This window comes from Canis aureus, chromosome 4 (genome assembly GCF_053574225.1).
Source record: "Canis aureus isolate CA01 chromosome 4, VMU_Caureus_v.1.0, whole genome shotgun sequence".
Taxonomy (NCBI): Eukaryota; Metazoa; Chordata; class Mammalia; order Carnivora; family Canidae; genus Canis; species Canis aureus.
The window spans coordinates 34,241,283-34,302,230 of NC_135614.1; the positions used below are offsets into that span (position 1 = coordinate 34,241,283).

At 58.2% G+C, this 60,948-nt stretch overlaps 4 protein-coding genes and 1 pseudogene across 4 annotated transcripts in view; 2 read left to right on the forward strand and 3 right to left on the reverse strand.

Annotated features, from left to right (window-relative positions):
* The window catches only part of CDHR1 (cadherin related family member 1), a 22,005-nt gene extending 2,364 nt beyond the window's left edge, over nucleotides 1-19,641 (forward strand). Inside the window, exons 4-17 of the mRNA XM_077895230.1 lie at nucleotides 380-430; nucleotides 1,497-1,586; nucleotides 2,914-3,000; nucleotides 4,053-4,169; nucleotides 5,055-5,198; nucleotides 6,239-6,317; nucleotides 8,075-8,175; nucleotides 10,922-11,125; nucleotides 11,492-11,644; nucleotides 13,159-13,323; nucleotides 14,107-14,174; nucleotides 14,584-14,812; nucleotides 15,421-15,678; nucleotides 16,297-19,641. Of these exons, the coding sequence (XP_077751356.1) occupies nucleotides 380-430; nucleotides 1,497-1,586; nucleotides 2,914-3,000; nucleotides 4,053-4,169; nucleotides 5,055-5,198; nucleotides 6,239-6,317; nucleotides 8,075-8,175; nucleotides 10,922-11,125; nucleotides 11,492-11,644; nucleotides 13,159-13,323; nucleotides 14,107-14,174; nucleotides 14,584-14,812; nucleotides 15,421-15,678; nucleotides 16,297-16,848 (2,298 nt within the window). The 3' untranslated portion in view covers nucleotides 16,849-19,641. The remainder of the gene's footprint in view (nucleotides 1-379; nucleotides 431-1,496; nucleotides 1,587-2,913; nucleotides 3,001-4,052; nucleotides 4,170-5,054; nucleotides 5,199-6,238; nucleotides 6,318-8,074; nucleotides 8,176-10,921; nucleotides 11,126-11,491; nucleotides 11,645-13,158; nucleotides 13,324-14,106; nucleotides 14,175-14,583; nucleotides 14,813-15,420; nucleotides 15,679-16,296) is intronic.
* Nucleotides 19,642-24,224: 4,583 nt separating this feature from the next.
* LRIT2 (leucine rich repeat, Ig-like and transmembrane domains 2) lies at nucleotides 24,225-28,471 on the reverse strand. The gene is made up of 3 exons (XM_077894340.1): nucleotides 28,275-28,471; nucleotides 27,000-27,781; nucleotides 24,225-24,994 (listed from the first exon to the last, which is right to left on the reverse strand). The coding sequence occupies exons 1-3, from the start codon at nucleotides 28,382-28,384 to the stop codon at nucleotides 24,225-24,227; spliced, it is 1,662 nt and encodes a 553-aa protein (XP_077750466.1). The 5' UTR covers nucleotides 28,385-28,471.
* A 3,516-nt stretch (nucleotides 28,472-31,987) lies between these two features.
* Nucleotides 31,988-45,594, reverse strand: LRIT1 (leucine rich repeat, Ig-like and transmembrane domains 1). The gene is made up of 4 exons (XM_077895231.1): nucleotides 45,473-45,594; nucleotides 40,514-40,965; nucleotides 36,722-37,027; nucleotides 31,988-35,734 (listed from the first exon to the last, which is right to left on the reverse strand). The coding sequence occupies exons 1-4, from the start codon at nucleotides 45,592-45,594 to the stop codon at nucleotides 34,818-34,820; spliced, it is 1,797 nt and encodes a 598-aa protein (XP_077751357.1). The 3' UTR covers nucleotides 31,988-34,817.
* Nucleotides 45,595-46,695: 1,101 nt separating this feature from the next.
* LOC144312487 (U2 small nuclear ribonucleoprotein B'' pseudogene) lies at nucleotides 46,696-50,463 on the reverse strand (annotated as a pseudogene).
* RGR (retinal G protein coupled receptor) lies at nucleotides 49,970-59,278 on the forward strand. The gene is made up of 7 exons (XM_077895232.1): nucleotides 49,970-50,295; nucleotides 52,120-52,276; nucleotides 53,558-53,679; nucleotides 55,496-55,649; nucleotides 56,963-57,080; nucleotides 58,124-58,237; nucleotides 58,647-59,278. The coding sequence occupies exons 1-7, from the start codon at nucleotides 50,217-50,219 to the stop codon at nucleotides 58,776-58,778; spliced, it is 876 nt and encodes a 291-aa protein (XP_077751358.1). The 5' UTR covers nucleotides 49,970-50,216; the 3' UTR covers nucleotides 58,779-59,278.
* The last annotated feature ends 1,670 nt before the right edge of the window (nucleotides 59,279-60,948 follow it).

Sequence of the window (60,948 nt, forward strand, 5' to 3'; positions counted from 1 at the left end):
AGCACCCTGGGGACCTCCCTTGCCGTGGCCCCACCATGGACGGAGGAGAGCCTGATATACCGCAGACCTGCTGTGGAATCACAGAGGGGTGGGAGGGGAACCCCCTCCCCTGGGAGCCCAGCACACGGGCTTAGCATCTGTCCCCCTTCTCCAGGGAGCGCTCTCTCAGGGCACCTCGGTGGCTCTCTTGGGAGAGCTCCTGATGTGCCGAGACCTGAAGCAAGGCCCCAGGCACGGCCAGAGGCAGCCTTCCGCCCCCCGCCTCGCACCCAGCTCCCTCGCAAGGCCTGGGTCTGCTCCGGGGGGCTCAGTGGGGGCGGGGAAGGGAGAGCCCGGATCCATCAGGCCCCCACACCCACCCAGTCCTTCTGCCTTACAGAGGGAGGACGAGATCGAGGCTGTCATCAGCATTTCAGACGGCCTGAATCTGGTAAGTGCACCCCGAGCCGGCCCGGCCACCCTCCCTCCTCCAACCTCTAGGGGCTCGAGGGCAGCTCAGAGCCGAGGCCCAGCAGGATGTGCTCCCCCGTGCACCCCGTGCACCTCGCTTTCCCATCTGCCTGCACCGACCTGCCCTGGCCGGGTCGCCCGAGGTGACCCCGCAGGCACCCAGAACTGGCTTCTCCGTCCCCTCCTCCCCCACGGCCAGCACTTCCGCCCAGCCCTCATCGGTGCTTGCCGGGGCGATTGTAGGGGCCCCCAGCTTCCAGGCTACCCGACCCCACTCCGTCTCAGCCAGAACCATCACCCGGAAACGTTAGACCAGCCACAGCCCGGCCCTGAAGGCGCCCACAGCCGCCCCCGCCGCCCCAGGATGCGCGCGGCCCAAGCCACCTCCCGCACCCCGGGCCGCCCCATCCCGCACCATCTGTCTCACCCACTTCGTCTCCCACGTTCACGCTCCCAACCATCTCGCCCTGAATCTGCTTATGTTCCCTGAACCCACCACGCATGTCACTCCTCTTTGCCTTCCCGTGTGCTGCTCCTCCTTCCGGACGGGCTTTTCCGCCTCTGCCCCTCTCCCCGACGCACTGCTGCAGAAGCTCCTGCCGTCCCACCACGGCTGGGCTCCTTGCCTCTTCTCGGGGCCTCTGGGGACAGCTTCCTAGACCCATGGCGTGCGTTTACCTGTCGCCCAGCGCCCACCCGTGCCTGCCGCCGCCCTTCCCGCCCCGCAGGAGGTCACCACCTCCCTTCTCTGTGTCGGTTCTGCCTGCCAGCACGGTCTGCAAAACGCACGCCATCAGCTTGTGCCTTCTGTCTCTGGGATGGAGCACAGTGCTTGGCACCGCGTGGTGGCTTCCTAATATCTGCTGCATGAATGAAGGCAGGCAGGAAGGCAGGAAGGCAGGGAGGGAAGAGGGGAGGGAGGAAGGGGATGAAGAAGGGGAGACATCGGGCAGAGACATCCCCCCAGGGCATCCCCCCCCCCCCCGTCCTTTTATTGCCCAGAAAGTCGCACTGCCCCAACTCCTGTCCCTTTTGCCCCTTCGCAGGTGGCAGAGAAAGTCACGATCCTGGTGACCGATGCCAACGATGAGGCCCCCAGTTTCATCCGGGAGCCCTACATGGTCCAGGTGCCTGAGGTAAGCAGGAGGCCCCAGGCACTCCCACCCGGACCCGGGGTGACGAGCACCCCCTCGTCGCTCGCTGCCCTCCGGAGAGCCCCCACTTCGTGTCCTCCCCCCACCTCTGTTGCCGACCCCTCCCACGTTCGTTTTGATCCACGGGAACGTCCGTGTACTGTTTTCTGTTACGCTCATGACGTGTGTTTCCTGGGGAAACGTGAAATATGTAGAAAGGCAGGAGAAAAAGTTAAAAAATCAGCCCCGATCCCTCTGCCTGGAGACACCCTTGTCAGGTTCAGGTGATTCACGGGATCGCTTTGCTTGTGGTTGTTTCCGTTGCGGGGACGATGCCGGACCCCCGCTTCCTCTGTGCTGGTTTTCGCCTACGTACAATGTCAGCGTTCCCTCCGTGATCGTGAAGTCCAGGCTTAACTATGTTTTGAATCGCTTCCACTTGGTGCACGGTCCACCACTCGCTGAACTCATCGTTTGCATTTGGGTATTTAAGATGCTTTAAGTTTTTGCTGTCGTAAGAAGCATCAAATCCTGAACCTAACACATAAACGTAAAACGGCCCTATAGCTAATTAGGGTGATTTCCCTAAGAGACAGGCCACGATTTGATATGGGCAGGTTGAAAGCATGGGTGCCCGGGGGAGGTGCCCACGTGGAGTTTGCTTGCCCTCTCCCCTAGGCTCTGCGGGGGGGGGGGCTTTGTCTCCCATCCCTCAGCAACACTGGGGATTCTCGTTTTTTTTTTTTTGGTAAAGATTGTATTTATTTATTCATGAGAGACACAGGGAGAGAGGCAGAGACACAGGCAGAGGGAGAAGCAGGCTCCCCGCGGGGACTCGATCCCAGGACCCCGGGGTCACGCCCTGAGCCGAAGGCGGACTCTGCTCCACAGCTGAGCCACCCAGGTGTCCCGACTCTCGAGTTTTGTAATGTTTGCTAATCCAGTAGGAAGAAGATAACTTCATTTTGGCCTAAATGGTAGGCACGTGACCCCTGGCAGTGCTGAATGTGTCTATTAACCATTTCCCCCATTTCATATTTTCCATATTTAAACCCTTTGTCTTTTGGGAGTCTTGGTTTTGGAGGCCGTCTGTTCGTCCCTCTGGGTCCCCTGCCTTCTTCCCCGCCCCCACCCCGACTTTGGCACGTCTCCTCCACGGCTGCCGGGCCCCCAGTGGGCGGCTCTCAGGTTCATCATCACCTGTTACCTCTTCACCTCTTCTTAGCCCTTCATGCCCCGACTGCACCTGTCTCTGGCTCCCTCACCCCCTGCCCCCTGAGCGTTCTCTCTCTGCCCCGGGACTGAGCCCTCAATGGCTGTGACCCCTCAGGACATACCTCCTGGGAGCAGTCTCATAAAGGTCCACGCGGTGGACAAGGACACAGGTTCTGGAGGGAGTGTCACCTACTTCTTGCAGGTAAGGAGGGGCACACTGGGCACACGGGGCACTGCAGGGGCCTGGGCTAGAGGGGACACCTGGATGGCCCCTACCTCCATCGCCAAGGCCCTGAGTCGGGGGTCTCTACTATTGCCAAAGATTGTCAGAGGGGTCCCATCAGATCCACAGGGCTGGGCTGGCAGGGACATGACAGGGCCCTGGGTGGGAGCTGTCTGCCCTGGCCGGCCCACCCTGGCTTCCTCGGAGATCCCCTGCCACCCTGTCCCCAGATCCCCGGGACCCTCAGCTCTCTACGCCCAACCACTCCCCCGGGAGAGGGCTGGGCTCATTTGTACCCACTCAGGGTTGGAGGAAAGTCTGGCTGGGCCTAGGATTGTGGAGAGGAGGAAGGGCAAAGGGCGACCCATCAGGAGGAGCAGCGCCGTGACACCCCTGCCCACCCCTGTCCATCCCCCTGCAACCCCATCAAAGGCAGAGCCCCCTTCCTCCTCCTCCTCCTCCTCCCTGGGCTCTGCAGGAACCAGCCGCTGCTCCTTTGTTCTCAGTCTGTCCCTTGCTCTCACGACTGTCAAGGCAGCCAGGACCTGGTGGGGGGGGGGGGGTTCTGGAGAATTCCCCGGGCGCCCCATGTTCCGGGGAGACCCTGCCCCCTCCTCGTGGGCCTGGCTCTCCCAGCTCGTTCCTCACGTGCACAGTGGGAAAGACACCGGCACCTGCCCACGGGCGGCGGGGATTAGCTGCCTGTAAAGCTCGGCTAACGGCCGTGACGCACAGTAACCCCATCCCAGCTGGGGGATCATCCCCTGCCCCCCCCACCCCCACTGCAGTGGCTTCCCTGCAGATGCAGAAGGCCTCCCCGTCTCTGGCTTCTGAGTCCCTGCTGCTGTGGGTCAGGGCACCTGCCCGGTACCTGCGGGGACTCCAAGCCCGGCCGGTGGGAAGCACGCTGAGGGACGGGAGGGGCCCAGGGCCAGCGCGGCCAGGGCTCCCCGACGGAGGGTGGCACAGGGACCCCCCCTGGGCCGGCCTGGGCCCGAGTCCGAGGACCAGTGCACCCCCTGCTCTTGCAGAGTGCACAGGCCACTGTGTTTGCCGTGGACCGTCACAGCGGCGTGCTGCGCCTCCGGGCCGGGGCCACCCTGGACTACGAGAAGGCCCGGGCCCACATCGTCACCGTGGTCGCCAAGGTAATGGGGAGGCGTGGGGAAGCAGCCCTCGGACTGGAGCAGGCTCAGGTCCTAGGAGAGGCTGGGGGCACTTCGTGCGATGGGCACGGGGGTGCAGCTGCCACAACCTCTGGAGAGGCATGGACGCGGTCCCCAGGCTGCAGTCTGTGGGCCGAAGATGGCCCCTTGGCTCCTGGAGGGGGTGTCCACCCCGTGAGCACGACCCCCCCCCCACGGCCTGGCCTCCGGGCACCTCCCTCCGTCTGCGGGGCCTTGCTCACCTCACCTCTCCCTGTCTGGGCCTCCGTTTCCTCATCTGCCCACCCGTGAGGCTCAGCTGAGCAACTCGGGTCTCTAAGGTGCGTGACGTGGGACCTGCAGTTCAGCAGGCGCTCAGCCCAAGTGGCCGCTCAGCCCCCTGCGGGCGGGAAGCCCAGCTCTCCGTCTCGGCCCAGCACTTCCCTTTCCAGGAAAGGAGAGGCCCTTGCTGCTCACATGTTGGCTACAGGCCGTGGCGCTGCGGTCCAGACCACCCACCTGCGGGCCTGGGCTCAGGTGCGGCCCGCTCAGGCCTCAGCGGGTCCCCGGGGCGTCTGAAGCTGGGTTCCCGGCACAGGGGCATCTGGGCTCTGACCCTCTCCTCCCCTGCCGTTTGTCGGCCGCGATTTCCCTGGAGACAGAATTCACGTCTCTTTTCCCCAAAGCAACACCCGTGGGTGCCTCGTGCATACCAGGTGCTGCCTAAGACTTCCGGGCATCAGCTTCTTTAAACAAGCCCCGTGAGGGGGAGATGGTCCCCAGGTGATGCAGGAGCCAAGAGAAATCAGAGAGGGCAGCTGGTCTCGGGCCAGGCAGCGGCGGGGGCGCCCCGGGGCGCCCCGTCTTCATCACCTGCTTCTTCTGCAGGATGGCGGAGGGAGGCTGCGAGGGGCTGACGTGGTGCTGTCAGCCACCACCACAGTCACAGTCAACGTGGAGGACGTGCAGGACATGGCCCCCATCTTTGTGGGCACACCCTACTATGGCTACGTGTATGAGGACACCCTTCCGGTGGGTGGCTGGCCCCTCGGCCCCGGTCCCCCGTCTCCGCTGCCTCGGGAGCCCTGGGCCCCAGCTCTGGGCCCCTCCGCGCAGGGCTGGCCGTGGATGGGCCAGTGGGGGTGCAGGGGGGAGGCTGCACCTGCTGGCGCCGCCGCCGCGGTGGCCACGTCTTGGCTCAGGCGGCCTGACGCCTCCAGCCCCTGAGAAGGGCCGGGAGGAGAGGCTGTGGGGGCCCATCGCAGGGGTTTGGGTGCGGGAGGGGCCGAGGCTCCGCCCGGCGGAGGGGGGCTCGCTGGAGGCCACAGCAGGCCCAGCCTTCCCGCGAGGCTCCAGGGCTCTGGGCAACGGCGCTGCATCCTCAGGCCTTCCTTCCCCGGTCGGACGGTTCTAGACCCGATGAGACTGGGCTGCGATGCCCCGGGCCTCTCACGCGCTGGGCCCCGGCTGGGGTGCCGCTGGTCCAGGAGCCACGGCCGAGTGGTGGAGACGAGCGCAGAGTGAGGGACGCGGGCCGGTGCCCCTGGGGCTCCCGGAACTCAGGGTGGACGGGGCGGCTGAGGCACGGCCGTCAGGATGCAGCCACGAGGGCGCCTGGGCCAGGGAGAGGGGCCCGGAGGGCGGCAGGCTGAGGCCCAGGCCAGCATCGTTGTTCCTGGGCTTTGCCTTGGAGCCCCCGTGCCCGGCCCCTCTCACCCGGGCCCCAACCCTCCCTCCACGTGGCCCTGAAGGCAGAAGGTGGGTGAGGCAGGAGGGCGAGGCTGCAGGGCCAGACGGTGGAGGCCGGAGCTGAGTGCGGCGTGTGGGAAGGCGAGCTGTGGGGACGAGGCCCGCTGGGAGGCCCGACTGTCCCCGGGTGGCCAAGCGCCGACCCACGCGGGGGAGAGACGGGGAGCAGTGGTGCCCCAGTCCCCGTAGACAGGTGGGGGCCACGCCGAGGCCTGGCCCTTTGCTTGGGTGGCGGTGGCACCCCCTGCATGGGGGCAGGTGTCTGGGGAGGGGCGAGCCCCGGCATCACTACCAGCCTCAGGCGCCACTTCTGCTCACCCAAGGGCTCGGAGGTACTGACGGTGGTTGCCATGGACGGAGATCGAGGCAAACCCAACCAAATTCTCTACAGCCTCTTGAACGGTGAGTCTGGAGCCATCTGGGGATGGGCCCGTTGCTGGGCTCCAGCTCCCAGCTCCTGGGCGATCGGAGTGACCTGCCCAGACCTCCCCGGGTCCCAGATTCCTCATTCGTACAAGTACAAGGTGTATGGGGGCGGGGGGCCTGCTGGGTCCCTCCAGGAGGTGACGAGCCTTCCTGGGCCTGTGCTCCACCCCTGCTGGCCCCCACGTCCAGCGACATGGAGAGAAGCAAGTGTGGGGGGCGGGGACTGAGAGCAACGTGGGTGGCACCGACTCCTGTCCCTCCTCCCTGGCCACACTTTAATTAGCAAAAGGGGGAGCAACATTTCTTACACTTTCTAAAGCTGTTTTTTTTTTCTCATTCTTTTGGGGAGGGAGGGGGCAGAGGGAGGAGGAGGGAGAGAACCCCAAGCGGGCTCCACGCCCAGCACGGAGCCTGACCTGGGGCTCGATCCCGACCCTGAGGTGGTGACCTGGGCCGAACCCAGGAGTAGGAAACCGAGTTGAGTGAGCGCCTCAGGCACCGCTCCCATTCTTTAAAATCCCTGACCTAGAGCATATAGTGGAATTAAATGAATTAGATGCCACGATGAAACTGCACTCCCTACATTAGCGCTGCCTGTGGATGAGAGCGGCTCCGAGACGCCAGCGGGCCATCCCGCGTTCCCGTGGGGTTGGAACCCAAGTGTCCTGGTGCCAAGACTGTTCTTTGTACCACCGAGCAGCGACTGAGCAGGTCCAGGTGGCCCCGGGCGGGTTCCATGGCCCCCAGGGCCTGTCGGTCTGTGCAGTGCCGGGCCCCTGGGTGGGATCATCACTCCGGGCACCTGCTCGGGGACCTGCTCTCGTGGCCGTGCTCTCGCTCAGACCCCCGGGCCCACCCTCGCCCCCTGCCAGCGGCCCACGCGGGTGGAGCAGGCAGCTTTCCCCACCCCAGCACCCGCGTCCCCCCTGTTCTCCTCTCCCGCCTCTGCTCCTCCCCCTGCAGCCCCGGCCCCTTTCTCTCCTCTCTGCCCTTCCCTGTCTCCTTACCTCTGGGTCTGTGCCTCCCTTCCTTTCTCCATCACTCACACACACACACACACACACACACACACCCATGCATGCCCACATGCACACAGGTGGCCCATAAGGGCCGAAAAGTTCTATGAAAGCTGAGAGCTAGACTCAGAAGGGCGTTTACGCCCCAGGTCTACACTCGCTGTGTCAGCTTCGGAAAATTACTGAGCCCCTCTGAAATTCAGTTTCCTCACAGGCCAGATCCGCATGATAGAATTACATTCTAGAATAGGGGGGATGCCTGGGGGGCTCAGCAGTGGAGCGTCTGCCTTCGGCTCAGGCGGTGACCCTGGGGTCCTGGGATCGAGTCCCACATTGGGCTCCCCGCAGGGAGCCTGCTTCTCCCTCTGCCTGTCTTTGACTCTCTGTGTCTCTCATGAATAAACAAATAAAAATCTTTAAAATAAATAAATAAATAAATAAATAAATTAATTAATTAATTAATTAAAAAATAAATCGTTCTAGAAGGGGGAGGGCACTTGATGGGATGAGCTATACTATATGTTGGTAAGTTGAATTTGAATTTTAAAAATGTAAAAATAAAGAAATAATAAATAAATAAATAAATAAATAAATAAAAATAAAATTAGCAAATTCCTTCAAAAAATAAATAGGCTACAGGAGCACCTGGTGTGGCCCCCCCTGGGCCTCCCTTGGCCACGTGTGGAGCTGCAGGGCACATCTTTTCCCCATTAACAGGGAGTGATGGAGCCTTCGAGATAAACGAGACCTCTGGAGTCATCTCCGTCATGCAGAGCCCTGCACAGCTCAGGAGAGACGTGTACGAGCTGCACGTACAGGTACCCTCCCCCTAGCCTGGCTGTTCCTCCCACCCTCCAGCCCTGGGAGATTCCAATGGTGATGAGACCCAGCCCACCCCCAGCACCCACTCGGCACCAGGGAGGGAGCTAGGTGTTGCCCCACGGAGCACCCACATCACACAGCCTGTGTGAATGCTGCAGACACCGCACAGCCCCTGGCAAGGGGAGATGTGAATTCACAAGGAGGCAGGACTGACTTGCAAGGCCTCGAGCATGGGTAGGACCAGCCGGTGGAGATGGGAAGGGCATCCCTGCAGCGGGGGGTGAGGGTGACTGGGGCGCTGTGGGCCAGGAAAGCCCCCTGAGCCAAGGCTGGCGGTGAGGGCACATGAGGTACTAGGGACGCAGCAAGGACGCAGTCGTGGGGCCAGAGCACAGTCCATGGGCAGCACGAGGACAGAGAGGTGGTTGGACGCAGGCTGGGCCCAGGGGGGTAAAGGCCCTGAATGTGACACACGGTTGTTTTCCTGGAACAGGCCCGGTTTTGTGGGCATGCGGTTTGTGTAATCACGCAGGGATCACCATTAGAAGGGTCCCCTGCTGGGCATCATGCTCTGCTCTTGCTGTCTTGAAATTCTGGATAATTTTTTAACCGTATTTTCAAACACTTTTTTAACGAAGGTGTTTGCTAAAAAATATTTTCATTTTTCACTGGGTCTGCAAATTATCAGGAGCTGGTCCTGCCTGAGATCAGTAAAGAGCCACTGAAGGCTTTTGAGCATGATTAGAGTCTTGTTTAAAAGCTCATCCTGTCTGCGTTAGACGGGGTGGGGGCGGGGGGGGGGCCGGGGGCGGGCGGTTCCCAGGTCTCCAGACCTCGGCCAGCAGGATTTCCAGGTCCCGGTCCTTGCAACAGGAGCTTAGTGTGTCTGGGATAAACCCAGGACGCTGCATGTCCTGAGACCCCAAGTGATTCTGGCACAAGCCCCAGCCTAAGGTTTGAGAACCCTGGTCCCCACCTGAGTTTAGGGGGACCTGGGTGAGAAGCAGGGGGGCAGAGCCATTAGTCAAGGTGATACATGAAGGCCCTTGGGGATGAGGGAGGGGGAATCGCAGAAATAGTCAAATTGTAAAATATGAAAGAGGCAGACTCCACAGAATGTGGCTGTGAGGGGTGAGGGGAAGGGGAGGGAGGGGGCCTGGGGTGAGGGAAAGGGGAGGGAGGGGGCCTGGGGTGAAGGAAAGGGGAGGGAGGGGGCCTGGGGTGAGGGAAAGGTAGGGGGGCAGCCTGGGGTGAGGGAAAGGTAGGGAGGGGGCCTGGGGTGAGGGAAAGGGGTGGGAGGGAGGGGGATCAGGGATGAGGGAAGGGGAGGGAGGGGAGTGAGGCGGGGGGAGAGAGGGGGCCCGGGGGTGATGCTATGGGGAGCGCAGGACGGGAGGCAGGTCCCGGAGGACCGGCATGCAGAGTGTCGCTGTCACCCTGACTTTGAAACAGGCACCCGGGGGTACGGGCTGGCACCTGGGAGACAGTATCGCCTGCAGGGCCTGCGGAAGGTGGGCTTGGGGGGCGGGGCTGCCCGGGGAGTGGCTGTGGGGACCGAGGGGCACTGGCTGAGAGCACAGCCGTGGGAGCTTGTGAGGCCAAGTGAGGAGGGCTGTGGCCCCAAAGGAAGCAAGCCCAGGAGAGGTCAGAGGTCGAGCGGAGCTGGAAGGTAGAGGAGGTGTCAGTGTGACATACCTCACAGTGTGACAGTCGGAGAGACGGGCCGAGAACCAAGGAGGAATTAGGCCGCGGAGGTGGAGGCTTCTGGAAGGGGGTCCAGGGCAGCGGCTCAGGCGGTGGAGGTGCCAGGGCATGGAGTTTCAGGGCAGGAGGGCCGAGCTTGCTCCCAGGGCAGGCGGGGGGTGGTGCAGTCCTGGGGAGTGCCCGCCACAGCAGGTGGTCCACACGGGGCCTGTGCTGGCCCGGCTGTGGCACCCGTGTTGGTGTCTGCTGCTGCGTCTCCACGCACCCCCCCCTGCAGCCCCCCGGCCAGACAGACACCAGGACAGAACATGGCAGTGTGGGGATTTGAACCCGTACCTGCCTGGCTGCAAAGAGGGGCCGGTGTGGGGAGGTGGGGGGAGTGCTCAGTGAGGAACCAGACACCTCTGAGCTCCTCCTGCCCCAGCCCGGCCTCTCAGCAGCTGCGTGACCCCAGGACTTCTCTACCCCCTGTGCCTCGTCTGTGAAGTAGGCTCAGTACTAATCCCTATAAGGTCACCTAGGGCTGCAGCAACGCTCCCGAAAACCTAGTGTCCTGAAGCAACACACGCTTATACCTCGCAGTCGCCGTGGGCCAGGACTCCAGGCTCAGCTTCGCCGGGTCCTCAGATTCAGGGTCTCTCGTGTAGCTGCCACCACGCTGTCAGCCAGGACTAGGTTCTCATCTGAAGGCCGGACTGGGGACAGACTGGCTTCCAAGCTCACATGATTACTGGCAGGATTTAGTTCCCAGTGTGCTGTTGGCCAGGGGTCACCATTAGTTCCTTGGGACCCAAGCCTCTCGTCTCATCAGAGCCGGCAAGGGAGAGAGTCTGCTAGAAAACATGAGTTACGGTCTGCGTGGTCTCAGGACTAAGTGTGTCTCGTCCCCTTTGCCATGTGCGGTCAGAAGGAAATCTGTAGGGCAGCCACACCTACAGAGGGGGAATTATGCGTGGGGACGAGTAACCGAGGCCGAGGTCCGTGGGGCCACCTTGGGGTCTCCGGGCTCACAGCAGTAGCCACCTGTCCCCACCCCAGGTGACCGAGGTCAGCTCTGCAGGTGTCCCAGCTGCCCAGGCCATGGTCCCGGTCACCGTCAGGATCGTGGACCTCAACAACCATCCACCTACGTTCTACGGGGAGAGTGGGCCCCAGAACAGATTTGAGCTGTCCATGTACGAGCACCCGCCGCAGGGAGAGATCCTGCGGGGCCTGAAGATCACCGTCAACGACTCAGACCAGGTGCGGGGGCCTGCGCTCCACCCCATCTTCCCAGGGCCCCGAGCTGAGCTCATCAGCCTTGGCCACTTGCATCCCAGGAGCTGGGGGAGGGGGGCTGAGTGGAGGCCAGCTGCTTAGCTGGGGACCCTCGCAATCAAGTACAAAGTGTAGCCGAGCCAAAGCGCCTGTGTGTCCGGCCGTGTCTGTCCCTCCTCGGCCCGGTGCGGGGCCCGGCTATATGAGTGTTGCCCCGCTCAGTCTCCACCGCCAGCCAAGTGGCTTCCTCCCACCCACCTCCCTGGCTTAAGGGCACAGGAATCTCCTCGCTTAGCCTGACTGTCTAAGGAGATTCTATGCCCATTCACCTCCCCATTTCCTCTCCCCCAGGGAGCCAATGCCAAGTTCAACCTGCGGCTGGTGGGGCCTGGAGGCATCTTCCGCGTGGTCCCACTGACAGTCCTGAACGAAGCCCAGGTCACCATCATTGTGGAGAACTCAGCCGCCATTGACTTTGAAAAGTCCAAAGTCTTGACCTTTAAGGCAGGTGACGCTTTGCACTGCCCTGAACGGGGGTGTTGGGGGGTCCTCGGAGCTCCTGCTTCAGTCCTGCGGGGTCCCTGCTGATTCTGCCTCTCCTCTGCCCTCCTGGCCCTCCTTCCCCCTCTCAGGTCCTCAGCCCCTCCTGCTGACGGGGCAGCCGGGTGGAGGGGGGCAGGGGGAGGGCACAGGGGCCTGCTCCCGTTGCCCACACAGCCTTGCGGAGCCCCCATCCCAAACCGTGACTGTCCCTAGGAGTGCAAAGGGGCTCCATGCACCTGGTTAGCAGATTGAGGCAGAAAAGCGATTTGATTATCAAGATAAACGTATTTGTCCTATGCCTTTGACATCTGTGACATCTGTGACTGATCCTGATAAAAATTTTAGCAGAAGATAAAAAAAATTCCTTTGAATCTGTGATTAAAATTATACACATGTATATGATGCATGTTATATATAAACATACATAATTATTAATATAAAGGAAAAACAAATTCTTCACTGACACCCCTTAAACTATTATAATTATTTATAATTATACATACATTACCACCACTACAGCGTACATCATGCTTAAAAGTGGAATTCTGAAAGCTTCCTATGAGGTCAGGAACGAATCCTGGACACCTGCTATCACCGCTATTATTTAGCACTATTCGTGGAGTAATGTTATTCCTGGATAAAGAAAGGAAATAAGAGGCATGAACGTCAGAAAGGAAGAGACAAAAAAAATATATCCTTATTTGTAAGTGGTTGTTATTGTTTGCTTACACAAATCTAAGAAATGTTGGAAAAACAAACACAGCAAAGTTGCTAACATGACCGATGGCAGACTTAATACGCCAAATTCGAGAGTGTTCCTGCGTATGAAAAATTCCAAAGAGAATAATGAATAAGAGATTCTTTTTTTATAATAACAACCAAAGATAAAATTCCTAGGAATTAGAGTAGTAACTATGCAGCATCTAAATAACAACAACAACAACAACAACAACAAAACCCATGAGAATTTAACAAAGAGACGTAAAGGAAGCAAGAAACATAAAGGCGCACCTTGCTTAAGAAAATGCAAATTCTCATCAAGTGAATAAAGGATCCAATATCATTTCAACCGAGTCTTGGGCAGCCAAGACTTTGGGGAGGTTGCGGGGGGCGGTTTGACGTAATCACACTGATTTTTCTCTGAAGAAAGAAACCTCTAAGTACAGCCAGGAAAACAGAAGGAAAGAATAGGAGTCGGGAAGCTCCCTAACAAATATTAAATTATATCATGTAACAAAATAATTCTTGAAATCGAGACCAGAAAGGAAGATGCAAGTCAACGAGACCAAGGAAGTTGGCCCCCTGGGAACTGCAAGAAAGCCGGCCTTTCAAGACCGTGGGCCTTCGGGTGCCCGGGCAGGGGGTGGTGGGCCTGGCAGGCTGGCGGCCGAGCAGGAGGGGCAGGGCAGGTGGGTGTGGGGCGGGGAGCCCCGGGCCACTGCCCGGACAAGCCCTTAGGTTCCTTCCTCCCCCAGCTCCTGGCCATTGAGGTGAGCACTCCAGAGAAGTTCAGCTCCACTGCAGATGTTGTGATCCAGCTCCTGGACACCAACGACAACGTCCCCAAGTTCACCTCCCACTACTACATTGCCAGGATCCCCGAGAATGCGCCAGGGGGCTCCAACGTGGTGGCTGTCACGGTGGGTTGGGGGCTACCCCGGAGGGTAGGGGCCGAGCGTGGGGGCTCCCAACGAAGGGGCCTCCTGAAATCACCTGGCTCCCGGTTTGAATCGCAAAGCCCAGACTCATTAACTGTGTTCTGGGACAAGCTCCCGGGCCTCCCTGAGGCTCAGGTTCTTCTTTGGTACGACGGGTATGACTGTAAGGGGGACACGGGCATAAACCCCAAGCTCGGGGCATGGGCCCCATCTCCCTTTCCTTCCTCGTTTGTTTTATTTTATTTTATTTTATTTTATTTTATTTTATTTATTTATTTTTTTATTTATTTTATTTTATTTATTTATTTTATTTTATTTTATTTATTTTATTTTACTTATTTTATTTTATTTCATTTTATTTTATTTTTTTAAGACTTAATTTATTTATTCATGAAAGACACAAAGAAAGAGAGAAAGAGGCAGAGACGAAGGCAGAGGGAGAAGCAGGCTCCATACACCAACATGCAGGGAGTCTGATGTGGGACTCGATCCTGGGACCCCGGGGTCACACCCTGGGCCTAAGGCAGATGCTAAACCGCGGGGCTATCCGCGTTGCCCTGCCTCATTTATAAAGGAGGGGTGCGTGCCTTCCAGATCCACACCTGTTGCCTCCTCCAACAGTTGAGCCCTGGGCAGAGAACTAGGGCTCCCGGGCAGGCCTCCAGCTTGGCTGTCCCTAGTTGGTTTAACCCCGGGTCCCCTTGCGTCGCTGCCGAGAAGCAGCCCTCCAAGGGCAGGGGCCACCCGGAGCATTGTGTCTTCCAGGCTGTGGATCCAGACACGGGTCCGTGGGGCGAAGTCAAATACTCCATCTACGGGCCCGGGGCAGACCCGTAAGTAGATCCAGGATCCTGGGCAGGACCTTGGGCAAGGGATTTGAGAGGCAGGGGGCAGAGAGGACGGGTGCCCCACACAGGAGGACCCTGGAGAGGGTTGGACCTCAGGACGAGCCTGAGCCCAGGGTCAGGGTGGGGGGAGCAGGAGAGACCTGAGGCTGAGCTCCTGGGCTCTGAGAGTGATGGAGGGGCGGGCCCCGGGAGGACGGGGCAGGGCCTGAGGCTACAAGGGGTTAAGTTCAGGGTTAATAGGTGGGTGCGTAGGTCGGGGATAGGACCGGGGTGGGGGGGCCCTTTGGAGAAGCTGCACAATGCATGGGAGGTGGCTCAGTCCGACAGGGCTGCCCGCGTGCGCACGTGCGTGTGTGCTCGTACAAGCAGAGCCCGAGTGCCCTGTGCCTTGCAGCTTCCTGATCCACCCGTCCACCGGGCTCATCTACACCCAGCCCTGGGCCAGCCTGGATGCCGAGGCCACCGCCAGGTACAACTTCTACGTGAAGGCGGAGGACACGGAGGGCAAATACAGCCTGGCCGAGGTCTTCGTCACCCTGCTGGACGTCAACGACCACTCCCCTCAGTTTGGAAAGAGCGTCCAGGAGAGGACGATGGTGCTGGGGACCCCGGTGAAAATCGAGGTGAGCTCCGAGGGCAGCCAGGCTTCCCTGAGAGCCTTGTTGGAGCTGCTGCAAGAGGCGCCGCAGGATAATAACTTATTTTAAAACACCACGTACTGGCTTCCCGGGACGAGCAGGGGTTTTAAGGCATGTCCCCATCCCCACCTCAACCCAGAAATTACCTCTACAAAGGAGGTATTGCTGCCCCTTCACACAAGAAACAGTCGAAGCCGGGGTAGTTGCCGTGTTTGGCTGCCCGCTGTCGCAGCAGTGCCCCGCCGCCCGGTCTGCCCAGTGTGGAAAGCCAGCAGACGAGGCTTTCAGTCCCAGCTGCCCTCCTTCCAGGCTCCTATCCCTAGACAGGTCGCTCATCACCCAAGCTTCTGGGTTTTCTCTTAACAACGCCTACTGCCTAGCCTCGTTCTGAGGGTAGAAGGGGACGACAGGCATAGGCGCCCGGCACCGGCCCGGCTTGCTCAGTGCTTCTCCCAAGTCCAGTGCATTCCAAGTAGGGGTAGGACCGCTTCCCATCAACCCAGCAAGCCACCCACATGTGACCCACCGGTGTGGCCAAGGTGCACAAGCGTCATCCTCGAAGCCCCACTCTGTCCGACCCTCCCCACGCACAGGCCACGGACCAGGACGCAGAGGAGCCCAACAACCTGGTGGACTATTCCATCACCCACGCAGAGCCATCCAACGTGTTCGACATTGATGCACACACCGGAGAGATCCGGCTCAAGAACTCCATCCGCTCCCTCGATGCTCTGCACAACATGACGCCCGGCGGGGACTTCACGTGGTCCCTAGAGGTGCAGGCCAAGGACCGTGGCTCCCCCTCCTTCAGCACCACGGCCTTGCTCAAGATTGACGTCACCGACACGGAGGTGGGCACCAAGGCAGGGCTGGGCGGGAGCTGGGAGGGCCAGCTGGGCCTTGCTGCGGTGTGGTCAGAGGAAGGAAGACCGTCCCCAGCCTTCCTCCGGGGGACACTCGGTGCCAGCACCGGCCGCCGGCGCCGTCGGACGTGTGGGCTTTGGGATCAAGTGGCAGGTGATCCAAATTTCAACACTTTTTATTTGGGCTTTGCCCAGCCCCCACTTCCTTTCCCGTAACCATAACCGGGGACAGTGATGGTGCCTCCGAACGGGCATTAAAAGGCAGACGTAAAGCCACTGTGGGCCGTTCTCAGCTCCGGGCTGCTGGGAATCTCACTAAGGGACTTGCTGGTACGCTCGCCAGGTGGGGCCCGGTCGCTGGTCGCTGGAGGGAAGCGGCCCCTCCTCCCAAGGGGCCCGTCCAGCTGAATCTGAGGCTGCTCGCATGCTCGACACGCTCTCTTGGTGCATTTCTCTGGAGCGCTGCATGGTCCGTGCGTTCCTTCCGGGTTGGAGCCCAGGTGCTCCTCCGATCCTCAAGGGGTGCCCGACCCCAGCAAGTCCAAGAGCCGCCGGGCTCCGGGGGGCCAGAGCAGCAGAAGGCGAGGGTGTGGCTCTGTCTTCCAGACGCTGTCGCGGAGCCCAGTGGCCGCCTTCCTGATGCAGACCAAGGACAACCCCCTGAAGGCTGTGGCCGTCCTGGCCGGCCTCATGGCCATCATCGTGGCCCTGACCGTCCTCATCTCCACCGCCACCTTCTGGCGCAATAAGAAGTCCAGCAGGGTCCTGCCTGTGCGGCGCGTGCTCCGCCAGCGGCCCAGCCCCGCGCCCCGGGCCGTCCGCGTCGAGTGGCTCCGGTTCCGGAGGACCAAGGCCGCCGCCAAGTTCGCGCTCAAGGAGGATCCGTCCAACGAGAACGAGAACGGCAACAACAACGGCCCGGGGAGCCCCCCGCCGCCCGCAGCCCCCGCGCCGCCCCCCGCGCCCGCAGCGGCTCCCAGGGCTCCCAGGGCGGGCCCGGCGCGCTGGGCTGTGCCTACGGTCTCGGGCTCCCTCAGCCCTCGGCAGCCCCCGCGCTCGCCGCAGCCCGAGGCGGGAGGCCCCACGCAGTCGGCTCTGGTCTCGGAGCTAAGGCAAAAGTTCGAGAAGAAGGGCGTGGGGAATAAGGCTCACTTCTAGCAGGTGTCCCGGTGGCCCCCGCGTCCCCGCCCTGGCCGTCCTCCTGCCTGCACCCCGCTCCCCGCCATCTGCCCCCTAGGGTCCTCTCCATCCGTGCAGTGACATAAGCCCCTCGTCCGCGGCTCTGGACACGGACACACCGTAGACGAGGGAGTCCTCTGTTCATGGGGGGCGCCGGCAGATCCTTCCTCCTCACCCAGATCGTCGGCGCGCTCCCCATCCGCAGAGGCTGGGGGTCCTCCAGCCCCGCGGGTCCTCCTGGGGCCCCAGCGCCCTCAGGTGAGGACCAGGGCCCCAACCTCGTGTGGCGGGGCCAGCCGGGACCTGCTCCCGAAGCCCCCCGCCAGGGGCAGGAGCAGAAGGAAGCTGGGTTCTGGCCAAGCCTATGGGCAGGGCCCCCCGCGGGCTGTGGGGCAGCAGGTGCATCGCGCAGGGCAGGGACGCACTGACAACTCACGTGGCCTGCGGGGCTGTTCCCCGAAGAGGCAACTGCAAGGAGGACGGTGGTGTCTGGGCAGAGACGGGGCCCCTGCCTCACCCGCGTGGGACCAGGGGCACCGGGATGACACGGCCCCAGCCAGGGCGGTCCCAGGCGGGCCCAGAGGTGTCCGGGCTGCAGCGTGGCCGTAGCCGCCGAGCCACCCGGGAGAGCATCAAGCCCCGCCCGAGGTGCCACCCGGGGTCCCTGAGGGGACAGTGCGGGTTCTGGAGACACCGGTTTGTAGCCTGCTCACGTGGTATGACCCGGGGAAAGCCGCCTAAACCCCCGGTCGCTCACTCCTCGTTTGGAAAGTGAAGCGAGTCCGTCCCCACCGCCACTCACAGGCTCAAGGTGAAGCCTGAGACAAACACGTGGGAACAAGGGCTTCGGGCAAGTGCAAAAGCAGCACCAACACGCAGTATTTTCCTGCGGCCCGACTCTCCAGGCAGGGTGGCGGGGGGGGGGGGGTGGGGGGGCAACTCTTCCAGAGAGTATTGGAAGCCTTCCGAGCCATTCTGACCAGCATCCCCCGGAGGGCCTGGACCACGTCCGAGTGCAGCCCCTGGCCCCTGGCAGCCAGATCTGAATGATGTCATTGCCCTTGACCGAGGCTGTCCCGTCGTCCTCCCCACCCCCCCAGCGAGCGCCCCAGGGGGCCAAGGCCGCAGTGCCTCCAGCCCAAGCCTCTGTCCAGAGGACAAACAGTTTCTGAGGGAGGAGCGATGGCCGGAGGCCACAGCAGGTTGGTGGCGGAGACCTGGTCTCGGGGCTCTGGGCTTCTCAGCGCTTCCCTCTGGCCGAGCACCCCTGGCCAGCCGGTGACCACCTGCCTGGAGAGTGGACCCACAGGCCTCTATGTTCAGTGCAAAGAAGTCCTGCCCAACTTCAAGGAAACCTGCTTTATAAGGAACCCAGACGTGTCAGGGAGAGGGAGGTGGGAGGCTTGTTTGCACCTGCCGCCCCTACTAACGAGCGCTCGAGTCTCCTCCGTGATCTTATTTAAGCAGATTCTATGCACACGTGGTTCCCTCCGTTTCTGAGTGTGCGTTTGAAGAGGTTGCTTGGCGGGGTCGCCGTGTAAGCCCCGTGCTGGGGCTTCTGCATCCCGGCCCCGGAGTGTATTCAGAGGTGGAATCCAACAGGCCGGGGCCCAGCGTGACCCCAGGGGCGTTTTGCAGCCTGTGTTTCAGGAGAGGGCTGCCCTGGGCCGTGTGTGCCGTCCGCGAGGAGCGCAGCATCCTTACGCTGTGCGTGCCGTCGACCCCTTTTGTAAGTGGTCAATAAAGCCTGTTAAACAAGGGCGATGGGGCCCCTGCTCCCTGCTGACGTGGGCATTCGCGGGCTCGCGGGGGCCAGTCTCCCTGACAGCAGGCCCAGCCTGCCTCCTTCGGGGAGTTGGGGTTCCCCCAACCCCCAGATCTGACTCCGTGGGCGGCTGCGAAATTTAGTCCAGATGGCCACGTGTGTGCCTCTAACGGTAGCACGTTGGCAGGGCTTGGCTATGCGATCGTGCCCCACCACGGGCCCGGACTAGGCTTTTCTCCTGAGCAGGACAGGCCCCAGCGGGGTCGCTTGGGAGGGAATGAACGAGCCCTGGAGCTAGAACTAGTTCCCCCCCAACCCAGCCCAGGACGGCGGGGATGGGGAGACCTGGCACAGACACGGAAGCCTGGGGATGGTGTGGTCCCTGGGACACTGGTCACGAGAGCCTCTGGGCTAGAAGCCCAGGCCAGCATCCGGGCCCTGGGGGGGTCGCGGGCTCCTGGACAGATCCAGACAGAGGCAATCATGGAACCTGGGCATGTGGGGTGACCGCCTGTGCTGGGAAGTGTGGGGAAGTACCTGGTTGCCAGCAAGAGACATACCGAGAAAGAACAGGAAGGTCTGGCCTAACCTAAGGTTCCAGCAAATGTGGAAGTGACCGTCCCCCGGGGGAGTGAGGCGGGGCCACGTTCTACGGCATCAGACAGTGGTGGGGGCCCGGGACTGGCTGCCCGGCCACACGGGACAGGCCCGGCCCTTAGCTGGCACCATTTTAAGCCTCTCACTAAGGAGTTGGGAGGCAGGGGTTTCAGCTTAGGCGGGATCCCTCTCACTTCTGGGCCCTAAACAGTGGATCAAGAGATGCAGAGATGCGTCTCTAGGGCGATCAAGAGATGTGTCTCTAGGGCAGCCCCGGTGGCTCAGCAGTGTAGCGCCGCCTTCAGTCCAGGGAGTGATCCTGGAGACCCAGGAACGAGTCCCACGTTGGGCTCCCTGCATGGAGCCTGCTTCTCCCTCTGCCTGTGTCTCTGCCTCTCTCTCTCTCTCTGTCTCTCATGAATGAATAAATAAAATTTAAAAAAAAAAGAAAAAAAAAGAGATGCATCTGTAGGAAATCTGCAGGATGGTGTGTGTTTCCTCCCACGGTTGAGGTCAGACTTTCTAACTATATGAAATGAGGTGGTACTTGACAGTCTGACAGCCCTGGGTCTGAATCCTGGCTCTGCTGCCTACGTGTGACCTTGGGCAAGAGACTAAGCCTCCCTGGGCCTCACTTCCCACATCAACACATGGTGCAAAAACTCATTGCTTTGAAGGTGACGAGAGCTAATCTATGCAAAGCACCTCGCACCAGCTCTGTACCTGCGGATTCAAGTTCAGGAGGCAGTTGCTATTCTTAGACGTACGAGAGGACGTTTGAGGGGGTCCGCGTGCTGCAGCGCCCACCCTGTCTGGAGGCGAGGACTCCTGCTCAGGCTTAACCTCCAGGATGTCTCTGCCTACTGATGGGCCCGGGAGCCTCTCTCTACCAGGAGAGGAGGGGAGACTGGGAGGGAAACAGAACAGGCCACAGCTCTGGGGCCTGTGCAGCCTGGAGCCTGTGTTTGAGCATCTGCATTCCAAAAGAGTTGGGAACTGAGGAGAGTATCCCCAAGAGAACCAGTGGGACTCTGTACCCAACAGCTGTCCCTCAGAGTCCAGTTGGCAAAATGTGGCAAGAGCTGGGGCACAGCCGGGGCCCCCTGCCCTGCTGGGGTACATTCTGCAGTGCTGCTGCTTGAGGACTGGGGGCTTTGAGAGAAGCCGGGGTCAGCCCGCCTGGCATGGATGCTGGCAGGTGCTGGTGCTCCTCTGACGGTCCTCAAGGGCCCCGGCCATGGCAGGATGGACGGGGAGGATGGGGAGTGTGCCATTGAGGACCACGGCTGCCAGAGTCCATGCAGACACGGGGCGGGGGGGGGGGTCCCTTAGGAGAGTCACAGAAGCAGCGCAGGTGGGGTGGGGGCCGGGGTTTGGTGGAGTTTGGCCCAGGCTCCAGAGTGAAGTGGCGACGGCTAAACCACCGTATAGTGGTCAATAAAGTAAGCGACTTTATTTTGTAGACGCAGGCTGGTGATGTTGGGACATCCGTGTGACATGATGAAATCGTGCAAATGCACGTTTTTAGCTGAATGAGGTTCAGTCATTTGTTTATTCATCAATAGCACACCCAGCCGTTCTTTTAACGACACACATTCCGAGTGTACTGTCTGTGCCGGGCCCTCTTCCGGGTGTTAGGTCCCCAGGCTCCAACAAGCCAGAAGGAAGGAAGGAAAAAGAAAAAGCACAAAATCCCTCCCTCGGGTTGACAAGAGCAGACCTGTGGGGCGGCGAGGCCTTCGTTCCAGAAGCTAGTACAGATGCTCCTGCTTACAGATGTGTCCTGGACCAAAGGCGCTCACCTTACAGTTACTTGGCCTGAGCTCTATTTAAATAGAGAAGATGGCCAAGGGCATGACAGGTGAATCCAAAATGAGAGCATCTTTTTTTTTTTTAAGATTTATTAATGTATTTAATTTACTCAAGAGAGAGGATGGGGGGGAAGGGCAGAGCAGAGGGCGAGGGACAGAAGCAGACTCCTGAGTGCAGAGCCTAATGCAGGGCTGGCTTTCGGGACCCCGGGATCGGGACCTGAGGCGAAGCCAGGCGCCCTGGAAACTACAGGATCTTTTAAACATTAATTAAACAGAATGTGGGATGCCTGGGTGGCTCAGCGGTTAAGCGCCTGCCTTCAGCCCAGGGCATGATCCTGGAGACCCGGGATCGAATCCCACGTCGGGCTCTGTGCATGGAGCCTGCTTCTCCCTCTGCCTGTGTCTCTGCCTCTCTCTCTCTCTCTCTCATGAATAAATAAATAAAATCTTTAAAAAAATTAAACAGAATGTGAAGGGCATTAGCTTAGGCACTGTGCTTTCACACGCAGCCCGACATGTATCCACACATACGTAATCCTGGTGAGGTCTGCGGTTCCAGACGGCGCCGTCTGTAGGCGAGTCTGACCCACAGATCGATACAGGTCCTCTCGAGGGCGATGACGTTGGCTGGGGTGGCATCACTGAGAGCCTGTGAGGTGCCAGGCATTGCTCTGAGAGCTTTCCATGTGAAAAGTCATTAATCATCAGGAAAACCCCAGAGGTGGGTAGTATCATCCCCACGTTACAAGTGAGGAGATTAAGGCATGGGGAAAAAAAAAGAGAGTCATTTGCCCAAAGTCACAAAGTGACTTCTTACTGGGTAAGAAAAAGCAAAGGCAAAATTTAAGCCCAAGAAACTGGGTTCCTGGGCTCCGGAGTTCCAGGCTGTGCTCTTAGCCCTGCTGTCACACTGCCTAATCGATCTGAATAATGCACATCTTTACCCCCAGGGTTTTTTTAAAGGGTAATCTAAGGGTCTTAAAATAATCAGATTCCCAGAAATCCTCTCTGGACTTCTTTTTTTTTAATAATAAATTTATTTTTTATTGGTGTTCAATTTGCCAACATATAGAATAACACCCAGTGCTCATCCCGTCAAGTGCCCCCCTCAGTGCCCGTCACCCATTCACCCCCACCCCCCTCCTCCCCTTCCACCACCCCTAGTTCTGTCTCCCTTTCTGATATTTCCTACCCATTTCTTCTCCCTTCCCTTCTATTCCCTTTCACTATTATTTATATTCCCCAAATGAATGAGACCATATAATGTTTGTCCTTCTCCGATTGACTCTCTGGACTTCTCTCTCCCTGGATCGTGTTCATAGAAGCCGCCAGGCACCGCTGCTCACTGACGAGCTCCCTCTGTGGCCCTCTGGCCCCTCCTGTCCTTTCGGCTCCAGGCCTGCCCGAAGCTGTCTCTGCCAGAAGTGGAGACCAGAACATCCTCTCCTGCCTTCATGGCACCCCCAGTCCGCCTCGGAATCGCTGTGCCCTGGGCAGCCCCCCATCCCGTGGAGGAAACCACACAGAGGCCAGGAGCAGTACAAGCTCCTGCTTTGCTCGGACCACTTTTTTTTTTTTTTTTCCAAAATGCACCATGGGAAATTCCTCATGAGCAAAATCCCTGCTGCATCACATGCACGTGTCGTTGGTATACATATGACCAGATACATATATATATACGATTTTTTAAAATGCATGTTCTTAGGTGTGATGATGTCTTTGTGGCTTTGTTTTCTGAAGCCTTGGAGGGCATGATGCATTACATGGGCCTGGCAGGGTAGGCAGGAATTGGTGAAGAAGGTGGTAAGAAGGGAGAAAATGTCCCAGGAGGCCGACTTATAATCAACAATCTTCGGGGGATTTTCCTGGGGCTGCTGGAGAAGCTGCAAAGACAGATGTGGGTTTAAATCCCCAGAGAAGGGACCCCTGGGTGGCTCAGTGGTTGAACGTCTGCCTTCGGCTCAGGGCGTGATCCCAGGATCTGGGATCGAGTCCCACGTCGGGCTCCCTGCATGGAGCCTGCTTCTCCCTCTGCCTGTGTCTCTGCCTCTCTCTCTCTCTCTCTCTGTGTGTCTCTCATGAATAAATAAATAAAGTCTTTTTTTAAAAAAATCCCTGGGGGAAGCTCACCAGTGGCAGGGCTGCCCCGAGGGACAATGCGCTGTCTCCGGGGTTCATGCGGAAGCCTCCACTCCATGTGCACCCAGATAGGAGGAGACACTCACCTCTTAAGGGTTTAATAGGAGAACCTGAAACACTTAATAGGGAAGGGAGTGGAGCCTATATCCCCATTCATGGAACAAACACTTGTGCTCAGCTCCGAGATGCAAGGGACACACGGCTGGAACAATAAGCCTGAAGCTGAGAATCTCACGAGACCAGGTAGGAATCAGGATTCTTTCTGTAGCCCCCCTCTGCAGGTGACAATGATATGATGACAGGGTCGTACGATTTCATAGAGGTCCTATTCCTTCTGGTGGATGGCCCTCGCAGCTCTACTTTCTAACAACCCCTGGAGCGTGAGCCCTGGGCTGCAGCCACCCTCCTGTTCCTCACTGCTGGTGGCATCAGCTCTCAGGGGTACAAGGGATGCTCATGGGGACGCAGACACCCACGGATCGAGGGTCACATCACCCACCAGGCTCTCACTGCCCCATAGGGCAGCTCTTTGGAGCGTCAAACATATGTGATCTCTTTGGGAGTTTCCAATAAGAGGAAGAGTAATACTTCCTGAAGGACACCCCGGAATACTGCGGAGCAGACAGTTAGAGGAAACAATGGAATTAGAGCCTCTCCGAACGGTGCCTGCGCCCCCGGGGAGATGGGTGGTGTTGGCCAAGTCACCATGATGTGCCGGGCTTCAGCTTCTTCACCTGTAGAAAGGCCTAGAACTCTTCCTTTCTCCAATTGGACAGCCCATGGGAAATGTTACATGTAAACGTCACAGGGAAAGGGTCACATTTATTGCTTCCCAGCCACTACCTATAATAAGATCATTAATAGGACAGGACAAAGCTCCCCGGGCACCCCCGTCCCGATCGCTGGGTCCAGGTCAGTGCCCGGAACAGAGTGGGTGCTCAGTAGATGGTGTCGACGAGATGGGCCAGGCCACAGGGGACTAGCGGGCCAGACCCCCCAGGGCCCCTGGCCCCCCAGGGCCCCGTGCCCAGCCCCACCGGTCAGGCCCAGTCCTGCTCTCCGCCTCTGTGCGCCTCGCCCTCGGCGTCTCTGCAGCCCGGGCCGTCCCCACGGGGGGCTCTGTGGCCCGCGTAGGAGCAGTCCCGGAGCTGGGGCACCGCCCGGGGACAGCGGGGGCCCCTCCTGCGCCGGGGACAGCAGTGCAGCCCCCCGGGCCGGCAGCGGCAGCGAGCCTGGGCGGCCCACACGTAGGCGCCCACGGGCAGGGCGAGCAGCGCGGCGCTCAGCACCACGGCCACATGCAGGAGGCGCTCCCGCGCGGCCAGCTCGGCCAGCTCGCCCTGCGCCCGGCCCGTCACGAAGACCACACAGCGGCCCCTGCGGGCGGGCCGGCCCTCCAGGCTGAGGCACGCCTCGTACTTCGTGCTGGGCCGCAGGTCCTCCAGCCCGTACGTGTTCACCCCGGGGCCGATGTGCACCACCTCGGGCCTGAGCGTTGCATCGGACGCGATGTAGAGGGTGAACCACGGATCCCGGGGGCCGTCGGCCACCACAAACCACTCGAGCAAAATCCCGCGCACCGTCTGCCTGACCACCCGCAGGTCGATGTAGGCCTCGCCCTCCGAGGGCAAAGGAGGGGCGCGGGCAGCAGCCGGGGCCTGGGTGGGCTGCACGTGGAGGGCGATGACCAGTGCGCTCCGGCCCATAGAGTTGGAGGCCACACAGGTGTAATTGCCTCTGTCCACCAGGTGGGCTGCAGGTATGACCAGTTCGGACAGGGCGGTGTCTTCTGCAGCCGACGAAGTCAACACTGGGTGGAGAGAGAGCAAAAGGGCTCTGAAGGGCGCGTCCCTGCTAGAAAGCTGGACGGCGCCCAGCAACATCCGTTCTTTGCTTTTTTCTTGAGCCGGAGGTGACCGCCTACCAAGCTTACATTCCTGGTATTGGCCTCTCAGCAACCCCATAAGGTAAGTACCCCCTTTTTACTCATAACAAGTTGAGGACTGGAGTGATTCAGCAACCTGCCCATAGGGACACATGCTCAGAGGCAGTGGCCGTCCTGGAACCTCATTCTTCTGCCTACGAAGACCACACTTCCAGCTCCACTTGCTGCTCCAACCAAACCACTAGAAGCCTCGCTGAGCTAACAGCATGGTTGGGGGCAAATCTCTAGCAACTGTGGGATGTTGTGAGCTTCGAGAATCACCTTCCTGGGGGCTCCTGAGTGGCTCGGTGGGTTAGGCATTCAACTCTTGGTTTTAGCTCAGGCCATGATCTTGGGGTCATGAGATCAAGCCCCAAGCTGGGCTCCATGCTCGGCAGGGAGTCTGCTTCTCTCCCTCTCTCCCCCTCTTCTGCTTCCCCTCTCTCCACTCATGTGCACGTGCTCACTCTCTCTAAAAAAAAATAAATAAATCTTTAAAAAATTGTTTAAAAGAATTGCCTTTTTAGCTCCCAGGTGCAGAAAGGCTCAGAGCCTTGAGCCAAATGCCTGGATTCTATCCCTTACTAAGTGCATGGTGCTGAGCCAGTTGCTTAGATTCTCCTGGCCTCGATTTCCTCATCAGTAAAACAGGATGATAAGAGTTTAAGTTTGTTAGTAAGCACTCAGTGTAAGCTGTTGTCATTACTGAGAGAATAATATAACACGGTACCAAAGGCACTGACTACAGACCATTAAAAGACATCTGCCTGCATATCACTGTTCTTCAAGATGCTATGACAATAAATCCTACATTAGTATTTAATCTCAACCCAATAAGATGTGATCAAAATGATAGGAAAAACTCAACAGTTCAGTTCCTTAGGTATTTTTTAATCTTCCAGCGGCTTCTCACCATGCATAACAAATATCTGGGTAACTGACTGTATTTCTCAAGCTTTACTCAGATAGGTCTAGCTGTCTTCTAGACAACTTTAAGATATCCCAAGGGAGACCACCCCTGTCCCAACCCTGCAGGGTAACATTAAAGGGGATTCCAGCTGAGGTGTGAAAGCACACCATAGAGTTTCAGGACATGAGAGGCAGGTCTGAATCCCAGTGATGGGGCCTGTGGAGGTCACTTCCTCACCTGGGTCCCAGGATTACAACTTCAAGCCAGTAAGTTCTGAACAACAGAGTGGTGGGAAGTGTAAAATTCAGTCAACATCTAGGAATTCCCAACCTTGCCCAATGGTAAGAATTACTTGGGGAAAGGAGGAGGGGAGAAGAGAGAACACTTGTTAATAGGCGTTAATCTCAGGCCCACCCCTGGACACAGGAAATATGAATCTCCAAGGCAGGAGCCTGGAGATCTTATTTCAAACAAGTACCCCGGTTGGGTCTGCTCCAGCAATTTTAGGCAATCAATAATAGATAATCTCTAGAATCAGTCCTAGTAAGAAATTCTAGGACTTAAGAACATACAGTGTAGTATTTTGCATTTAGAACACTTTTAAAGAATCTATCTGTTCATATATAATTTTATAATATTTATACAATATGTTAAGTCTACTATAATATATTTACATATATTATATATTTTATATATAATTTATATATAATATATATTATATTATATATTTTATATAATTATATATTTTATATATATTTATATCCCATAGAGGTCTGTATGCAACCATTTAAAATCATTCCAGATGGTGGAACACTGTCTTGGAAACTTCCCCGTTGTGGTGGGTATAATTCAGGCCGAGCCCAATCTTTCCTGCACCCTCACTTCATGATTGACCCAGTTTAGAACCTCTCTATTGAGGAGAGAGTTGCTGTAGACCTCACCATTTCCCCCAGATACACTGAGAGGGCTCACGTGGCTTACCATCAAATTCCCTCCACATGCTCAGGGGGTAAGCCCATGCAATGGTTGGTGAAGGGCTGGCCTGTGCCAGGCATCTCAGGGTCACATTATGTCCCATCTGGACGGTGACACTGGCACTGGGTGTTGAGATCTGAGGCTTCCTGCAAGCACTGAGCTCAGTTTCGTGAAAAAGCTGCCCAGCCTTGGAGAGAGGGCGTTGGCACATCAGGTAGGAATTCACCAGGATGACCGGGATGCTGATGGAATTCACAAATTGGACAAATCCCCTCAGGCGACAGTCACATAGCCAGGGATTGTTGTGCAGTGCCAGCACCAGGATGGGGACAGTCTTGGCTCCACAGCCAGGCTGCCGTTGTTTCCGGTAGGCCAGCCAGTTCAAGAAGACACTCTTGGACACAACCGTAAGCCTATTGGAGGATAGGTCAAGGTAGGTCAGGTTGACCAAGAACTGAAGCGCTAGCTCGGGAAGCGCATCAATCCTGTTGTGCTTGAGATCCAACACCCTCAGGAGAGGGGTGGCTTGGAATGCTGTCCATGGTACTGAGCGGAGCTTGTTCCCCTCCAGTCTCAGCTCTTTTAGTTCTGACAGGTGCTCCAGGGCTCCCAGGTGTATCACAGTGATGTTGTTAAAATTAAGCCAAAGGTGTTCCAAAGTGCTCATGTTGATGAAGGACCCTCGAGGTAGTTCATATAAGGGCGAATTTTCAATCCTCAACTGCTTTAACTCTTCAAGAAGATTCCTTGGGATCTTTCCCAAAGAGATAGACATACACTGCAGAGTCCTGTACAAGAAACCACAAATGCTTTAAGACGAACATCAGTGGGGCGCCTGGGTGGATCAGTCAGTTAAGCCACTGACTCTTGATTATGCTCAGGTCATGATCTCAGGGTCCTGAGATGGAGCCCCGCATTGAGCTCCCAGCTCAGTGGGGAGTCTGCTTCACCTCTGTCTCACACTCTGACCCTCGTCCCACCCATGCATTCTCTCTCTCTCTCTCTCAAATAAATAAATAAATCTTTTCAAAAAAATATAAACATCAGAGAAGTGAGATTAGGTTTATTCTGGCATTAGAGGTATGAGTTAAAAATATATATATATGTTATTCACTTGAAATAAGAGACCCATATGGGTGAAAGTGCACAGTTCTCCAAAGTTCAGAGCCAACTAGAGATTTCACTGACTTCCTGCCACATCTAGGCCTGGTCCCACTCCACATCATCCCCAAAGAGAGCCCATCCCCTACAACCCCCTGGCATCTTGTTAGCACAGCGCACCTGCCGAAACTGTCCTCTGAGCAGGTACATCCTGGCGGACAGGATGGCTGAGCGGCATTTGAATCCAGAAAGACCAGGACTAGCAGCAAATAGTGAGAAACTGAAGCCATACTGCTCTGCAAGAAACTACCTTGCAAGTTTTCAGTAAGTGTAGTCTAGGCTTTTGAGTGGCAAATCCTATTACTGGTAATCCGTGGTGATGCAGGTCAGCACAGCAGTGGCAAAGCCCCTGTATGCTCTGTTATGGCCTAGATCACAAGCTCAACAGAACCCACGAGGAAGGAGCTATATCTCTTAACTAAGGTCACAAAATTCACCCTTTGTCTGGTTCTTGAGTCTAGAAAGCAAACTCTAAGCCAGTTCTCCTACTCAGGACTGATACCACCTTCCCTCAGTTTCTTACAGAATGATCTGAGAAACAAGCAGGTAATACTATCCTGAACACAACGGTTCGGGTTATTTGGCCAGAATCCATCTAATACTTCATCTACACAGTTGACTTCTGAAAGCTAGAATTTTCTTTCTTTCTTTCTTTCTTTTTTTTTTTTAAAGATTTTATTTATTTATTCATGAGAGACACTCAGAGAGAGGCAGAGACACAGGCAGAGGGAGAAGCAGGTTCCCTGCAGGGAGCCCCTGATGTGGGACTGGATCCCACAACTCCGGGATCACGCCTTCAGCTGAAGGCAGACACTCGACCGCTGAGCCCCCCAGGCGTCCCTGAAAGCTAGGATTTTCACCCACTCTCTAGAAGTGAATGCAGATTGGTGGGTAACGAGATGTGACCACTCGCATCACTGGCTTTCTCCGACGCCTCATGTGATGGATTCACTCCTGTACTGCACTAAGACAGCTACCTCTGCCACTGGATGAGCGGGGTTAGAGAAGCATCACAGTACAGAGGTTTTCTGAATAAGTTAAAGTGTGTTTCTTATCCTGGATCTCACAACTTGCCCTGAATGCTGTGTATTTCACATGATAAAAATGAAGGACTTATGTTTTATGTGATTTGGGTACTTATTCAACAAATATTTGTTGGCCATCTACTCTAAGCCACACACTTTCTAGGTGCAAGGAATCACTGGTGGGCAAAACTTTATAGACCCTTTGCCATGGGGTCTTCTCTCTAGCTTATGCTTCCTTGTCTTGAAATCTTTGGAAAGTCACTCAACGTACATGAGTCTCAGTTTCTCTTATGCAAAGTAATGAAATTAATAAATAGTTCATAGTGTTTCTAGGAAATTTTGAGGCTATATAAAGTACCTAACGTATATGAGTTATGTTAATTCCCTCCCTACACCAACAGACTTGAAGAGCAATAAAGTCGGCTTCCCTATTACTTACGGTACTTCCTGGTGAATATTGACATTCCTTGGATTCTCCTAATACTCATAATATACATTATACCCTACAAAAGGCCTAAAGGAAGAAAATCCGCTTAGTAGTTAGCCAGGGATGGGGGAAATGGGTCATCAACTAAGCTGATTACACTCCAGGCTTTTCATCCATGCCAGATGTATTTGAATTTCTTGTCAATTCCACAATCTGGCCAGATCTCTGGATTTCCTCTCAAGCTAAAAATCAAAACAAAGAGAGTGCAATGGGTACAAAGCTTGTTCTAGACATGGAGATGTGCAGCCTTAGACCCCTTTCAAGGCATGTGTTGATGCTCAGCTGCAAAGATTGCTTGCATGAGATCATGCCCTTCCCAAAACAACTCATATACAGCAACTGAGGGTGAAGAGAGCCCAAGGGCCCAGCTAGTTTGGCCTGATGGGATGAGGAGGCAACTCTGATCTCACTCCTGAGACTTGTACCATGGTGGCCAAGATTTTGTTAAGCTTGCTTTTTTGGGGAAAAAAATGTGATTCAATTCACTGCAGGGCAACCCATTAATGAATTCTTTTCTCAGGTCAAACTATAAGGGCCTAAAGAGATCTCCATCCCCCACATTTTTTCCTCTGTTCATCCCACGCTATCCTCTTCAGATGAATCCAGTTGAACCTAACCTTCTGGTGATTTGCTGAAAGCTTGAGAAGAACATCCACTGGCATGTCGTCTCTGGAATTATGCTGGCCACTTCTGCACTGCTCCTTCTTCTCTCCTGACCCCCTCATCTTCTGGTCTCCTTATTTGTTTTTTGTTTTTTTTTAAAGATTTATTTATTTATTTATTTATTTATTTATTTATGATAGACAGAGAGAGAGAGAGAGACAGACAGAGAGGCAGAGACACAGGAGGAGGGAGAAGCAGGCTCCATACCGGGAGTCCAACGTGGGACTCGATCCCGGGACACCAGGATCGCACCCTGGGCCAAAGGCAGGCACCAAACCGCTGAGCCACCCAGGGATCCCCTGGTCTCCTTATTTGGCATATGAATGCAGGGGTGTAGCTGTGTTGTCAATTAAGGCAAGAGACTGGTGCAATTAAAGCTCGGTTGTGTCATTTACTTTGAACAACTAGTGATTAAGTGGTGTCCCTAAACTCAAGAGATTTAACAACAAGGGGAAGGGGTTTGAGACTATGACACACCCATGTCCCTTCCTGAAGGATGTTTTCAAGAACTTGGCTTAGAATTTTTGGTAGAGAAGAGCCGTGGGGGGGGGGGGGGGGGATCACTCTGTTTATGACACGATTATATATAAAAGATAGAAATGGCTTCCTGGTGATGGCTCCCTGGCGCATCTTAATAGAACCTTATTAAGACAGTTTTCTATTCAATTGGAAAATGCTACCCCAGGGTTGGAAGAACTTTGGGGCGGCTCAGACAGAGAGCCAGGTGACATATCGGGGAGCAGACGTGCTGTCTTTCCTCTTTCTCAAGCTGGTGCTCTTCCCTGGCTCCTCCCTCTGCTGCCAACCCCATCTGAGGTGTCCTCCTGGCTACGCATGCTCTGTGGCCTGCCTGGGATGGACACACAGGTGACTACGTTCCCAGCCCTCCCAAGTAGGCAGGCTATGTGACTAGCATTCTGGCTAATGAACTATTAGAGGAAATAATGTTTTAAAAGCCCCTGCGTGACATTCCAGCTTCTCTTCCCCCTTGCTACAGCAGTTGTTAGCATTCCAGGTGATGGAGTCGTCGTCAGCCTGGGTCCCCAGGTGAATAAATGGAGCAAAACCCTTTCTCCATCCACATTTCCCACAGACTCAAGAACAGGGATAAATCTTTCTATGGCAAGCCACCAAAATTTGGTAATTGTTAGCACAGCATAAGCCTAAACTATCCTGACTACAATGTCTTTGCAATCAAATAACGTGTTCAAAGACTTTTAAATTTATTTTTATTTCTACTGGAGTATATGATAGTTAAAAATTTCCAGCTCTAGGAGCTCTAAACACACTGTTCATTGAGTCCCTTGATCGATAGCCTAATTTCAACAGCCCACATCCACTTTCCAGGGTATAATTTCTGTTACTTGCCTTTTGTACCCTGCAACCTACACATGGAACTTGAGATAAGTGACATGAGACCTGCCCCCTGTCCAGCTCAAAGGGAATATAAGCATGTTGCAGTCAGAAAAAAGGTATGATGGAGATGCAAAAATCACAATCAACATCCAGACAAGGTTTCCAAGGACAGCACACCGTAGGATCACCATGGTGCAGGATGGTCTTCACCACTGGGAGACCAGAAATTGTTTTCCCTGGACTCTAAGCAGATTTTCAGGGACCAACTTATACTAACCAGACTCATATACCAAAGACCAATATATAAACCAGGTATCATTTTATTTTTTCACAATGGGAATTCATTTTTTTTCCAGTTGTATGAATATTCATGAACATAATCCAGGATGATTCTTTACCAGAGCAAATCAGGGAAGAGAGAACACAGAAAGGAAGACTGACAGATGGATATTTGGAGGCTGACCATCTTGGGGGTCATTCCATCCAGACCACCAAAGTAGGTCTTAAGAAATCATTGAAAAGTTTGAATATTCTCTTTTTTCTCCCCCCACCCCACACACCTCATGATATTGGATAAATACTAACAAATCTTGCTTTTAAGTTCCTGAATTCTCGTCAAACAAGGTTTAATAAAACTGACTGGATCTTAGTTGTCTTTGGGCCTATAATTGTTCAACCTTGATTGGCTCAGTCAATCATTTAGAAGAAATATCTTAACCATTTCCATAGGTGGCCACTTCCATCTTGTTCTAATTTGGGGAGTGCCTGTCAATCTCATATATCAAACAATCAGAACTGAGTCTTGGGTCTCAACAACAGAAATGCCTTGATAAAACTACCAGCAGGGGTTGGAAAACGATAGCCTGGGAGCCAAATCCAGCCTGCCACCTGTTAGTGTAAATAACATTTTATTGGAACACACCTGTGCCCATCAACTTATATATTGTCTATGGCTGCTTTCACATTCCATCAGAGGAGCTGAGTCAGTAACAGAGCCTAAAATATTTACTATCTGGTTTTCTTTACGGCATATATGGTTGTTGACCGTGATGTAGCCAGTGGTTTTGTCAACTTCCAACCAAACAATTTCTCTTTTTAATGGCTATGGTCCATAAGTTATAGTCAGATGCACCCTCCAGATGATGGGCAGAAAATATCCACATATTTAAACTCCATGCTCGTGTGTACTGGTGGTCTTATGGTTCTTATGGCTTTCAATGATTTGAAAAAAAATCCATTTCCATAGTGGAGCTGCTATAGATCACATTGCAGAGATCAACACTGAAGGAAGATCCTCAACCTGGTCAGGAAGTTATCAAAGACTTAGACCCTCCAAGAAAAATCCATCACTACCCTCTATAAGTTATTCAACTCTTTGGGCTTTGGTTTTTTCATCTGTAAAATCAAGTAGTTCAGCCTCCATAATGGGTTGTTGTAAGGATCAAATGAGAGAAAACAGAACCATATGTTGTCAGATCTTTGTAAATATGAGAGGGAGTACAGTAACTTTAGAAATCACTGTATTGGGGCATGTGAGCAGCTCAGCCGGTTGAGCATCCAACTCTTGGTTTTGACTCAGGTCATGACCTCAGGGTCCTGGGATTGGGCCTGAGTCAGTCTCCACACTCAGCACAGAGTCTGCTTGTCCTCCTCTCTCTGCCTCTCATAAATAAATATAATCTTAAAAAAAAAAAAAGAAATCACCACATCACACTGTTTCCTATCTGGCAAATGTTCAACACGATATGGGTCTGTTGGTTGATACCAGCAAAATTGTTTCCTTGCCGTCCCTGAATTTCCTTAGTTGGTATCTAAAGGCCCTGGCACCAAACACTCTGGAGCTCAGTCCTGCAGACAAGACACGACACTGACCCTGTTGTTGGGAACATTCACCTTTGCTTGTGCGCAGAGATGATATCTCAGCGGCTTCCTAGTGTTAAGCAAATTGAGCAAGAATCCCACTTTGAGGTGGCTTCCTGAATAACTGGGAAGGCCCTGAGATACCCTAGGAACCCAGCTAAGTTTCAGTCAAATTACAAAGGCCACTCTGTGGGGACAAACGAGCTGTGTGCCCTACAGCATTGAGTGTACGGTGCCACCCTCCATGGAGGGCATCTCAGATTCCTCCAGCCTGACATTCTGAGATAAAACAAGCAGGAGTCTCCTGGGCATCATCCAAACCTCTAGAATTTATTGAAAATCAAATGATTATCGAGGCAGAGCAGCATCCAGAGAAAAAACATTGGGAATCCCTAAGTGTATACAATGAAGGCAGAGACTGTATCTCTGTGTGTGTCTGTACAAATGTGGCTCATGCACAAGCAGGGGTGTGGGTGTCTATGTGTTAACATAAATGTGATAAGATGCAGGAGAGGGGAGTGGCAGGGACCATCAATTCTGGAACCAATTGCCTGGTCCAGAGTCCACAACTACCACTTCCTAGCCGTGTACCTCAGGGGCGGGGTAGATCAGATCACTGCTCAGCAGACTCTTTCCTGCCCCATCATCAGCTCCCTGGGAGAACTGTCCTCTGCTGCTCTATGAGAGTTGGGTTAGGCCATGGGACCTGCTTTGGCCCACAGAACACGGGTAGCCATGGTGGCATGCTGGTTCTAGAGCCAAGAACTTAAGAGATGTTGCATGTTTTTGCTCATTCCTCTGATATCATCCAAGCTCTTCAAGGAAGAAGTCTGCTCCAAGTCGCCACTGACACTCCATCCTGGGCCCTGCAGAGAACTCACGGAGCAGAGCCGCCCCGGTCAAGCTGCAGACCTGTAGGTTGTGTGAAAATAAGCGCTCACTGTTGCACACCACCAACATCTTGCTTTTAGTGGTTACACAGAAAAAAAAAAATGACTGATACAGGCGAGTTGGTCAATCCCCCTGTTTCTTCTCCAGGAAAATGGGGAGAACACGTAGGGCCTGCTGCAAAGGGCTGTGATGAGAATTAATGAGGTCGATGACCATAAAGCCCCGAGGACACTGGCGGGCACACTGTAAGGGCTTAGTGAGCATTGGCTGCTGCTGCGGTGGGCCGCGCGTGCGGAGGCGGGTCCCCGCGGGCAGGACCCCGTGGCGTGGCCCCAGGTCGAGTCAGCGGGTGGGCCGAGCAGGTGTGTGGCCCGGGCGCCCTCAGCACAGGTACTCGTTGATCCGCCTGCCGCCGCGGGCGCCCGCCACCTGCGAGTCCAGGCTGGGCCGTGCGGAGAGGAGCCCGGCGGCCTCGCTGAGGCTGTGCTGGGACAGCTCCTCGGAGCCGTCGTCGCTGTGGCCCAGCCTGTCCAGGTTGACGTAGGCGCCCCCGGCCTCTGCGGGCCCCCCCGGGGGACACCTGCGGCAGCGCCGCCGTGCGGCCCCACAGCACACGAGCAGGGTGAGGGGCAGGGCGATGACCACGGCCACGCTGATCACCACCACGTTGATGAGGCGCTGGGTGGCCTCGGCGTCCACCACCTCGTCCGTGGAGAAGATGACACACTGCTCCTTCTGGGGCACCAGCTCCCGCACGCAGACGCACGCCACATACTTGGTCTTGGGCACAAGCCCGTGGATGGTGACGCGGGTCTTCCCGGGCTGCACGGCCACCCGCCGCATGTCGCGCTGCCCGAAGACGGCGTAGAGGACGCTGAAGGCGGTGGTGTTCCCGGCCTGCGGCGCCTTCCACACCAGCGTCGCGCTCTGGTAAGTGTCCCCCACCACCTTGAGGGACCTGAGCATCTGGGCCCCCTGGTGCCCCGGGGCCCCCACCTGCACCTGCTGCAGGCTCAGCTCCTCCTCGGCGTCGGGCCCGGGGGGCGCAGTGGCCGGGCCGCCAGACGCGGGGCCGTCGGGGACATGCCGGGCCACCACCCTGTTGTAGGCGGCAGCTTCTGGAAGCCCACCGCGCTCCGTGGAAGCCGGGGGCTCCGTGATGGCCAGGGAGATGACGGTCTCCGAGACTCCCAGGAAGTTCTTGGCCTGGCAGATGTAGTCCCCAGAGTCACGGGGGGACACAGCAGGCAGGCCCAGCAGCGTCCAGCTGGCGCCGTCGCCGGACACCTCCTGGTGCACTGGAGGGACAGAGGCCAGTGAGTGGGCCCGGAGGCCAGGCTTCCCTCCTGGGCGGCAGGCACTCAAGGCTGCACGGGGGCCCCGCCGTCCCAGGAAAACCCTGGGAGTCATTCAGCTTTTCTTAGAGGGGCCAAGGGGCTCAAGATCCCCTGGGCTCGCATTAGGGGGACCCAGGCTCCAGCTAAGTCTAAGGGCGACCTGCCTTGTAAATCTGAGGTGCTCAAGCCATGTTCATCAGGCCCCGGAGTCCTACAGAACGGCCTCAGGGCAGCAGGCAGCTCGAGGGTAAGGGGGTCGGGCTGAACGCGAGGATTTGCCACCCTGTCCAGACCCACGGCCACCTCAGCCCAAGCATTTTCAACCTGGTTTTACGTAATGGAGCTCCTCATACAGCTTTGTAAACTGATTCCAGACCCCGGTCTTTGAGCAACACTCGCTGACCCAGCTGAAGGAGACCCCCCAAGCAAGTGGGGCGGGTCACGGGGTTTTCCGGTCAGGGTCAGGTGCTAAGGAACTACTCCTCCTGACCCCCCCTTCCGCACACAGCTGGGCCGTGGCTCCTGCAAACCCCACCCCCCGGGCCAGAGACGAACCATCTCCGTCTACACAGCACAAAGACCACCGGCTGCGTGCCAGGAGCCAAGCACTTAGCCTCTCGGGGTCTGTTTACTTATAGGACAAGGATAATCAAGTTGTCTTTTAAGTTCGGTGACACCGTGTGCACCGAGGAGCCCAGTAGGTGGTAACACACATGGTTATGACCCCTCGTGGCTTCACAACCACAACTGGGAAACTCACTCTAAATATTACGTCTACTAGGAGCACCCCTCACCCCAAACGGCAGCACGTTGTTCCTCCCAGGGTGGGGGAACTGGCGTCCCAGGGTGACAGAGGGGCTCCCGGGCTCCCGGAGGACAGGTTTGGAGCCACTGTCCCCAGACCGCCCCCGACCCGCCCAGTCCGCACAGTCCCCGGAGCTCACACACCTGTGCCGTTGAGCGGGTGCCCGTTGGCTCTCCTCCAGCTCATCTCTGGCCCAGGGACGCCGGTGGCCCCACAGCGCAGCAATACTGCACTGCCCAGAGGGGACCTGACGCTGGCCACCCCTGGACGGAGCTCCGGACTCTGGCACTTTCTCAGCTCCAGCTGGCTGAAGGCCACTCCGGCCAGGCTTTGGGGGCTGGCACACTTCAGCCTGGCCTCTATGAAGGCCAGATTCGGGGCCCAGCTTTCCAGGAAAAGGGCCAGGTCGTAGAGGCGGCAGTCGCAGGCCCAGGGGTTGTCCTGCAGGCCTGCGGGGAGGAGAAGGGAGGCCGGCGGTGAGCCCCTGATCTCCACATCCACTCGCGCCCAGCTCCTCATCCCCCTCAGGGAGGGCTCGGCATGTCCTGAGCTCAGGGTCAGTGGGACTGGCCTCCAGGTGCAGCTCCTCGCCTCGCTAGCCGTGGAACCTGAAGCCTGTGCTTAATCTTGAACACACGAATCAATGGCGCGTGACTTATTTATATACACGTATCTGATATATTTGGGAGGGGAAGCGTCAGGGGTAGAGGGGGCCACATCCACCTGCTTGTACATCCGTGACTCTCAGGCCCTTCTGCGCACTAGCTGCGGGGACGCTGGGTCCCTCTCCCGCCATCCTCCCCCCATCCCTCTGCTAGCTGCATTTAACCGCTGGCACAGGGTAGCAGATGCAAACAGCATCTCAGGTTTGCAGGATGATGATACATCCGCCCCCCAAGAATCATCACGGTGAGTCGGCTGGCCCTTACCGGTTGTAACACAGACCCCCACGAATTACTGCAAACAGCAAAGTTAAATGACAGGGAAACAGTCACCCCTCAGACTGGCCGAAGTTCAGCGTTCCCACCATTTTCATTATTAGCCTCGGGAGGGAAGAGATTTCCGTGTCTTCGTCACGGCCTATGCCCAGCCCCTCGAACTAAGAGTCCACATCAACGGGCAGTCACCTTTCAGAGCGGGGATGCCTGCGTGGCCGGTGTCCCTCCTGCCCTACTTGTGGGGGCCGAGAGCCCGCCCAGCCACTTGGACACCCCTGGACCAATCTTAAAATGTCTAGGTGCGTGCTGCATGGCCTAGGAGTCCCCTTCTCAGGTCCTATCCTAGGGAAACATTTGTCTGCATGCCTAAGGGTGCACGGTCAGGAATGTTCCCTGCGCAATCGTAGGGGTTGGTAAGATAATGGAAACAATCTAAAGGCTCGTTAAAGGGAGAGCTGCTGAATTAGCTGTCGTGTAGCTGTATTCTGGAACATTCTGCAGTAGTTTCTCCAAAATGAGATCGATCCATTTGTAGTAACTTACAGAGATCTCCGAGACATACTATTGAGTGAAAAAGTCAGTGCTGTTGATATATACAGCACGGTCTATACAATATGAGATTTTCTATAAAACACAGAAAGAGGGGCGCCTGAGTGGCTCAGTGGTTGGGCGTTTGCCTTCGGTTCAGGGCGTGATTCCCGGGGTCCTGGGATCCAGTCTTGCATCAGGCTCCCCGCATGGAGCCTGCTTCTCCCTCTGCCTATGTCTCTCATGAATAAATATATAAAAATCTTTTTGAAAAACTCAGAAATTCTTTCTGTGTGCATATATATGTGACAGTGAATGCATCCTAAAAAGATAGGGAACATGCAAATAAACCTAAGAGTGGCTACCTGTTAGAAGGGGGTGTAGGAACTGGAATCAGAAGAGGGAACAAAAGGATTTTTGGCTTTCTCTGTAATATCTTAAACGTTTACATATATTTATGTGTGAGTTATGTAATTAGAATCAATATTAATTTTCCAGAATGAGTTAATGCCACGTGTCATCCTTGTGGCGAGGCATGTGCCTTGGGCAGGAAAGACATCTGGTTCACCTGGTAAGCCATCGGTTCATTACGAGCAAGAAGGAATCAGAGAGAAGGGTCAGCCAGTATAACTGATTCAACTCTGCTTTGGGAAACTGAGTCTCAAGGAGGGGCCTTCTCCTGGCTGTGTGACCTGGAGGTCTCTTATACTCATTTGCCTTATTTATTTATTTATTTATTTAATTTTTATTTGTTTTATGATAGTCACAGAGAGAGAGAGAGAGAGGCAGAGACACAGGAGGAGGGAGAAGCAGGCTCCATGCACCGGGAGCCTGACGTGGGATTCGATCCTGGGTCTCCAGGATCGCGCCCTGGGCCAAAGGCAGGCGCCAAACCGCTGCGCCACCCAGGGATCCCTCATTTGCCTTATTTAAAATACTCGTTCAACACCCCTACGCTGGCTGCCTCAAACCCTCGCATGGTTGTTGGAATATGTTATCAGTTCCATATATATATGAGATATGTCATATGTATATATTTTAAAAGGGAACTTAGTTAAATTTTACTTTGGAATCAATAATTTTTCCATCTGAGTTCTCTCCTCTACATTATCCTTTATCAGGTGAGAAAGTCTGCAGGGTGGATGGAGCTGGAATGGGGCTTGCTGTTGTCCCAGGCAACAAGACTTCCAAATATCCCCTCCTCACAGGATCCTCCTGGGCCTTAGGGCACGAGCTGCCCCATTCTGAGATTGCTCCAACCCGCCCCTGGCGCTGGAGCCCCTCTGAGCCAGGACACGCCGCAGGCACCAGGTCTCTCTTCACTCCTTACCTTCCACCTTCCACTAGCCCCCCGCTGAGGTGCCCACCCCCTCACAGCTGGAGGCCTTGGGCCTTGGGCCCTCCCGGCCCCCCCCCCCCCCCCCCCCCCCCCCCCCCCCCCGCACTGCTTTCTACCATCCCCCAGGGTGTGTTTGTTCATCTGTAAAACAAAGGGCCTTGTGCTTGGGACTATTTGGACCAGGATGTGGTGAGGGCTAAGTTCTGTGGGGGGACAGGACACTGAGGGAAGCTTTGAGGCCATGCGGAAGCACCTGGCCAGCGCGGGGGTACCAGTTTGCAGGGGGACCAGTTAACAGGAGCTCAGACCGCCTTCCTTCCACGTATGTGTTGGTGGTGCTCAGAGGAGGCTCTCAAGGGGCTGGGGTGCTTGCGTGGTCCGGGCATCCTTGGAAGCTGGGTGCTGGGGTGCAGCGCCTGACCCGGAGATTAGGCCTGCAGTGTGGTTGCTGGGGTGCTCACATGCTCTGAACATCTTTGGAAGCCGGGTGCTGGGGTGCAGCACCTGACCCGGAGATTAAGGCCTGCAGTGTGATTGCTGGGGTGCTCACATGTTCCAGGCATCCTTGGAAGCTGGGTGCCGGGGTGCAGCACCTGACCCAGAGATTAGGCCTGCAGCGTGATTGCTGGGGTGCTCGCATACTCTGGGCATCCTTAGAAGCCCGGTGCCGGGTGCACCTGACCCGGAGATTAATGCCTGCAGCATGCTCGCTGGGGAGGCAAGGAAGGCGTGGAGTGGGAGCAGACGCGCAGCTGAGCTGGATGTGGGTGCAGGGAGCCCCGAGGCCTGGGCACTGACTCAGCCCCGCAGGGTCCCGCCAAGTGGCTGCGCCCTGAGGCTCCCCGCCTGGGATGAGCTCTTGGGATGGAGGCCGTGGCCAGAAAGGGTGGGTGGCCTTGGGCAAGGCTGCCCTGCAGGGGGAGATCGGGGTGGGGGGCCCGGGGGGACCGCGACCCGGGGGGGGGGCACGGCCCGTGCCTGCCACGGTGTCCCTCTGCGCCGAGCATCACCTTTGCACCCGACTGCCAGCTTCGGAGGCAGAGAGCATCGCCCCGGCTTCCCGGGGGCAGGCGCGACCCCCTTGGCCCCCTTGACCCCCGCCCCCCCCGCCCGGGCCGCCCCGCCCTTACCGAGCACCCGCGAGACGCGCTGGCCGGCCGGGAAGGGCCTGGCCCAGGCGGCCAGCAGCTCGGGCGGCAGCCTCAGCAGCCGGTTGCTGGACAGGTCGAGGAAGGTGAGGTTGCGCAGGAAGCGCGCGGCGTCGGCGGGCACGGCGGCCAGCAGGTTGGCCTGCAGGTCGAGCAGCCGCAGGCGGGGGGCGTCGGCGAGCGCGGCCCAGGGGAAGGCGGCCAGGCGGTTCCCGGGCAGCCGCAGCTCGCGCAGGCGCCGCAGGCCGCGCAGCATCAGGCCGCTGAGCTCGGCCAGCGCGTTGTAGGGCAGCCACAGCTGCTCCAGGCGGCCCAGCGGCCCCAGGGCCCCCGCCACGCGGCGCACCGACGTCCGCTCCAGGCGCAGGCGGCTCGTGTCGGCGGGCACGGACGCGGGCGGCAGGGTCATGTCGGGGTCGCTGCACACCACCGTCCTGGCGGGGAAACGGGGGGGGGGGGGGGGCGGGGGTGGAGACGGTCCCGAGGGCCCCCCGCACCCCCACCCCCACCCCCCACGGGCACCCAGCCCCGAACCCAGAGCCTCCCCAGGGAGGGGGGGGAGACGGTCCCGAGGGCCCCCCGCACCCCCACCCCCACCCCCCACGGGCACCCAGCCCCGAACCCAGAGCCTCCCCAGGGAGGGGGGTGGAGACGGTCCCGAGGGCCCCCCGCACCCCCACCCCCACCCTCCACGGGCACCCAGCCCCGAACCCAGAGCCTCCCCAGGGAGGGGGGGTGGAGACAGTCCCGAGGGCCCCCGCACCCCCACCCCCACCCCCCACGGGCACCCAGCCCCGAACCCAGAGCCTCCCCAGGGAGGGGGGGTGGAGACAGTCCCGAGGGCCCCCCGCACCCCCACCCCCACCCTCCACGGGCACCCAGCCCCCGAACCCAGAGCCTCCCCAGGGAGGGGGGTGGAGACGGTCCCGAGGGCCCCCCGCACCCCCACCCCCACCCCCCACGGGCACCCAGCCCCGAACCCAGAGCCTCCCCAGGGAGGGGGGGGGGGAGACAGTCCCGAGGGCCCCCCGCACCCCCACCCCCACCCTCCACGGGCACCCAGCCCCCGAACCCAGAGCCTCCCCAGGGAGGGGGGGGGAGACAGTCCCGAGGGCCCCCCGCACCCCCACCCCCACCCCCCACGGGCACCCAGCCCCGAACCCAGAGCCTCCCCAGGGAGGGGGGGGAGACGGTCCCGCGGGCCCCCCCACCCTACCCCCCGGCCTCCCCGGACTCCGAGCTGCGAGCCAAGGGGCAGGAGGGGGCATCCGAGCTGCCCTACTGCCCTTGCAGGGGCTGGGGCGGCTCTTGCTGCCAGGGCCTGGGGGGGGGGGGGCCAGAGCCCCCCACCCCGATCTACCCTCCCCATCCCCCCCCCCGACCCGGGGCGGGGCACCCAGCCTCCGAACCAGGCTCTGAGCTGCTCTTGCTCCCAGAGCCCCCCGGGGGGCAGGGGAGGGGATGGAGACTGTCCTGAGGGGCCCCCCCCCGGACCCTCCCCCACGGGCACCCAGCCCCCGAACCCAGAGCCTCCCCGGGGAGGGAGGGGATGGAGACGATCCCGAGGGCCCCCCACCCTGATCTACCCCCCCACCCCCCCATCCCCACCCCCCACCCCCACTCTGAGCTGTTCTTGTTCCCAGAGCCTCCCCGGGGGCAGGCATGGAGACTGTCCCGAGGGCCCCCCCACACCTCCACCCCCCCACACACACACCCACCCCCGGGGAACCCAGCCTCAGAACCCGGGTTCCAAGATCCTCCTGCTCCCAGAGCCTTGGGGCGGGGGGCCTAGAGATGGTCCCGAGGCCCCCACCCTCCACCCCCCTGGGCACCAAGCCTCTGAACCCAGGTTCCGAGCTGCTCTTGCTCCCAGAGCCTTCCTGGGGGGGCCCAAGGGGCCCTGGTCTGGTCACTGGCCCGGGGACCTCCCGCTAACCTGTCCCTGCGCGCCCACCAGCTGCCAGGCTGCAGAATGGACAGGCCGGGCGAGCCCACGTCACCTGGGCCGCTGCAGCCTTGAGGGCGGCCCATGTCACGCTGGGCCTCAGGCCCTGTGACCGCTTTGGCTCTCCTTCATCAAAAAGATCTAAGTCAGGGCAGCCCCGGGGGCTCAACAGTTCAGCACCGCCTTCAGCGCAGGGAGTGACCCCAGGGTGCTGGGATCGAGTCCCCATCGGGCTCCCTGCATGGAGCCTGCTTCTCCCTCTGCCTGTGTCTCTGCCATTCTCTCTCTCTCTCATGAATAAATAAATTTCAAAATCTTAAAAAAAAAAAAACGATCTGAGTACCGTCAAACCTCTCTCCGTCTATCTCAGTGGGGACCCGCCGTCAGGGAGCCTCAGGGACCACGAGGCGGGCCCGGACCTTGCGGGCCTGCGGCTGGACTCCCATCCGGGCGCCCTACTTGCTGGCCGTGGGTCCCTGAGCACCTTACACAGCCACTTCCTCTGTTTCCAGGAACAGACTCCATCCACCCTTGCAGGGGGGTTTTGGGGTGTAAACGAGCTCCTGCAACCAACCAGCTCTGCGTGGGTCACCAGCAGGGGTGCCACGCTCTGCGAGGACGACTCTCAAAAACTTTGGCGATCAGGCCCCGCAAGCTGCTGGCCACGATCCCTCTGCCCAGACAGCGACTTCCTAAGCCCTGACCTATTAACTTCGACAGGAAAGCAGAGGATGGATTGAGAGGAAAGGAAGCAGCCCTTGCCCTCCGGGAGCCTACGAATGAGGGCTGTGCTGCGGGCTGTCACCCAGAGCAGCACAGTCACGTCAGGTACACAGGGCAAGAGCCTCCAAGACGTGAAACTTGAGGCTGCACGTGAGGCACGGTGACCCCCACCCACCCACCCACACTCTTGAGATGTGCATGGTCCCCCTACTGAGGGATGGGTGCTGTAGAGTCACGAGAACGTCACAGTCACAGCCCCTGTCGCCTCACAGCTTATTATCAAGCTAAGGAGGAAAGAGCGTGATATTTTCAATGAGAATGAAGGTTTGGATGTTGCAGAGAGGAAGGTCTGGATGGGGGAGGGAGGAAGGCAGTTGAGGGGAAACCACGTCCGGAAAGGTGGAGAAAATCATCAAGGGAAGGACCAAAGAAACCACTGAGGAGCCAGCACATCTGGCGGGGCAAACGGCATAAAGGACATGGGGACACCTGTGTCCAGGTGCCCAGACTGGGCCGCCCAAGGAAACCGCAGTACCCACAGGTACACACACCGTATCCATGACGCGGAAGCATGGAGTACGGGCAGGTCACTCAGGCGCTCAGGTGTAGGGACCGCCCCTCTGACCTGTGCTGGTCGGAGGTGGGCTGAGGGAGGCATCTGAGATGCAGGAGAGCCTCTGTCTGACCACGCTATCCTCCTGGGGCCCCTGGGACCTCGGGGCCTCCTATAGGCGTTGTCGCCCTCAGAGGATGCGCCCTGCAGACGTGCGGGTGCAGGTGAGCCGAGGGACTGTCAGGCGGGGGGAGGGGGGACTGATGTCAGGGCTCTGCCTTCAGAGGAGGGATGGCCACCAGCCGACATTCAGGGCCCTGGAAAGTGACCTTGGAATTTTATTTTCTATCCTAAGGCTAACCTGGGGAGCTCGCCCCGCATCCCTGCCCGTGACAGCATCACCGACGAGATCTGGAGATGGAGCTGAAGCCCTGGGTTCCAAGACCAGGTCTGTCACCGATGCTGTGTGACTTTGAGCCCTGGGCTTTCTCTGGGGAGCTGGAGAGGCTCTTTATCACCCTGGTCACACTGTCTTGGCCACAGGCGGTCTCCTGGCCTGCTCAGGGCTCAGCCCTGGCTTTCCTTGGGGGGAAAGATCCTTAAGTCTGATGATCCATATGAGTTGGAGCATCAGAGACTTGAGTCAAGAATGGACCACATGGGGTATCCTTTCCTGGACGTGCCTCTCCGTTCTCTCCATCCCCTCTCACCCTAATCGACCCAACGCCCACAGCCAGGATCGTTGTAAGAGTCACACTGGTACCTTGCTGCCCTGATCAGAAACCATCAGTGGCTCCCAGCACCCATCTGAGATGAGGGAGAAAGAGAGAATGGAACTCCCAAATGTTGAAAAGATGGTAGGAAAGATGGCTCTGGCTCCTGAGCCAGGACCTAGAATCCCTGAGCAAGTCAGGAAACGCAAATAAATGGTCATTCGTGGATAAGTTGAAGACGTCAGAGAAAAGATGGTCTGGACACTGCCAGAGAGAAAAAGGAGAGTGAGCGACGGCGGAAGAGCAAGAGTCTACAACTCACAGTGGCTTTGGAGAGTCCCAAAGGAAGGAGAGGAGAAGATGGAGGTGCTCTCGGGGCTCAGGTGGGGCTTGGGGAAGTGAAAGAAAAGGCCGAGGATGGAGGGGTGCTTGCATGCAAGGGAATGGGCACGCCTGGCCTTTCAGAGAGCACATCGAATTGGGTGCAGGCCAAGGCTTCCGGGCTTGGGCCAGAGGAGCCCCAAAGCTGGGGAAGCGTGAGGAGGCAGGGGGCTGCAGGATGGGTGGGGTGGTAGGAAATACCTGGGGTGCGGTTGTGTACCCTCAGGAGGCGAGGCAAGAGAATGAAAGAGGCCTGGGAGAAAGGGGGCTGGGGAGAGGCAGGGAGGATGGTGGAGTAGAAAGGAGGGAGAAGAGAAGAAAGAGGAAAGGGGGAGGCTTCCCCTGCCCTTCAGAGGGTTCCTCTCCCCCAGGATCCTGGAAGAGGACTCAGGACAGAGTCCCTGGAGGGGCCACACTCTTGCCCCATCCCCACCCCCATGAGTGAAGGAACTTGGTACTTCCGGCGCCCTGCTGGCTGGAAGACAACACAGAGCAGACTAGCGCCCTAGGATACCTGGGTCCCCAGGGCCCGGAAGATGGAGGTCCCACCCCCTGCGTCCAGCCGTCCCGACCCAGCCCAGCAGGGACAGGCGTGGGCTACCCATCCCACACCCCTGGTGCCATACCTGGCCTTGCTGCCATCACCCAGGACGTGGAGGCTGCAGCTGCATTGAGAGGGGCAGGAGCCCTGGGCGTGGGGGTGCCCCCAGAGGGCCAGGAGCCAGAGCATGCCCACTGCCACCCTCATGGCCCCTGGCTCCCCTATAGCCCAGGCAGGGCCCTGTCCCCGGACTGCTCTTTTGTCCCAGCCCAGGAAGCCCAGCAGCTGCCCACTGGCTCATCAGCACTCCCACCCCCCCTCCTGAGGCCATCGGATAAACAGGGACAGACCGGGGATTAGGAGGGAGCCCTGGCCACAGCACTCAGCGGCTTACTGCTCCTGGCATCACCCAGTCCGGAGGGTGAGGGCGGGGGACCCTCTTCCGTGGCAACAGCCCCAGGCCTGGAGGGGCCGGGGAGCGGCAAGGTGGGGCAGACAGGCAGCCACCCGGGGGGCAAGCGGCTCCCGGACTGGCCAGCTTGGCTGTTCGCCTGCGAAGTACCCCCGTGCCAGCCAGGCGGGGGGCTACACAGACCCTGCTGGGGTGCCTGGGCTCAGAGAAGATGAAGACAGTCCTGGCCATTGGAAATTCTCTCCTGAGACAGTTTGATCGGGAAAAAAAAATGAAATGAAGGCCATCAAAACATTAGAAAAAGCCCAAAGCTGGGGAACCTGGCCAGGGTTCAAATCCCAGCTCTTCCATTTCCAGGCCGTGACCTTGCACAGTCTCTTCCTCATCTGAAAAAGGGATGTAACATTACTCAGTGTGTTTGAGTAAGGGATGGACAGGGCTAGGTGGGGAGAGATGGGAGGGGGCCATGGAGTCAGGATCACAGAAAGTCCCCCAAATGCTGAGATGTAAGGAAACCAGAGATCAGGGAACAGCTCAGACCACCCTGACCTACGTAGGGGTGGAGGAGACACTTTTTTTTATGAGAGTCACCTGGGACCTACAAAGAATGATCAGACCCAAAGGGGGACCATTACAGATGGCATCACCAGTCCTTATTCTATTTTTTTAAAGCTTGATCTAATTCTCTTTTATTAAAAGGATTCAATGGGGGCACGTGGGGGGCTCAGTAAGTTAAGCATCTGATTTTGACTAAGGTCATGATCCCAGGGTCCGGGGATAGAGCCCTACATTGGGCTCCCTGCTCAGCAAGAAGTCTGCTTGAGAATTCGCTCTCTCCCTCTCTGTTTGTCTCTCCCCCTGCCCATGCTCTCTAATAAATAAAATCTTTAAAAAAAAAAAAAAAAAAAGAAATCAATGTTTCTGCCATTAGCTGCTCCAAAATAATACTAGGAAAGCATCTTATTAGTTTTATATATCTTAAGAGGTGCTCTAGACTAGCATAAATATTTTGTGATAGGACGATGGAATAAATGTAGAATTATGTATAGAATACAAATAAAAGTTTATTGTACAAAATTGAGGCCTTCATATTTCATAGCTCAATAAGGCTAAAGAAAAACTAAGTTATTTTTTTAAATTCACAAAAATTTCTTTCACTCACCCACATCCCAACTATTAAAATGGCCTGACCAAATGTTATCAAAACAAACACTTTAAATAACACCAAGTCCTTTAAAGACAACTATGCCATATGTTATTTTTTGGCATATGTGATCTTCATGGCATGGGACGGTGTGATTTTAAATCCCTGTAAAGCATCTCCGGCAGCTCCAGCCTGTCCATCATTTTCAAATTCAACAAAAGCAATGTCATGCCTTCCGGGTACCAAACGTACTTCTTTGAAGCCCGGAAACTGATTAAACAGCATAGACAACATCATCTTATTAGTCTCTTCCGGTAAATTGTTGAGGAATAAAATATAGTTTGGAGGGTAATCAGGGACCTGAGGATTTGGTGTTGAATTTCCTTGGGTATTTGCTGCATTTGGTGTTCCCTGACCAGGCTTTTTGTTTGCAGTGGTCGCAGTCTGTTCCACAGTTTTTGCTTTTTTCTTTTCTTTCTTCTTTTCTTTGTCAGCAAAAGCGCCACACATTTTAGATATTATATCCGAATCTGGTTTTGCATACTGGATTCGCATTGGTTTACCATAAAATGGAAATCCTTGCAACTGTCTCAAGGCATTTGTGGATGAGCCCAGTTCCTTAAAAATAACAAAGGCTTGCCCCCTCATCTTCATGGTCTTTAAAGCTACAATATCTACCACATGGCCAAACTGAGAAAACAGGGCATATAGGGATCTCTTCAATTCTTCTTTTTTAATTTTGTCATTCATATTGTTAATGTAAATTGTATGATTTGGTCTGATATCCATGTTTGCAGTTAAACTGTTCAAATTGCCTGAGGCCTGCGCTGGCCCCTGACAAACCGAAAACCGGAAACAGAGCCACTCCTTATTCTTTTTTTTTTTTTAATTTTATTTATTCATGAGAGACACACACAGAGAGAGAGGCAGAGACACAGGCAGAGGGAGAAGCAGGCTCCATGCAGGGAGCCCAACGTGGGACTCGATCCCAGGACCCAGGGATCACGCCCTGAGCTGAAAGCGGATGCTCAACCGCTGAGCCACTCAGGTGTCCCCATCAGTCCTTATTCAAACCAGGACATCCCAAAGACGACAAGGCCACAGGCTCCCTGGTCAGTTTTAAATAAAAAGACTGCCAGTAGGGGCCCAGGCTGGCAACCCTGCCGGGACCCCGTCGCTCGAGAGCCATCTCTGTCCCCTCACTCAGCAAACTTCTATCGCTTTACTCGCTCTCCTTTGTGCGCAAGACTCATTCTTCGACCCCGTGAGACAAGAGCCAGGCTCTCCCGAGAGCTGCGTGGTCATGAAGATCAGCCACCCCACGTTCCCCAGATCGACGGCCTGCGGGGGTACAGGCCCCCTGCTAGTACTAAGGACCCAGTTTCCCGGGTACCTGCAGGCACCTGCTCCCACAGGTACTGGGCAGGTTCGGAGATGGGGGCACCCGCGGAGATGAGTCCCGGGGACCCGCAAGGAGCTGCCCCCCGGACGGCCCCCCAGTCTCAGAACTGGCCTGCCGAGCCGATGCCTCGTGGGCGTCGACATCAGCACCAAAGGCACGAGGAGTCCCTGCGTGAGGGCGGAGAGCACGCCGGTCCTCTGCGGGTCAGGAGCGCCGGAGTCTGTAGAGAAAGCGCTCTCGGCGTTTGCTGCGTGTCCCCTGCCTCCCACCTCACCCCACACCTAGACGTGGACATCACCCTTCGCTCGTGCCTTCTTCGCCTGTGACCCCACAGCTCTGCTCTCTGGTCCGGCATGCCCTTCCTGGCTCCCTCAGCTTTTCCAGAAGGTTCCTCAGTCCCTCTCACCTGTAGGCCTAGGCAGGCCCAGGCCAGGGAGGCGTGACCGAGCGGGTACGTCGGGCCCCAGGGCACGCATGAAATGCCTGCTTTGACAATCTTGGCTTCCAGGAAACGTTGGTTTCCTTCTCCTCCTCTCTTCCAATCCAGCCACTATGGCTTTCTCGGTGCTTCCCATCCGTCCCTTCTCCAGCCCGAACCAACATCTCCGCCTTTTCCTCCTTCTGTTGGGGACGGCGGCTTCCTGCCTCTCTTTGGCCTCACTGAGCTCTACCCTGAGTCCCGGCCCCGTCCTGCCTTCCCTGCCGTCTCGTAGGCACGAAAAGAACCCTGACGCACGTATGAACCAGGGATGCGAGATAGAAATTAGGGAAATGCGGTAGCCGGGTCATCAGGAAAGGGCTCCGGGAGGATGTGAGCCATCGGCCCAGCCTTGGGGTGGTCAGGCTTGCCTATGTGGGGACCGGCAGCACGAAAAGCAAAAGGGGAATGAACATTCGTGCAGTAGAGCGAGCGCCTGCCTGGAGCCCAAGGACAGGAGATCAGGCCTTTGTTTCGCTCCATTCACAAATCACTGTGTGACCTCAGGTCAGTTCTTAGCTGCTTTGAGCCGGTTCCCCCACATGAAGTGCAAAGGATGATGGACCCTAATTCACGGAGTTGCTGTGGGAATCATGCTAAGGTCAGGAAGCGCGGTGCCTGGCTCTAAGCAGGGCTTAAACCTGAGCTGCATTGCTCACAGGGCTCTGGGCCTTTGCTTCTTTGTCTGAAAACGAGTGAAATTCCTCTCGGTCAGTGTTCCCGGATGTAACGTGCACTGTCAGCCAGAGTACGACTTCTCGTTTATAGGAGCCAAGGCTCCCGGGGGCCACGGTGTCAGCGCCCCAGGCTGTCCCCGTGGCCCACGCTGCTCGCCAGGTCTTGTGCAGGCCCTGGGAGGAGGCGCCCAGCTTGCTAAGGATGGAACAGAGGAGACCTCAGGGGTCCCACTCTGAGGCACGTAGCTGCTCAGTCCCCGGTCCGGGCTGGGATTCATTCGACGACCACGGCTGGCTTCTTCCCCCGATGCTTGTGAGGTCACGTGTGGAAGGGCCTGGCTCCTGCCCAGGCCTCAGGCACAGCTGCCGCTCCAGCCCCGCTCTGCCCCCCACCACCCCCCTTGGTTATGCAACGCTCTTCTGACTTGGCTCTGGGCCACACACCGTTTGGATTCCGTGACCTTAATCCTGCCCGACGGGGCCGAAATGAATGAGGAGCCGTTGCATTCCGGCCTCACAAAGGCCGCACTGTCCTGCTGGTGAATGGGTTCCTTCTACTTGGGCCCGAAGCACAGTTCAGGGCCGGGGCCCCCAGAAGGAGCACCAGGTCTAGCGTGATCACCTGCGTGTGCCAGCACGTGGGACGGCCCTTTAAAAGGTGGGGCCCGGCTAGGAGAGCGGAGGAGAGCTGGGCCCGCCTGGGAGAAGGGTCCAGCATGGCAGATTCTGGGGCCCTACCCGCCGGCTTCGGGGAGCTGGAGGTGCTGGCTGTGGGGACGGTGCTGCTGGTGGAAGGTGAGCCAGGAAAGCGCTGGGTGGAGTGGGGACCAGGGGCCCCCGGATGCAGGCCACAGCTCTGGAGGTGACAAGGAGCCCGACTCCTCCGTGCCCACACCCATGGGGCACCCAGCGGGTGCACCTGTGGGATGCAGGCTGCAGCTGGGAGCCAAGCAAGAGAGAGAGAGAGAGAGAGAGGCGCCAGGCCCAGGGAGCAAGGGCAAAGGCCATCTGCCCGGAACATGACCATGAACCAGGGTTCAGGCCTTTTCATTCCCTCCAGCTGGGAGAAAGTTTAATCCACTCCCCGGAAATCCCACTAAGAATCCCATGTAAGCTCAGGCCTCCGGGGAGGCTCTGGGGACACGCAGCTCTGTCACCTGCTCTCTGTGTGGTTGCAACCAAGTCAGCCCGGTTCTCTGACCCCAAGCGGGGGCCGGGGGCGGGAAGTGCCTACCTTGATAGATGCTCGGGATTTAACTTCCTTTGCCCCCATCCTGTCCAGCTCCACCCTCCCACCCCCGCCCCCCATCTCCATTCCCCAGCCCTAAGCATTTCCAGTCCAGGGGCTACCTGGCTCCTTGAGATCCCTGCCTGGGCCCAGAGGTGGGACTGCAGACCTGGTGCTGGGTCAGCCCATGACTGGGCTAATAGGGAGCATGGCCCTTGTTCACAGCAGATCCACAGAAACAGCCTGCTTTGTCAGCCGGGCGAGTGGCCCCGGGGAGGCTGGTGGTGGGGGCTCAGGACGCCACTATCTGGGAGCCCTCCCTCTTTTTTAGGAACCCTACAACCTAGCATCCCTCTCATCCTCCAACAGGCCTTGAAATCGTATCACTTTAAATCACTGCACATGCCGTTCCCTTTTTCTAGAATGCTCTTCTCTCCCCTGTCCTCCTAGTAAATAAACACTGGGAGTTGCAAAGGCAGGATCCTTCCCGACTCCTCCCTTTGGACAGGGAGGCCAGGGTTCAGAGAGCAGGAGGAGGGAGGGACCAAGCTGAAGCTCGAGGTCAGGTGTGTGCCACCCGAGGTTGGGCCCTCAAGCTTACTCACCAGCTACCCGGCAGCTCCAGCTCACGCCTCGGGCCCCTCTCCCAGGCCCTCCCTCGGGCCCCCCTCCCGGGACTCCCTTGGGGGCCCCCCTCCCAGGCCCTCCCTCGGGGCCCCCCTCCCAGGCCCTCCCTCGGGGCCCCTCTCCCAGGCCCTCCCTCGGGGCCCCCTTCCCAGGCCCTCCCTTGGGGCCCCTCTCCCAGGCCCTCCCTTGGGGCCCCTCTCCCAGGCCCTCCCTCGGGGCCCTCTCCCAGGCCCTCCCTCGGGGCCCCTCTCCCAGGCCCTCCCTTGGGCCCCCCTCCCAGACCCTCCCTTGGGCTGTCATGCAGCCCTCAGGGCGCTGTTTTGGAGCTAAACAGACATGAGTCTGGGCGCCAGCCCCGCTCCCCGGCTGTGTGCTTAGGGCAAGTGCGGTAGCCCCTCGGAGCCCGGGTCCCCGCTGCGCGCGGGGAGCACAGCGTCCAGGTGAAGGCCCGCCGGGGCGTCCCCGGAACGTTCTCGGCCCTGTGCCCAGCCTGTGTTAAGTGTCGGCAGCTGTCGGTGAGGGCAATCGTTCCAGCAAGAACCCTGCGGCCGCCTACTGGATCCCCCCTTCTTGAGGAAGGAGGAGGCGGGATGTGCGTCCTCGGCCAGGGTCTCGCCCAGCCAGCCCCTCCCGGCAACGTGATCGGCACCAGCCACGTCGCTGAGCACGGGGTGGGTTGGGGGGCAGCTTGCTGAGGCCCCAGGCCCTGCTGCGGCCCCCGGTGGCCTCTCCAGCCCTGACGCCAGCTTCTCCCTTCCTTCCAGCTCTCACTGGCCTCTGCCTCAATGGTCTCACCATCCTCTCTTTCTGCAAGACCCCGGAGTTGCGGACCCCCACCCACCTGCTGGTGCTGAGTCTGGCTGTGGCCGACACTGGGATCAGCCTAAATGCTCTGGTCGCAGCCATATCCAGCCTCCTCCGGTACCAGGCACCCCCCTTCCCTGCCCTCAGGGCCTGGCCTGGGGCCTGACCTCCGGGCACCGGGCAGCCAGGCCAGAGTCACGCTTCCCACCTGCAGAGCACTGCAGGGCCAGGACGGGCAGGCCGGAGGAGGCTGACCCTCAATCCCAGGCTATCCCGGCAGAGCCTCGGTTCTGGAGCACAGGGGCTGCTCACAGAGCTCGCTGCCCGTGGGGATTCCCAGCGGGGGCCCTGTGGTCAGCCTCGATTGGAGTCCTGGCTTCCGTGTTGCTATCTCTTGACTTCTTCTGGAAGCTGAGTATTACTACCAGACTCACTTATTATTGTTTGGAAATGACTTAAACCAACACCTGGCACCCAGGAAGCCCACCCAGGATTGTTTGTAAAAGCCAAAGGGATTTTGACAAGTGTCTAAAACCTCCTTACCTGCAAATCAGGATCTTTCTTTATTTTTTTTTAAGATTTTATTTATTTATTCATGAGAGAGAGAAGCAGAGACACAGGCAGAGGGAGAAGCAGGCTCCCTGCATGGAGTCCGATGCAGGACTCGAACCCGGGACCCTGGGGTCGCGCCCTGAGCCGAAGGCACATGCTCATCCACTGAGCCCCAGGGGCCCCTAAACCAGGATCTTTCAACACGGTGTCAACCAGATTGTTTTCTGAAGCGCCCTGAACACTCCTGCCCTGATTCCAGGCACTCGAACGGGGGCTGGAGCCCACCGGAGGGCTTGGGCTCAGGCTCGGGCTCGGGCTCGGGAGCTGATGAGTCTGTGGGGCCAGAATCCGTGAGGATTCCTTGCCCTGATCTCCTCCTGCTCCTCGCTGGATTCGGTGAGGGAGGCAACGGGAGCTTTTACGCCTGCTTGGCCCAAGGGGCTGAGGTTGGGGAGCCCTGGGCCTCCCCTGTGACCTTGCCTCCGTGTGCCCTCTGACCTTGGTGCAGTGCCCCTCCCTCTCTGAGCCCCGGGGTCTCCGTCTATAAAGGCACAGGCTTTCCTCCCGGGATGTTCTATGTCCTGGGCTGGAGGCTTCCAACCACCCAGACACCCCGTGAGGTGCAGCGGAGCCCACAGAGCCCAGGGACTCTCCACCCATTCACCCCGGGGACTGGGCCTCTGGGGCCCCTGTTCCCTGCAGGAAAAGCAGATAACGAAGCCCTGTGTTCTGGGGAGCTGGGCGCACGTTCAGGAGGGTGCCTGCCCTCCAGGCTTCTGCGGGGCTGGGCTGGGGCAGGGGGAGGGCAGAGCCGGTCGGCAGCGTCACTGCCCCGTGTCTCCGCAGGCGCTGGCCCTACGGCCCCGACGGCTGCCAGGCCCACGGCTTCCAGGGCTTCGCCACGGCCTTGGCCAGCATCTGCAGCAGCGCGGCCCTGGCCTGGGGGCGCTACCACCACTACTGCACCCGTAAGTCTGGGCGCCCGGGGAGGCATGTTTACGATGAGCGCAGCCGTCAGTCGGGACAAAGGTCCGCTCAGTGTTTCCCAACCCCAGGGACTGGGTGGACGTGAGTGTCCCTAAGCGTGGGGCGTGGGCGCAGGAGGGAGGGAGGCAGCTGCCAGCGCACCTGCTGGGAGGGCCGCAGGGGCCCCGACGCGGCCTCAGGCAAGGCAGGAGTCCTCTCTGAACCTGTGCCTCTTCTAAGAGCGGTTTGTGTGAGCAACCTCCCCGCTTTGTTCTGAAAGTCAAGTGAGATCATGGGTAGAGCGCAAGCCCCTGCAGACAGGAGCTGTTGGGGGCAGAGGCAGCGTGCACGTGCGGGGGGGACGTGTCCCTGCACCCACGCTCCCGCGGCACCTCCCCCGTGCCAGGCGCCCGGAAGGCCAGGCCAGCCCTGCACTTCCCAAGCTCGCCCTCCCACCCTCGCCTTCATAATTGGCCGGATCACCGGATCACCCGCTCCGCTCCGTTAGGGACTTGATTTTTTTTTTTTCTTCAAAGGGATTCATTTAAAAAAAATTTAAACACCCGCTCTAGTCTCATCCTAAACAGTGTCTCTGAGATCACAGCCTTCGTGTCCCTATGATTGTAGTACTGACGCGCTAGAGTAAAAGCCACGCTCACCCGGCGCTGCCCGGAATCCCGGCTGCTGTCGGGGCTGGGTGAACACACTTCGGGGAGCCGGGGCTCGGCGCGCCCTTGTTGCAAACTCCAACACACAGACTGGGAAGCGGAGGCTCGCGGCAGTTACGGAGCTTGCCCAGGGCTGCAGCCGCAGGGACAGTGGGCCCCGGGCAGCCTCCCCCACTGTGCAAGGCCTGGGCCCCGGGCACGCCCGGGAAGCCGCAGGTGCACCCCTGCCCCGGCAAGTCCCACACCCTCGGGGACCAGGACAACCGCCTCTGCCGTACGGGGTCCAGCGGCCCCGCCCCATGTGACCTTGGCACGCCTCTCCCTGCCACTCCTACCTGCCCGCCCGGTGCTCTGTGCACACATGCACACACACACAGGCCTGTGCGCTCACACACGCGAGTGTGCCCAGGGCCCGCCTTCTCCACCTCAACGCGCGGCTGCCAGTCCCCACGTCTTGGGCAGAGTCCGTGCAAACAGTGTCAAGATGAGGGAGCCATAGGCCTGGTCCTCTGTGCTGCTCAAACCCCACACCGAGTCCTGCCCTGTGCCCTGCGGCCGCACCCACGAAAGAGCAGGACCCGTAAACCACAGGCGGGCCGGGGAGAAGGGGACACGGATGGGGCCGCTCAGCGCGACCGAGGCCTGCCATCCACACCCAGGTGGCCCCAGCTCCAGGTCAACATTCCTCAGGGGGTGTCCTGTCAGCGGGGATGGTGACCTGTGTCTGAGCAAGGGCTGGGGGCAACGGTGGGTCCCTCCCTAGCCACCCCCCTGAACCACTGCCCGTGCACCTTCCCCAGGTCAGCTTTGGGAAGCGTGACCGACCTCCTCGTGGCTCCCCAGGCCCTGTCCCCGTCCCCGTCCCTGTCCCCGTCCTCCAAAGCAGGTGGTAGAGAGCATCTACTTGGAGACCTTCATCCCCCCCGTCATCTCTTTTATTCTTCACGACAGTCCCCTGGGACAGGGATTTTCATTACCATTTTGTGGAGGAGAAACTGGGGGTTCACAGGACCTCATAGCTGGTCCGAAGCGCTAAGCTAGTCGCACCAAAGCCAGGATTCTGGAACGTTCTGTGAGAGCATGAGGTCCATTCTGGGGGTGCTCTGCCCAGCCAGCACCTCCTCCTGCCCCCCGCCTTTCTCTCCCGCAGGCGGCCAGCTGGCGTGGAACACGGCCATCTCCTTGGTGCTCTGCGTGTGGCTGTCCTCCGTCTTCTGGGCAGCCCTGCCCCTCCTGGGCTGGGGCCGCTATGACTATGAGCCTCTGGGGACGTGCTGCACCCTGGACTACTCCAGGGTGGACAGGTGAGGAGGGAGGAGCGGCTGCACGGCTCCCTCCCTTGGGAATCTTTGCTTTGAATCCTCACGACCCCAGTGTCACAGCAGGAAGTCCGAATGGGGAACCGTCAACATTTGCCAGACGATCTCAGCTCCTTGGTCTCCATACCCACTTGCACGTTGGCAACGGGACTTGGGAAAATGCATTCGGAATGCTGGCCAAGCAGCAGGCATGTCATGCAAACTTGGGGGTATACAGTTGTGCCCAAGAAGGGATGTTCCCCAACGAGCTGTTGGCCTGCGCCGGTTACAACAGTCGCCAAGCCCCATGGCCCCTTCGTCCCGGCTCCGACTTGAGCAGCTTCTAAGGAGAGTCGTGTCCCTTGTTCAGGACAGTCCAAGGATGTTAAGGTCTTTGCGTTGGGAGGAACCTCCTTGACTTAGGGTTGAGTTCTCTGAAGCTCCAGAGCATCTGCTTGAGGGGCCGAGCCCTAGGGAGACAAGACTGATGCATGTTGGCCCCCACATCATGGAGCCTGTGTCTATACTGCCCCATCCAGTGGCTCTGAGGACACCAGGGCTGAGGGAGACGCTTGAGGGGTCATCTTGGGGAGGGGCCACATGGGCTCCAGCCCCCCTCTTGCTTCTGCTCATCTGCTCTTACTCGTGAAGCTTCTGGCCCTGATGACAGGCTTTCCGGGGGAAGCCTACTTGAGAGCCCAAGCGGGCACACGTGTCCTCCCAGGGCACCCCCACAGGCATCCTCCCCACCAGCACCCAGGCCTCAGGCAGCCTTTCCCCTACCCCTCCCTACTGGGCAGCACCAGGATGACGCGCGCTTCCCTTCACAGAATGGGGCTCAGCCGTCCTGTGACTCCCACCTGTTCCCAGTTTCCCGTGACACCCGCCCGCACCCCTCCCCGCCGCCCCGGACCCCAGGTCTTCCCGGGATCCTTCCGATGATTTCTCCAGCGACGGTGTCCACTCAGATCCCTGTGCCAAGGACACTCCTTGAGCGATCCTCCCTCGATGTCCGTTGACATAGCCCCCGTTTGGCAAACATGTTTCCCAAAGTGACGCATCCTGTCCTGCGCGTGGGGCGCGTACAGAAGGCAGCCCTGTGCACCTGCGCTGCCCATCAGGGGTTTAGGGGGGCTCGTCCTCGACCCAGCCCTTGGGCTCCTAAAGGCAAGTTCAAGGAGGACCTGGTGGCCCCTGTCTCTGCGGGGCGTCTGCCTGGGACCCGGGAGCAGCTCCTCCCAGCAACGGCGGCTGCGCCTCCGGGGACAGCCAACCTGGCTGGGGACGCGGTCCTGACCCGGTTCCCGCCCTGCCCGCAGGAACTTCACCAGCTACCTCTTCACCATGGCGTTCTTCAACTTCTTCCTGCCTCTCCTCATCACGCTTGTGTCCTATCGGCTCATGGAGCAGAAACTCAAGAAGCCTGGCCACCTCCAGGTGAGGACGTGCTCCCCGAGAGGGAGTCCCTCTGTCCCCGTCAGGGACCACCCAACATGTGAGAGCTCGTGCCTTGGGGTTTTCCGGGTTTGCGGTGGGGAGCAGAGCTTTCAGCACCCACAGAGCCCAGGGGTCCCCGTTGCCGAGCATCACCAAGCGCTGGGAGGAGGGGGCGGGGCCGCTCAGACTCATGCACCCCGGAACCTGGAGCGCGAGGGCCCCGACACCTGTCGTCCCTCCCAAGGGTTTCAAGGTTGGAGCGGAACCCCAGGCTTTTCCGACGCTCCTTTTAAGTTGCTCCGGGATGTTTAATTCCGTCTCGGGCGCGGGCTGCTGTGACCACAGCGTGAAATCGCACCCGCAAGCCCATCCACCCGAGGCAAACCAGACTGCAGAATAAGCCCTTCTGGCTGTTTCTGAGTTTCTGCATTGATAGTCCCTTTCCACAGGTCCCTTGTGTCACCCGGACAATCGCTGGCAGACGAGCCATAAGCGCCAAAGCTTTGATTACAAAAAAATCAGGGACTAGTACCATGGTCTGCGCACCTCGCCGGTTCATCTTTGCAACCGCTCTCGGGGTGGGAGTAGGGGGGGATTGTGATCATGCGATGAGCCCCGAACCCAGGAGTGACAGGCTAGGCTCACACCCAGGCCCGGGGCTGCAGGGCCCACGTGGTCACCGTGCGTAAAGAAACAATCTTTGCTGAGACACTTAATTTGCCATATTATTATTTTTTTCCTGTGACTTGGAAAAAGACGGTACAAATCGGGGGCTGCCGCTGAGGAGCAGCCCTGGGCCCCAGGGAAGTCGTTTGCACAGCCCAGGGTTCCCTGAATAGAGCGCAGGCCAGAGAGGGTGTGCCTCCTCCACCCCGTCCCTGCCTCCAGGTTGGTGGACGTCATCAAGCCATTTTGGCAGACGTGACCCCTGGGGCCGGGCAGGCCGACGCGACAGGTGCCAAGGAGGCCGCCTGGCCCCAAGCCGCTCGGCGGGCACAGCACCTTCGCCCACCTGGCCCCTGGGTCCCGACCCCCCTCCGCAGGTGAGCACCACCGTGCCAGCCAGGACGCTGCTGCTCTGCTGGGGCCCCTACGCCCTCCTGTACCTCTACGCCACCGTGGCCGATGTGCACTCTGTCCCCCCGAAGCTGCAGATGGTACGGACACCTCGCCTGCCCGAACTCCCTCCACCTTGGGGCCTCTCGTCTCTCCCCATCTCTCTCCTGCTCTCTGGGCTCCTGGTGGTCTCTTCCCCTCTCCCTCTGGACACTCAGAGCGCCTTGGCCATCGGCTCGTCTTGGGGGCCACATGGGGCTGCTGCTTGGCATTGCCTGGGCCCCACATCCCATGACAGGGACAGGGACGGGGCAGGGACAGCCGGCCAAGGCCGGGACTGCTGCTCGGGACAGAGCGTGCTTCTGCGTCGCCAGCCAACCGGCGGGAGAAGCCTTGGGGGCTGCAGAACCAGCCCCGCGGAGATGCCGGGAGGCTGCGGAGTGGGGGCTCACCAGGGGGGACCAGGGCGAGGGGCCGAGGCTTCCTCCCTGAGCTCTTGTGTCACGACAGGTGCCTGCCCTCATTGCCAAAGCAGCGCCCACGATCAATGCCATCCACTATGCCCTGGGCGGTGACACGGTCCACGGGGGACTTTGGCAGTGCCTGTCACCGCAGAGGAGCCAGCCGGACCGCACGCGGTGAGGCTCTCCGCGGGGCTGCTCGGCCCTGGGCCCACGCCTGACGCCCTGCACCGAGCCCTGTGTTCGGATGCTGCCCCGGAGCCCTGCCCAGCAGCCGCGCTCCACACCTGCCCCCTCCCCACGCCGCCAGGATGGCCCTGTTGGGCTTGGCCCTGGGTCAGACGCTGGGGACTCAGACAGCACCAGGCTGCATGGGAGGACCCGGGACCTTGGAGCCAGACAGACCCAAGGTTCCATCACCCCTCCAGAGGCTGAGCGGCCTCGGGAAGGTCACTCCCTCTGCACCGGGCTTCCTGACCCGTGACCTAAGGGCTCCCCGGGGCAGCTGTGAGGTCTAAGCAACATGGTGTGTACTCGCCACCCACGCAGAAACTCACGGCAGCAGTTTCAGCGCTCGGGGTCCTACACAGAAAGGGGTGAGAGCCTCGTGTTGTGTGTGGGAGCGCGACCCAGGCTCTCAGCGTTCAAATGCCACGTATTAAATTGAGAGCTGGTGCAAGCAACGGGGCTGTGCATGCGTCTGTCCCTGGCTCGTGAGACGTGAAGGCAGAAATGGTGACTTCGCCGTGCGGAAGGGGCCAGGACGTTACCTGGCACATTAGGTGCTCACTGACACTTAGCCCCCAGCGCCCGTCGGTCAAAGACAGTGAGCTGCATGTTGCTCAGTTGCCAGCATTTAAAAAAAAAAAAAATCAGTAAAATTTATTTAAAAGTCCAGATGTCTGAAGAGGCCCCAGCAGCCTGGCGGAGGTTCCGTGGTGACTGTAGGACTCGGGGCAGCTCTCCCCTTTGCCCAGGGCTTGCCCCCTTCCACCAGCTGTGCATGTATAGTCCCTGCAGAGCATCTGTGTTTGTGACAGTGAGGCTGGGTCCCCGTCCCTGGATGCACATCTGTGCTTCCAGCAAGTCTGCATTTCCGCGATGAGGTGCAGCAGGTGCAGAGGCCCGGGTGGGGCCCGATACCCTGCAGGGAAATGGGGGTGGTTGGCAGGGTGCTGGTGGGCGGGCTCTGCAGGAAGTCTGATGACCAAGAGACAGCGGCTGCTCCAGGCACCTTGCATGCGGGAAAGATGAAGGCTCAGGCCCCAGATGCTGAGCGGGGAAGAAACAGGTCCCTGGGGGCAGGGGCAGGGTGGTCATGACATAGCATCTGGGCTCCCTGTTACCAAGACCTGCCTCTCAGCTTTGCGGATGCAAAAAATCAGGTCACAGAGATATAACTGCACGGGAGGCCGGTTCAGTCATTTTGCAAAACCCAGTGGCGTGAATAGGGCCACAACCTTCCCCACAGCTCTGTCTTCTAGTCTATTCCATGGGCTGGGTGCTGTAGAGACAAGATGCCACCCAGCCTCCCTCCAAGGCCTGTCGGGGTCTTAGGCCTTGCGGTGGGAGATGAGGAGGCAAGTCCTGGGGCCGCGTGGCTACAAAGCGAGGGTGTCCAGAGCCCAGAGGTGCTGACCCTGCCCCACAGCCCGTGTCCTAACTGTCTTTACTGTCTTTACTGCCTGCCCTTCACCTGCCACTAGAGACACTAACCCCGGAAGGTGAGACAAGGAAACAGTGAGAAGAGGAGGGAGGTGACCCCCAGACTTGAGAGAAGAGGGGGAGATGAAGAGGCTGAAGATGCCGGGCAGGGTAGCCTGTGTCCCCAAACAGCCCGTGGGGACTGACCTGTGCCCAGGGGGCCGGGGGGGTGCAGGCGGGCGGGAGGAGGTAACCTCCAGAGCCAGCCCTGCAGCCCGAGCCTGTGGGGAGGCCAGAGTGGGCTCCAGGCCTGTCCACCCTGGACTGGGGGTAGCAAAGGGGGTGGGGGGACAGGGCCCCGGGAAGGATCGAGGCTGCGGCGGTCATTGGCTCGGGGACGCCTCTCGCTCGAGCGATGGCTTAGGGGGCCGTGTCGGTGGAGCCTCTCCGCCCAGGGTCCGGGCAGCTCAGGGGCTCAGGGCTCCCCACGCTGTGTGCAGAGCCTCCCCGCCCGCCTGCCGCCAGCCTCCAGCACCGGGGAAGGCGGTTGCCGGTCCCCTCTGATGCCCACCTGCAAGCCTGTGGCCCGGGCCTGACCTGGGGGATAGTCAGCACCCGGGACCCCCAGCCCAAAGCTCCTACTTCCTCCTGGGAACATAGTCGGGAAAACAGCAGAAAGCGGTGACTGCGTCTCCCCGTCTCTTCCC

Excerpts from the sequence above, each read along its gene's own strand:
- LRIT2 (XM_077894340.1), bottom strand. The coding sequence starts at position 28,384 with ATGGCTTCAGTTTCTCACTATTTGCTGCTAGTCCTGGTCTTTCTGGAT. Across the intron at positions 27,782-28,274 it reads TCAGAGGACAGTTTCGGCAG|GACTCTGCAGTGTATGTCTA; the intron begins GTGCGCTGTGCT and ends TTTCTTGTACAG. Across the intron at positions 24,995-26,999 it reads CATGTGGAGGGAATTTGATG|TGTTGACTTCGTCGGCTGCA; the intron begins GTAAGCCACGTG and ends CTCTCCACCCAG.
- LRIT1 (XM_077895231.1), bottom strand. The coding sequence starts at position 45,594 with ATGAGGGTGGCAGTGGGCATGCTCTGGCTCCTGGCCCTCTGGGGGCAC. Across the intron at positions 40,966-45,472 it reads GGTGATGGCAGCAAGGCCAG|GACGGTGGTGTGCAGCGACC; the intron begins GTATGGCACCAG and ends TTTCCCCGCCAG. Across the intron at positions 37,028-40,513 it reads GCGCGTCTCGCGGGTGCTCG|GCCTGCAGGACAACCCCTGG; the intron begins GTAAGGGCGGGG and ends TCCTCCCCGCAG.
- RGR (XM_077895232.1), top strand. The coding sequence starts at position 50,217 with ATGGCAGATTCTGGGGCCCTACCCGCCGGCTTCGGGGAGCTGGAGGTG. Across the intron at positions 50,296-52,119 it reads GACGGTGCTGCTGGTGGAAG|CTCTCACTGGCCTCTGCCTC; the intron begins GTGAGCCAGGAA and ends CCTTCCTTCCAG. Across the intron at positions 57,081-58,123 it reads AGAAGCCTGGCCACCTCCAG|GTGAGCACCACCGTGCCAGC; the intron begins GTGAGGACGTGC and ends CCCCCTCCGCAG.